At 39.9% G+C, this 71,223-nt stretch overlaps 5 protein-coding genes across 8 annotated transcripts in view; 2 read left to right on the top strand and 3 right to left on the bottom strand.

Moving 5' to 3' along the window:
- The window catches only part of ostn (osteocrin), a 7,678-nt gene extending 4,859 nt beyond the window's left edge, over positions 1–2,819 (top strand). Inside the window, exons 3-5 of the mRNA XM_022738391.1 lie at positions 196–425; positions 1,841–1,986; positions 2,077–2,819. Coding sequence (XP_022594112.1) covers positions 196–425; positions 1,841–1,928 — 318 coding nt within the window. The 3' untranslated portion in view covers positions 1,929–1,986; positions 2,077–2,819. The remainder of the gene's footprint in view (positions 1–195; positions 426–1,840; positions 1,987–2,076) is intronic.
- A 3,810-nt stretch (positions 2,820–6,629) lies between these two features.
- Positions 6,630–26,638, bottom strand: iws1 (IWS1, SUPT6H interacting protein). The gene is made up of 15 exons (XM_022738393.1): positions 26,439–26,638; positions 25,141–25,223; positions 23,585–24,236; positions 22,622–22,687; positions 20,208–20,418; positions 18,995–19,052; positions 18,536–18,645; positions 17,353–17,503; positions 17,189–17,271; positions 15,973–16,102; positions 15,764–15,881; positions 14,221–14,332; positions 12,375–12,431; positions 12,005–12,116; positions 6,630–9,019 (listed from the first exon to the last, which is right to left on the bottom strand). Exons 1-15 carry the CDS (start codon positions 26,479–26,481, stop codon positions 8,894–8,896), a joined length of 2,112 nt encoding a protein of 703 aa, XP_022594114.1. The 5' UTR covers positions 26,482–26,638; the 3' UTR covers positions 6,630–8,893.
- A 286-nt stretch (positions 26,639–26,924) lies between these two features.
- Positions 26,925–30,932, top strand: wdr74 (WD repeat domain 74). The gene is made up of 2 exons (XM_022738394.1): positions 26,925–27,945; positions 29,537–30,932. Exons 1-2 carry the CDS (start codon positions 27,337–27,339, stop codon positions 30,071–30,073), a joined length of 1,146 nt encoding a protein of 381 aa, XP_022594115.1. The 5' UTR covers positions 26,925–27,336; the 3' UTR covers positions 30,074–30,932.
- Positions 30,933–32,855: 1,923 nt separating this feature from the next.
- On the bottom strand, positions 32,856–49,231 carry LOC111216988 (arf-GAP with coiled-coil, ANK repeat and PH domain-containing protein 3-like). Its single transcript, XM_022738672.1, has 22 exons — positions 48,883–49,231; positions 48,720–48,777; positions 45,711–45,830; positions 44,661–44,714; positions 43,882–43,940; positions 43,401–43,584; positions 42,829–42,873; positions 42,288–42,383; positions 42,098–42,172; positions 41,307–41,410; positions 41,111–41,162; positions 40,654–40,754; positions 40,384–40,495; positions 38,931–39,124; positions 38,538–38,607; positions 37,905–37,999; positions 37,514–37,590; positions 36,265–36,419; positions 35,894–36,003; positions 35,692–35,802; positions 34,353–34,414; positions 32,856–34,213 (listed from the first exon to the last, which is right to left on the bottom strand). The coding sequence occupies exons 1-22, from the start codon at positions 48,933–48,935 to the stop codon at positions 34,014–34,016; spliced, it is 2,187 nt and encodes a 728-aa protein (XP_022594393.1). The 5' UTR covers positions 48,936–49,231; the 3' UTR covers positions 32,856–34,013.
- Positions 49,232–50,660: 1,429 nt separating this feature from the next.
- On the bottom strand, positions 50,661–57,997 carry ilkap (ILK associated serine/threonine phosphatase). 4 transcript variants are annotated; one of them, XM_022738572.1, is made up of 10 exons: positions 57,739–57,997; positions 55,713–55,877; positions 55,323–55,440; positions 53,718–53,824; positions 53,409–53,502; positions 52,895–52,982; positions 52,507–52,643; positions 52,225–52,344; positions 51,954–52,035; positions 50,661–50,938 (listed from the first exon to the last, which is right to left on the bottom strand). In XM_022738572.1, the coding sequence occupies exons 1-10, from the start codon at positions 57,779–57,781 to the stop codon at positions 50,798–50,800; spliced, it is 1,095 nt and encodes a 364-aa protein (XP_022594293.1). In that variant the 5' UTR covers positions 57,782–57,997; the 3' UTR covers positions 50,661–50,797. The 4 variants fall into 4 exon arrangements, with proteins under 4 accessions (XP_022594293.1, XP_022594291.1, XP_022594295.1 ...); XM_022738570.1 differs by having other exon boundaries at positions 55,704–55,877; XM_022738573.1 differs by having other exon boundaries at positions 50,815–50,938; positions 52,295–52,344; positions 55,704–55,877.
- Positions 57,998–71,223: the final 13,226 nt, after the last annotated feature.

The raw sequence follows: 71,223 nt of genomic DNA on the forward strand, positions 1-71,223 counted from the left end.
ACAGTTCTTAATAGGCTATGTTGTGAGACTGTTTCTGTTAATCAAATTGTAACTTTGTAAAGAGATGTAAACCAACCACCTTTAATTTCAGAACATAGACTCATCCCAGCTCCCTTTAATTTCGGTCCATTGTCTTATCCCAGTCTGTATTAGTTTCAGAACATAGGCTTATCCTGTCCTGTCCTTGTGTTCCAGCATGTAGACTTGCCCGCGTTGAGGCCTCTGGCATCTCTTCAGCCCCATCTTGGAGGGGTGAAGCCAGGGGAGGAGCTAACAGCGAAGTTGCTCCGATTGGATGACCTGGTGAGGATGGAAAATGACATCATGGAGCCAAAGAGGAAGAGGAGTTTCCCTGGCAACAACGCACCTCTAGACCGCCTGTCAACCAGCTCCATGGAAACCAAACAGGCAGCAAACAAGCAGAGGTACAGTACGATGGCTGTGGGACACCTGAGATACACCTGACAGGTAGTTCAGACAACTCGTTAGAGGAAGACTGAACACAAACGAGTTTCTCAGATAAAGAAAGAGGAATGTTATGACGATGGAAACATTGGGCCTCATTCACCAACCATTCTCAAGACCCACTTACGCACTTTTTACAAAGATTCTGACATTCACCAATGTTTTCTTCTGTTCTACAGTTATATAATATCAAATTATTCAAATTACAATAATATTTTTTGTCATTTTTAATATTTAAAAAAAATAACTTGTTATTTTACAAAGCATTATGGTCTTAAAATAAATGTGCGCTACATTAACACTTAATTGCTTGTTTGTGGCTCACTTCCTGCAGCAGTACCTCCACTTCAGATCTACTAAAGTTCCTTTTGCGTTTTGATTCCGGTGCTCCGTCTTTAGATTTTCGTTTTGTTTTTATTTTCTCAACTTTCCCTTACAATCTCTTTGTGACTTCTGTCTGAGTCTGCACACGACCCTTCAGTCTCACGCCCTTTTAAGGGCATTTTTGGGCGTTGCCTGTGCTAGTTAGGGCCAACTGGCGCACGCTTTCAATTTACCAGGAGATTGGCATTCATCAATCTAAGAACACAGGTGCGCACAGTTCTGTGGTTTAAGAACACGTTCATGAATCTGACGTAGAGTTTTCTTAAGAACTTTCTTAAGAACAACTTAAGAAAGAATTTAAGAAAATACTTAAGAAGATATTGGTGAATGAGGCCCAATCTCCTTTAATGATAATATGAGTTTGTTTGAGGTTCCTGATCCTGGACCAGATTACATCAGAACTATAACAATTAGATGATTAATCCAAAAGTATTCTGATAACTGAATCATCATTTTAAGTACAAAAAAGCCAAATATTTGTTGGTTTCAGTTTCTCAAACAGAAAAATGTGAAGCTTTTCTGTGTCGTACATCAAAGTAAATTAAATGTCTTTGTCTTTTAGAAACTGGATCCTGTGAACTTGGGATTGGTACTTTTCACTATTTTCACTATTTTCTGATTCTTTTCATACACTGAACAATATCTCAGTTATTAAAGAACATAAATGTCAGATAGAAAAGAATAGATAGAAGCATTTTAGGGTCAGGGAGAGAGAGATGGGAGGACATGCAGCAAATGGCCGCGAGTCAAACTCAAACCCATGGCTGCTGTGGTTTGGACTAAGCCTATGTGGTATGCACTCTACCAAGTGAGCCACAGATTAATTTTAATTTAATTCTTAATTCAAAACCTCCAAAATGCAGCTTGTTTTAAACTACAGCTGTTGATTCAGGACAGAAATCAGCTGATCATACCCAAGCAACATGGGTGAAGCCCTTTATTTTTAGATCGTGTGTGTTGTTCACCTCTTTATCTTCCTTTTTGTTCATAGCAAAGCAGTGGAGTTGCCACGGCGACGAGTCAATCCTCCTCCCATTGACAGGATTGGCATGAGTCGTCTACCAAACAGCAGAGGGTAGGCCACGCCCCCTCCTCCTGATAGCCCGCCCCCTCTCTACAGCAGCCCCCTCTGGACAGGTACAGTCACTATCATCTCAGTTAATGAGCTTACAACACAGAAATGTCCCTTTACGCTCTCTTCACACTGAGGCCTTCTTCTCTCTGCAGAGGAATCACCACTGATGCATGAAACAGCCAATCACCAACTGCCAGTCACCTGCTGAGACACGCCCACCACCTGCCAATCACACATCAATGCTCCACCTTCATTTTCACTTGGACACCAACCGACCCCAACCCCCCTTCACAGCGATGAATGTTCAGTGGTGGTGCATTCAGGTGCTGCTTGGTAAATTCATCACAGGTGCAGAAAAGTCAGGACCAAAGAAAAACAAATGAAAGCTCTACTGTTTTATTTGAATGATCCGTGTGGTTTGATCAGTGTTTATGTCTTAATAAGAAACTTTAAACTTTCAAGCACATTCAAAACCCTCATTTACTTATTATATGATTCTACACTGAACTTAACCTGAAGTTTGTTACACAGACATATCTGGGAAGGCTTCATTGGAAACTTTGGAAAAAGGTCAAACATTTAAAAAAAAAATACTTGGCAGATGATTGGATGATTGGAGCCTGAAAAGATGGATTTGATTTTCACTTGTGTGAAATCAAGCTGCTGGCAACTCCAACGTCTGAAGGATAAAATTTCTGCACTAAAACATGGCGACAGTAGTTTAAATTTTATGTCACAGGTTGAGGAATTTTAGATTTTATACTTTCTGTATTGATAAACAGTTTTCCAGATAAACAGTTTAAAAAAGTTAACATCAAATATCTGACCAGATTTATGATCTTGTTGGTTTATTCTCTGATCACATAGAGAAAATCACAAACCTTCTGTTTGTAAATTTTCAACTGTATTTTCTTTAGGTAAAGATTGTCTCCAGTTGCTGCTCTAAGATAAAGTCAAGCACTAATTGATAAGAATTGGCTCCTTTAGTTAAAAGTAGTTTTTTTTTTATTTAGAAAAAGATGTTTTTATTTCTTAAAGAGGAAAGTTTAGTTTGTATTGGTGCTAAAACTCAGATGTTGTCCTGCTAACACTAACAAAAAAACAATATGAAGCTCTGAATCAGAATTTTATTTGTTTTTAATCTGACTTGTTTTACAGATTTCTCAAATATAGAGTTTCTGTTTTGATAAATTCAACGTTGAGTTTTTCAGCCTGCAGGCAGAGATATTATGTGACAGCTGACTTTCACAACTGAACTGCTCATTAAAAGCTTCTTAAAAGCTGCTAATTAAAGCAGTTTTTTTAGGGTATCACCTGAATGCATCATCACCCCCTCCCCTCTCTTGACTCTGACTGGGGGCATCTGCCGCCTCTACGCTCAAACTGAAACATCTGACACGACTTGACTTGAGTTTGTCTCATAGTTTTATTTCTCCAGCTCCAGTGCAGCAGGTCTGTTCCCAGCAGGACGTTTCCACTGCACCAGACACCAGCTGACCACAGCACAGCTTAGTGATGAGGCTAATGTGTCTCCATGAATTCAACATGACATGACAATAAAACTAACTTAAGTTAGTTTTCTTTGAGCAGCAGTCAGTGGTCATTACAGGAACTGCAGCTTCACTTTCCTTTAGAGAGAGATAAGGTTTAAACAACAAAAAAATTGATTGGATAACTATGTACTGTTGGTTTTAGCTTAATTTCTTAAGCTGCTATAGTAGCCAGCCCCCTCTGTTGGCCAAAACAAGCATAACGCTACACGTCTGTTTTTAATTCACAGTTAAAAAACGAGGACAGCTGCAGCCGGGGACAGGCCACCAAAAACGGGACATCTGGTCACCCACAGATACAGAAGTCTGTTTCAAGACCTCCAACAACTACATTAGCATGATGAATAATCCCTACTGTTATAATTCAGTCTGATTATCAGGCTACAGATACAGTTGGTGATCACAATTTGGTCTCTATATGGGCTCAATACCAAACCTGGCAACCTCACTGTCACTGGACTTCCACAATAGTTCCAGCATGTAACTCATCGGAGAACCTCAAACTGTGGTTCTTACATTTCTCTTTGTACTGATCAAACAAAAGAGCTACATGTTATTATCAGTGATTTTCAGGTGTTGACAGGCGTGTGTGTTTTTGAGGCTAGCTGTTTCCCCCTGCTTTCAGTCTTGATGCTAATCAAAGGCTAACACATCCTGACTCCACCTCTGTACTAGGGCTGCACAATAAATAGAAATATAATTGACTTTGCAATATGGCCAAGTACAATATCCAAATCTAAGGAGCTGCAATTTTTTTTGATAAATGTGAAATGTGTCACAACATTGTGGTGCATTGTTAGCACCACAAGCGTTGTGGTGCTATAAATCATATTCTCCAGCAGTAAATGAACATGTTTATTTGATACAAGATCAACAAAAATCACATCATCATTTTTTTTCCCAGTGAAAATTAAATGCAAAAATGATCATTCCAACTGAAATCACAATATCGGCCAAAATAATTGCAATATAATTTTTTTTTTTTTGCATTTCGTGCAGCCCTACTCTGTACCGAACACTTCACTCTCACAGAGAAAGACAAAAATGTTAACTACTCCTTTAAAAATGGTCAGACCATTTGACTGTATTATGCATTTACATTAGCTCAGGCTACAAGTCCTAAAAAAACCTTAACAAGCCTCAACATGAAGAGTTCATCCACTACATCCACTACATCCACAACAGAAGACAATGTTTCAGTGTTTAAAAGGTTCATCTCATTTCTTTTATGGACTAAAACTATCATGTAAAACTGTCAGCAGCAGGTACAGGTTCATATGAGTGCTGAATCAGCACATCACTGTGACCTGAACCATGAATAAGATTTACTGGCTGACTGTATCTGACTGTGTCGGCTGCGACACACTGGTGCAGTGGAAAAGGTTTCCTCATCAGAGAGATGTCTGTGTCTGATCTGACTTGGTTCCTGTTGACATTCAGTCCTGTTCACTGATTCTGTTTTAAATGCTTCTTACTGCCTGAAGTTTAAATGTGCATAATAAAGAGTAAATGATCACTGTGCCAAGACTGTGTTGTTCTGAAGGTCAGTGACAGCGGAGGGTAAACACACCTGACACAGGTTAAAACAGTGCATGTTAGCCTGGCTTAAAGTCTGACCAACTGAAGCTCACTTAATACTGGACTTATGGGACCGACAGACCTTTGACAATAAATCTGATTACAATATATCAATTACAATATTTATTTTTTAACATAGAACAATATTTGTGATAAGGATCCCTTAGAATTGGTAAGAATCTGAACATTTCAGTCCCTCAGATACTCGGCAGCGCAGAAATTGTGAATTTGGAGGGACTGAGATTTTCCTCATTCAAGTGGTTTCCACCTACGTTAAGTTCTGTGAAATCTGAATGAGTTTCAAACGTAGTTTTAGATTCAGTGTGAGTTCTGAGGATATCATTAACTATGATGTTGATCACAAACGTCCATAAATCTACATAGAAATCATAGAAAAATGAGGCTCCTAATAACTGCAGAACTTCATACTTCATACTTCCTGCTTCTTGAAAAGTTAAGGTCGATTCAGGGAAGACTTTTAACATTAATGTGTAACATCAACCAAAAGACTTTGTAGAAGAATAACCATTTAATAATTACACTGATGTTTGCACTCATAACACTGGCTGGGCTCTACCTGGGAACAGAAAACTGCATATTTTGGGGAAATCTTTCAAATGTGGATAATGTTAAACTTCGCACAAATCCTCCTTGAGTATTACTCTTTTGATAAAACACGTTAGCCACTCGAAAATTCAAGATGGCCGCCATTTCTGTCATGGAAATATTATTTTTTGCGATAAGTTCATCCACTATTTTCTCATATGAATAGTCCAGGTGTCAAATCAAACATTTCAACAACATAGAAGGTGAAATTTAGAACACTGTAAAAAATTAAATAAAAGTATATTTCAACAAACTATTACTCACAAAAAAGCAAACAAGTAGACCGTTGACTCTTACAGAACTTTGGGTTCATCATACATAAATGGTTTGCAAATACATTGTGTTTTATGCAGAATTTTTCACATCACATATCAGAAATTGCACAAATAAATCTCTGAGGAAATGTAAGAGTTGTGATTTTGACATCCTCATTGTCTAAAACACAGGAGTCAATTACAAAATCATTGAAAGTTGTCCTGTGGGTAAAAATTCTGTGGTAAAATATGTTTCCTTTGCCAGTAGTGGCGGCCATGTTGAAATTTCAAGTGGCTAATGGGATTTTTCAAATGAATGGCCCCAGAGGGATAAACATACCAATTATGGTGCTTGTGTCCACTTTTAAAAGATTATTGCAGTCATCTGCTGCACTACAGTACACTACACTACAGAATGTACCCTTTTAGATTTTGGCACTGACTTAAGTTTTGACAGGAAAGATTGTACTATAGAATCTGAGTTCTGTAACTCTACTTTTCTACTGAAAGAAAATTTGAAGATAGAGGATGAGGATCCCAGGTTAGAAAATCAAATATGTGACTGTTTACATTTAGGTGTGGTCTGTAAAGTCCATAGGGTTATGTGGTGTTCTCAAGTCTACGGTCTACCTCATGTGTTTGGTCTGAAATCATAGAGAGCCAACAAACCACAAGTTAAGTGAACTTCCTGTAACAGAAGAGTTCAGAGAGCAGATGTGAGTTTCTGTTGAGTCTTTATTAAGAAAAGTATCATCTGATCCAGAACAGTGCAGACAAACGGGCTGATTCACACAGTCAACAAACTGACTTGGGATCAGATCTCACATCTTCACTACAGAGTCCTGGAGTCTGTTTTAAAGGTCAAGACTGATCCGGATCAAATGGAGCCATGGTGTTACCTGTGTGAACTGAGTCCTGCAGACAGTTTCCACCTGTAAAGTTTCTACGGGAGCAGAAAAGAGAGAAAATGGACTGAGGAGTAGGTCTGGCCAGCCTATTAGTAAAATACAAACATCTTCTCATTCAGAGTCAAAGAGAGTGAGGGCCAGATTTTGTTCTTAAATCCAGTACTGGAGAATTTGAGGGGAATTTGGACTCAAAAATCTCACCATAATGATCCTTGAATCAGCTGCATTGAGTTTATCTCTAACTACCAGGATCACCATAGAACTGACCATCAGTATTACCTCCCTCTATCTGTCATTGTTCATTTCATTTCCACTGTGGCTGGTTTTGGCAGTTTTATCTCACCTTTGCCTGCTTACTGATGGTAGTACTGAAGTAAAGTCACCTGGTTTAAATGTAAATAACTCACACAGTCAGTCCTGTGTACTCATGAGGTGACTATAAAGAGACTGTAGTTTTGTCCTTTATGGGGAACAGCAGCTGTGATAAAACTTCAAGTCAGCTACAAGCAGCTGCTATAGTGAAGTTTTTAAAGTTAAAAGACTGATGTTGTAGTTTTATTTTCTTTAAACAAGTGGAGAAAACTGCCAGTATGGTGAGATTTGTGGTTTAATTTCAATGTATTTTCTAAAACGAATGTTAATTTTTTTGACTCTAGCACAGAAAATTGCTTTACTCATTTTGTTTGAAGACACTCATTTCCAGAAAACTCTTAAAATAAGTGCACCAGCAGATTTTTGTCACTTGTTTTAAGAAAATATTTTTATTAAAGTCAATTATAGACAGAAATTATCTGATAAGTGTAATGAGTGTAATGGTTTGAAGAAAAGGTTACATAGCTAACTGCTTATATAAATAATGTTTCAGACCTTGATTATTAAAAAGATAAAGTTAATGTAGCTGAATGATAAGCTAACATTTTGAACATTAGTTACATTGGTTTTAACTCAAGTAAACTGACCAAGCCAACTAAGTTAACATCAACTAACTTAGTTGGCTTGTAGATAAAGCTAAAATACTGCTAACCTTAGATAACATCAGATACAGCTAATGTAGCTGACTGCTAACATAAGACAATGTTAGCAGTCAGTTACATTACATTAAAGCTACATTACGTTACATTATTGTTAGCCGAACATTAGCTAACTTAGCAGGCTTGTTGGGAAAGCTAATATAGTACTAATTATTTAACATTATCGACACTTTACAGTTAGTTCGGAGCTAAAGTCAATGTAGCAGACTGCCAACATTAACTATCATGGTTAGCTTAGATGTAAAGCTCACATTATTATGTCAACTCACTGCTAACATTATTTACCATTTTGGACTTGAATATAAACATGAATGCTAATTAGCTGGCTTGGTGGTAAAGCTAACATCATGCTAACATTAGTGAACATGGAGGATCCATTTGGTTTGGAGCTAGTGCAAATGTAGTTGACCGCTAACGTAAGTTTATCTAATGGACCATGCTAGTCTTGAGATAAGACTAACACTGATAACTGATAATATAAGCCAATGTTGTAGATTTTGCTAGGTATTAGATAAGGCTAATGTACCTTACTGCTAACATAAGTTAACATTAGGAACCTTCTTGATTTGGAAGTAAAAAGGTACATAGCTAACTGTTAACATTAGTCAATGAATTTAGACATTAGTTTTTATCTCTGAGTCATTTTCTAATATTTGCTGGATAGTATTATAGATTTCAACATAAAGCTGACTGCTAACTTTGAGGTCAAGTGTAATGCTAACACTGTGGATACAGTCAATCTGGAGCTAAAGCTAATGTAGCTAACTGCTAACATATGCTAATGTTAGGAGATAAAATGAACATAGCTGACCGCTAACATCAATAGCAGTTGTCATTCATTCCAAGGATCATTGTGGATCATATTTAATATTTTGTGTCCAGGCACAGGTGAGTCTCTGTAGATGTTCACACTTTGACCTCAGCCCTTTAGTAAGGCAGAGCTGGACCTGAGGAGGAGGGGGGAGGGGGAGGATAATTGTGGGATTGTTCAGGAACAAAACATTAAAAAGAAAAAAGTGAATAAATCCTATGGATATTAAAATCAGAGTGGCATCCGGTTGCCTTCAACACTGATTTTAACAGCGTGACCCGTCTTCGTTAGGCGGCGGATGTCAGCAAATCTACGCATCTGTTTATCAACACGAGACAAACCCTTCTTCATCGGACCCTGAGGGAAGAAACAGACACAGAAACAGAAAATAAAACTAAATGTGAGATAGAAACATGTTGAGGATTGTATGATTTCTTTAAACATCTCTGCTTTAAATCTGACTGCACTGATGCTGTCAGGTTAAATGCTCAACATCCAGCCACATACAAACTTTACAAAAAATTGGACATGTGAAATCTTTTAACAATAGAAAGCAGTTTTAACAAAAGCAGTGTGTTTTTATCAGGTGTTTCATCAGTCTTAAGCCCACTTCACTTCTCCAGAGATGTGCATTGGGAGTCAATTCCTCAGAGTTGACAGGCAGTTCAGAGGCTTCACTGTTACATTACCTGTCATCATGGGGAACGTGGAGAAATGTTTCTGTTTCCAAAAATATATGAACTTTGCTCAACTATACCATAAAATCTCAAATAAAAGCTGGCACTCAAGTAATGACAGAGACTCAAACAGCGGATGGCAATGTCGGTATGAACAAATAAATGCCAGATATAAAAACATGGAGCTGGAGTGGAAGTACCTGTGCTCACATGGTAAATTCAGTGTAAATCCAGCATTCATAAAAAAAAAAAAATGTCAATCAGAACTTTGTTGTTCTTGTTTCCTCTACCATGAATCCTCTGACAACCCCTCCGATTAATCTGGTGTCCCTTTGAAGGGGCCTGACCTTGAGGTTGGGAACCTGTGGAAGCACCAGTCACTGGAGAACAAAGTACTTTTACTTTGATACTTTAAGTACAACTTGCTGATAATACTACAGTACTTTTACTGATGTAGGATTTTTAATCCAGGACTTTTATCTTTACTTGAGTATTTGAGTTTGCTGGATTTTGTCCATGAAACTCACACTTACTGCTAAAAGTATACCAAGGAAAGCAGGTAATATGCCATTTGAAGCTGCAGGTGGATTTCAATGTGGAATATGTGCAGGAATTGCTGAGTCATATTGACAGCAGAGGAAGAGTAGACGACAAAATGACACAGTAGAAGAGTCAGGTATTAATTAGAACTGAAATTATTAATCACTTGATTGGTTCATTGATGCTTTAGTGGAGCAAATAACTGCATGTTTCAGGGAAATCTTTCGAATGTGGATAATGTTAAACTGGGCACAAATCCTCCTCGCATATTATTCTTTTGATAAACTACGTTAGCGTTATCGTTATTTCTAGCAAGGAAATGTTCATTAGCTCATCCACTATTTTCTCATATGAATAGTCCAGGTGTCAAATCAAACATGTTAACAAAGTAGAAGGTGAAATTTAGCACACTTTACAAAAATGTAATGACAGTATATTTCAGCAAACACATTACTCACAAAAGCTAACTAGCTTAGTGCCAGTGAGTTAGCCTAGCAAGCTAATGTTAAGACAAATAAACAAGTAGACTGTCAACTCTTACAGAATTTTTGGTTAATCATTCATAATAAATGTTTGAAAATACATTGTGTTTTATGCAGAATTTTTCACATCACATATCAGAAATTGCACAAATAAATCTCTGAGGAAATGTAAGAGTTGTGATTTTGACATCCTCATTGTCTAAAACACAGGAGTCAATTACAAAATCATTGAAAGTTGTCCTGTGGGTAAAAATTCTGTGGTAAAATATATGTTTCCCGTGGCCAGAAATGGCAGCCATCTTGAAATTTCAAGTGGCTAATGGGATTTTTCAAATGAATGGCCCCAGAGGGATAAACATACCAATTTTGGTGCTTGTGTCCACTTTTAAAAGATTATTGCAGTCATCTGCTGCACTACAATACACTACACTACAGAATATACCCTTTTAGATTTTGGCACTGACTTAAATTTTGACAGGAAAGATTGTAATTTGGTTTGGCTAGTATTTGTCATTCTAATCATTAAAATGCCATAAATTAGCTGGTTTCATCTTCTCAAACATGAACATTTGCTGTTTTTAATTTGTCTTGTTAGACAGTGAATTGACTTTTTTTTTATCAAATGTAAGAAAAGAAGCAGCAGCAGCAGCAACATTTCCTAACACTGGAGAAGCTGAAATCTTCCACTGCACTTTTGTTTCAGCAATCATTGATTAATCTAATGATCATTTCAGCTCTAGTATCATCACTGTCAACAGCCGAGTCAGCTGAGCTGTTAGCTCATCAAAAAGCTGATGTCACTTCAACACAAAACAGGCTGATGGATCACATGTCACCTGGATGCTCAACAAAAGGTGTAAGGTGTCATGCATCATAACACTCATGAACAAGAAGCCTCCACCAAATTCATCACACATTCATGACTCCACACAGGAGTCATGTTAGTGTGGTGCTGTGTGCTCACAGGTAAATCAGGTCACAGGTGAGTCAGTTTACAGGCTAATATCTTTTATCTGGAAACAGCGGTGCATCTTTTTTCAGGAGAAACACCACACAGTTTGCACCATCACTGCACACCATGCAGAAGGACTTACTGCCCCCACAGGTCAACAGCAGGAACTACAGGGGCATTCTGTTCCCCTCTATGCTGATCTTGACAGCTCCCTGTGGGCGACGCATTTTCCTTTCCTCAGCAAAGCGGCGCTTGTGCTTCTCCAGCAGGCTGAGGCTTTTCTTATAGCCGCTCTACAGAGGACCAATCACAGCTCAGCTCCTAAACTCAAACCTCCACTGACAGTAAACAAACATAAGAGCTCTAAGAGATAATTCAACTGAAATAGAGGCAAACGGGATTTATATATGCATTTTTATTTTAAGGGATTCTTAATTTTACTACTATAACTTTAAATATTATTATTTTAACGATTTTATGGACTGATCACTGATGACTCCCCGACATTATAAAATCCACACAGCAGTGAGGGTAGTGAAGGCCGACATCCTTTAAACTCAGTTTTTTCTTTTTGTAAATGACTTTCACCTTCTCCAGGTGACTGAACATCAGGTTTTGCCTTCAGACTCTCTGACATGATCACTTTTTGACAGAACAGGAAGACAACCCCTCCACCCCCCCATGTACTCACTCTGCTGGAGTCCACCTCTACGTTCCACTTGGGCCGTACAACATAGTCTTTGTTGGAAGGCATCGGGACCCGAGCCCTGGCACAGAACCCGGGGTCTCCGGGTCGCAGAGCTCTGCAGGGAGGAGGCGGAGTTTAGTGTCTATCTTTATTGTTAAAAACTAAATCAAACTTTCATATTGTCAGACATCTGCAGCCTCACTCGACATGAGTATGATGACAGTGACATGATTTTATAAGTCAAGAGCTCTGTTGATTCCAGTTCCTGTAAAAAGCTTTTGGATATGTGCGTTGTGGAACTGAAAGCATCAAAACTTCTTGGATCCAACAGACAACAAACCACCAGCTTCTGTCACTTTGAAACTGAACTTACTTTTCTTCTCCAGTCAGCTGTTTCTCCAGGTCTCTGCGAGGCGTCTGACCCCCTGAACTAAAAGGAGAGAAGGTGAGGGAGAGAGAGATACGTGGGTTTATATCATGATGAATGAACAGTGAACACAGTAACCAGGGTGGGAAACAAGCAGAGTTCATACATCTGGAATGTTGCACCTGATGCTTAAACTCAGCAGGACGTCCACAGTCTGCTGATGTGCAGGATAAATGTCCCACTAAGCAGCAACACCACCAGCAGAGTCTCCATGCTATTATTAGCATTCTCCACCTCACAGCAGTTAGTCAGCAAGTCAGTGCTAAAGTCTGTGACCTGCGACCCAGGAACCATTTCAGGAAACCAGGAACCTTACCTGCATTTCAACCAGAGGAACCAGAGTCTAATTTTAATTCCTGATGCCAGAACAGTCCCTGCTCTCTCCTGATGGCTCAGGAACTATTGGCTCTACTGTGCTGAACAACGCTGAACTCAGGCTGCATCGTGTGTACAGCTTCATTCACACAGTAAACATAAGCCTACTCAGCTTCCTCCCTTCCAGGCCCGTATAAGGAAGTTCAGTCCTTCTATCTGTGCTTGGATTCACACTTTGAATTCCTGTTAAACTCTCAGTCTATAGACTTTGAAGTGCAACCATGCAATTGTAAAACTGAACCTGATTGGTGGAGAGAAGACGTCAGGTTCCTCCGCCCTCTCCACTATTCTTGAGGCTGACTGGGGGTGGGGGGTGGGGGGTAATGAAATGGAAGGATGAGGAGGAGTAAAAGAAGAAAACTGAGTAAGAACATAAAAACCAGAACAGGACAGGAGAGGCTGAAGAAGAAGAACAATATGATGCTGAGGAGGGGAGAGAATGAAAAGAACATGACAAAAAAAGAAGGAGAGAGATTATGTAGGATGAAAACACCTGGAGGAACTGGGAGATATGACCTGAAACCTACAAAGACCTGAGGAAGAATAATGTCACATCCACGCAGACTAAAACAATATGTGGGTGGTTTTCATCTTTTGCTGCAGATATTTGTGACATGTCATAAACCTACACCACAAGACTTTTCATCCTCTTCAAATACAGAGCATCAGAGATAAAAGAAAAAAGGCTCTGACATTAATTAATTAGTTAAAGAGCCACAATAAAGTAGGGAACTACCCAGGGCCCCAAGATCCCAGGTGCACTGGGTGTCAGTTGTTCTTTATGATTTAATTACTTACAAATGAATAATGTTGTGTCCTGTCTAAAGTCTCCTTATAACACCTGATTTTTTTACATTATATTGTGCTCCCATGATGCATTTCACTCACTGTAGCAGGAAGTACCGCAGAGGCAGTTTTGAGTACTCTGTCAGTCAGTTAATCTTTACAGGTTTGTAGCTGATATCTAAATGAGGCTGAGTTTGAAGATACTCATGAGTCAGAATGTCAACATGTTGACATGTGTCTCAGTGATGGTCTCTAGTTGCTGTTTTATTTTCAATCTTATTTATTTTTATTCAATTTTGATCTGGTATTTCTGGTTTTATGTCTCTGTAAATTACTTAGCATCTGTATGAAAAGTGATATATAAGGAAAATAATAATTCACCTAATGGGAATATTTTAGGAATTGACTAAATTAAACATTTTAAAACGCTGTTGGCCACTCTCATATTCTGGCTCATTTACATCAAACTGTGCACGCTTCACTTTACTGTCAACATATTCCAAAGCCGCTGAATGTGCTCCTCCTTTTTCCACGGACATGTGGCTCTCCATTCATTCATACAGTCTGTTCATACAGTTTGATGATGAGAGCTGTGTGATGTTGTGGAGATGAGAGCTGAGTGTATCAGTACCTTAGTCGTCGTCTCTGAGGCATCTGCTGGTCCAGGTCTCTCTGCTGCCGCTCCTCTCTCGTCATTCCTTTGTAGTTCGACGTCAAACCAAAGATCGGCCGCGACCACTCATCTGGACACAAGACACATCCACACTCATCATCAGTACACTGTCTCTGCTAATCCTCAGTGACACTGTACCAGCCTTTAATGACAGTTAGCATTGTGCACTGCTCTCAGCTGATCACGCTCTTATTCTGAAAAAGACCTTTTGGAGGGTTTCTGCAGTGTTCACCAAATCAAATTTAAGACTTTTTAGACCTTTTCAATACCATATAGAATGAAATCTAATATCCATTAATTAATTAACAATTATTATTTAAGTACATGTATCTATTGTCATTTACATTCCATTTTTGTTTTTACTTTTCAACTGTGTAGAACAAAAAATTTTAGTAATATAATTTACAATCAATCAATTAACATGGACCTGGACCCAGATCAAATTAATGGGAAGATTTACCAAATAAAAAGATAATTACAGGTTTTGCTGTTTTGCTACTTTCTATGAGATACTACAGTGGCTAGCAGTAACCAATAATGACATAATAATAAATACCTCAACAGAAAAATGATTAAAAATAGCTCACAACTTATATAATACATAACCTATATAAATAATATTACAGGCAAGAAACAATATTCAAGACTTCTGAGTTAAGTTCAAGACTTTGTAGAGACCTGTAGATTGACTCTGCACTGGTCGTAACACAGATGGATTACATGACGAACACACTGATGATTTTGATTTAACACTTTTTTTCTTTGTAAGACTATGTTCATGATTATTTTCTGTTTCCTTCTGTTATTGCTCATCTTGCCATCTTGTATTACTGCTTATGTATTACTGTGATGTTTCCTGTAACAAATGACAATGTCATTGTCCTGTTGTAATGTGTTACTTTTTTCTTTCATTGTTTTAAACTCAGCACACTTGTAAGAGAGGACACATGGTCCCCTCAATGTGTTAATCTGAGTGTAAATAAAGGTAATGATAAAGGTTATATAAAACATTTAAAAATCAATTTAAAAGTTTTAACATCAAACTGGATTAATGAGCAAACAGAAGCTTTTTATGTTGTGTTCTATTGTAACTTTATGAAGGTTGTTTTAGAATGACTTAGTACCAGTTGTCTGGACAATTATACCCCTTTTCCACCAAAATTAGCAGGTATAAATGCGTTTTAAACGCGGGTAAACCCACTAATAAAAGCTGAATTACCCCTTTTCCACTACCCCTTTTCCACTGCCAGTCGAGTTTGTTTTTCTGTTATGACTTACAGACGTTACAGATGTCACAGGGGAGCCAGAATTGATAAATACCTGCGTCTACTGCAGAGTCATGGTGTGAATGCTGATTGTTCCCTTTTCCATTGCTGACAAAAGCCCAATGCTAGCAGGTCTTAGCGGGTTTTTGACCAATGGAAAAGGGGCTTTCCACTTCATTTAGAACGTGAGTGTTGGTCCTCCTGTCTCTAAGTGTTGTGAGGTGAGAGGTCCTTACTGATGAGCTTGAGAGCGAGGTCTTTGTTGGATCGAGATTCTTTGGGATGTTTGTACAGGAACATGACGGCGCGGCCAATCCCACTGTGCTTCAGAGTCTCCTGACTCACACTGGGCAGCTGCAGGAGGAGACACACAGTCAAAACAATAAAATAGCCCTGGTCTTTAAAAAAGAAACCCAGAGGTCCACCTGTGACCATCTGTACTCACCTCCTGAAGGATCCTGAGCAACTCCTCTCTGATTCTGAGAGCAGGCAGTGATTTATCTGGAAGAGGACTGATCCACTCTTTAATGGCAGACATCACTCCGCTGTCAATAAACGTCTCCTTCAAGTCCTGTCTGAGGGACAAACACCATCACAACACCTTCAACTAGAGCTCCAGGAGAAGTTAAAGACTTGACTGACGGAGGGGTTATGAGTAGGGCTGGGGCGACGTGTCGACGTCATCGACTGTGAAACTGTGCGTCGATGCGTCGTTTGAAAACAAACAATGGCGGCAGCAAGTAGCGGCAGTATCGATACCAGCGAGTCAGTTGACTCTGATCAATGTAGAACACGAACTCGTAGTTCAAAGGTATGGGAGTATTTTTCCATAAAAGGAGGCCCTTGTGTCGTTTGTCGGCTGTGTAAAATGGAGATGGCTTATCATAAAAGCACGACGGCGATGCACCAGCACATCAAAAGGCGGCATCCAGGCGCAGCTTGTGTGGATGACAAAACACCGCAAGTTTTCAACTTTTTACAATATCCACTTTTCTTGTTTGTTTTGTTGTGCCATATTATATTATGCAAGGATTCATCACATTTTATTACCATATTGTAACATTAAACATCATACCGTGCCATTCATCCAAACACTCCCACGTACACATACAGACACACAGACACAATATTCTTGAGTGAAAAGGCAGAGTGTATGTTCCTGTGAATGAACAGCACTTTATATTTTCTTAGTTAAAAAAGAACACTGCTGCTGTTTATATTTTATTGATTTTATGATGATAACATTTTCTTGATTCTTGCACAACAAGAACTTGTTTTATTTATTGAAAGTATTTTATTTCATTTTATTTTTTGTTAAACGCTACCTCTGACTTCAGATTGCACTATTGTTTTCATTACTTGAATTTTATTTTGGAATTTGTTAATTTTTGGTGAAAACAATAAAAATATGTTGGAATGAAGAAATTTGTGTTTTTTCATTGAGATACATAAATTAGCATATGTAAATTGCTATATAAGTCAAATAATGGGAAAATAATCGATAATCAAATCGAATCGAATTCGAATCGAATTGAAAAAATGAATCGTTAGATTAATCGATGCATCAAAAAAATAATCGCTAGATTAATCGATTACAAAAATAATCGTTTTGCCCAGCCCTAGTTATGAGGTGTGAGATCTCAAATATAATGAGCTCTTACTTCTTCAGGTGCATCACGACTTGTGGCAGCAGAGTGAGTTTCTTCAGCGCTGGTTTCTTCTGACTGTTCAGAGTTCGATCCTCCTGTTAAAACAACACACAGTCAGTCAGGCAGCGAAAAAAACAGTGATTGGGGTGATGAGGCTTTTATTTTGTGGGGCAGACCTCTGCGGCTTCGTTCATCTTGGTGATCATGGCACTGACCACATCATCAGCGTCGCTGATGAATGTCCCTCCGTCGCGGTGTCTTCTCTTCCTGCTGTTCATGGCTTTTCTCCGAGCGAGCATGATGTCGAAGTCAGACATGAAGCTGGTGCTGAACACACACACACACACAGATTACAAGTCTTCAATTAAAACTTATAAAGTAGAAACCGAGAAATAAAAAATAAAAAATCTTGTAATCTTGTAAAGTCATTTAGGGAAACATATATGGCAGATACTGCATTGTCTGTAGCCTGACATGTTAATGACTCTGTATCATGTTGGTAGATTTAAACCTTTTTGGTACAGGTTTGGTTTGGTCATAACTGTTTTCTCTTCGCATTAATTTCTACATTCAGTATCTAAAGACTATATTTTTTACTTATTTAGCTTTTTATATATTTTGTAATTTTTCTATGCAAAGATTTCAAGACCCAATGACAGTTTGTTTGTCTGTGTTTTTCAAGTACAGCAGACAGTTAATACAGCTCCATCAGTGCGTGATAGCTGAACTGTATCTGTCATTATTAACTCTGACTTAATAGTTTTTATATAAAAATTCTTATTCAAAATGTGCAACCCTGAAATCACAGGAGCTATGATTTTAGTGAAAACTTCCATCATTAGAAGTGTGTTGAGCTGCAGACAGTGAGAATGGAAACCAGCGAGCTGCTAGTGACGGGTCACTGATAATCATTTTGAGGTACTTCTACTTTGCTAGAGTGGCAAATATAAACAATAAAAATTAATGTTTATAGATTAGGCCCAACACTAGTGTGTAGTACCACTTACATATTGCTACATCAAAAATAACTATGTAATAATGTAATAGTATAACATGGTACATTCACTTGTACTTGTCATGGTGTATATCTATAGTGTGGTTTTAGTACTTTGACTTGAGTTAAGGATTTAATACTTTTTCCACCACTGCTGTTAACAATAAATATGAGATAGTATAAATATTTTATATTAAAAAAGTTAAGTTGGTAGTTTTTTTTTTTTTTTTAATAAAATCGAGAACAAAGAAAGTTTGCCCAATTTTTGAGGACGTCAACAAGAAACAGCTCAGCCATTTAAATCACAATATTCAGAAATATCCTCATATTGTCATATATTGTTTCAGCCCTGTCGTGTTTCTTACTCTTGACCACTGCGGTCAACGCCTTCATCAGAGTCGGACTCCTCCTCCAGCTGGTGCTGCTTCTCCCTGGCCTCCTTCTTGGCCCCCTCCAGGTCCTCCTGGTTGAAACCCTGCAGCAGGAACAGACACTCAGTCAAGTGAAAATAAAACCTAATCCATCAACTACCTTCATGTCCAGAAATTGAGCAGGATGATATTTAATCAGGCTCTGTTAACTTTGACACATCCCCTGTGCTTCCTCCTGTTTTTTTAAATCAGTGATGTCTCCTGTTATTAACCCGCTGTTTATATAAATTGTTAATCATGAGCAGCGAAGCAAAATAGGGAGAAAGGCCAAAATATTGGTGAGGACTTATAGAAGTGTGGGGGAAAGGAGGGAAGGTGTGATCTGTTAGTGTTTAAGAAGAGCACTGGTAATAGCTGATGATTCAGAAACACAAACGACATAAACAAACTCACCGTGAATTCCTCCTCCTCCTCGTCTCCAGACTCTCCAAAGATGTCTGCAATCATTTTCCTGCACAAAACAGAGGGGTCAAAGGTCACACCAGCAGCTCCCAGTTCAGACTTGGGGTTCAAATGTTTGTTTCCGAGGGTCATTAAATTAACAGAGAGTCAGTTCACTTTGTGTGAATAGAAAGTTTGTGTGTGTTATGTTTGCAAACAAGGCTGGCCTCCAGTTTTTCCTTGAGGGACTAATAAAGTTTTTTGGTCTGAAACTGATTTATTATTTTCTCTCATGCATAGGGAAGCAGCTAATGATCACTTTCTCATTTTTCTTAATTACTAATCTGTGTATAATTTTTCCAAATTAACCATCCAAAATATCTGAAGATGTCAAAATTATTTTTAAAATGTTCATCAGAACAAAATGTGATAATCAAATATACAATAAAAGAAAACCACTACATGTTTAACAGACTGGAGGCACACAACATTTCATAAATTAACAAAATAAGTGCCCATTAACTTTCTGGCTAATCAGTTAATTGACAAAAAGTCTCAGCTGTATTTGTGACATGAAAGATTTCTGTGTTTAATAGTTAAGTTTTTATTAGGTCTGCTAGTTTCTTTATTAATTAATCTGATGTCCATTTTTTTGCATGGACTGATTCTGTTTGTCTGTAAAACATTAGAAAATGTTTGCCACAAAGTTTTATTTTGTTATTTTTGTTTAAAAAATTGATTACTTGATCGACTATGAAAATAGTTTTTGATTATTTTCTGTCAATCAAATGGTGGCTTAATTGCTGGTTTCATTTCATATGAAAGACTAAAACAATTCAGGAATGAAATGAATTGAAATGGACGAGATGTTTACTGACACTGAGCAGCAGCCTGTAGCCCAGGTGTGGTCCTGTTTCAGGTTAAAATGGCAGCATTAGTTAGAACCCCCTAACAGGCAGATTTCACCTTTAAAATTCAGATTAAAATTCTTATTATTTGTATCAGCTTCTTTCAGCTCTTTGCTGAAGCTCTACGATGTTTCCACTGAATTCAACATTCCTCCATCAGATGGAAATATTCTACATGTTTGACCCCAAAGTTAAATTTTTGGATCTCCACTAGATTCTGAGGCAAAGTTCTGTGTCTGAGCAACATGTGACAGCCTGGTGTGAGTTTATAATGACAGGTCAGTGAGGTTTAAATTGAACTGGAGTCCAGAACTCACTCCTCCTCATCGTCGTCTCCAGAGTCGCTGTCACTGCCGAACAGCGCCTTCTCATCCTTCTTCCCCGCCATGGCCTTCGACGCCTCGTCATCGCTCCCGCTGTCTGAGCCCAGCTCCCTCAATTTGGCTGCCAGACTCTTATCAGGACCAATTAACCCCCCATCACTGTCTGAGTTCTCATCATCTGACACCGCCCGACTCCTCTTCACTGCTTAGGACCACAGAGAGAAAACACATGAGCCTGATGGTACCATCTGAACATTCCCTCAGTGTATGACAGTATGATCTGCCTCTAACCTCTGGTTTCAGTCTTTCCAGCAGATGTTGAACCTGCAGCAGAGATTTACTCCCACTGACACACATTAGAGCAACAGTGAGGTCCAACACAGACAGTTAGGGCTGGGCGAATAATCTAATATTATTTTCCATTACGCTTTTGGCTTTGAACAATTCTGAAAACAAGATAATCGAGATAAAACAATATTGTTTCACAACAAATTTCATCACCACTACAAAAACCATCGCCCCATCCACTTCTGAGTTACGTTTTAACATTAGCAACGTATGTAGGAGTGGGTTGTTGTGTTGCACATTTGGCTTTCTAAAACCTCAAATGAAAAAATGCTTTGTGAAATTATGATGACTGGGTGTCCGTCCAAAAAGTATTGGCTTGTGTATCAATCTATCTATTTATCTATCTAGTTAGCTAACTTTTAATTGGTTTGTTTGTTTTTCCATTGAATTGTATTTTAAGTTGAAGAAAAGTCCACTGTTAAAAAGACAATGTTCTTTTTAAATGCGTGGTCTTTCCAAAGTCAATGAGTAATCATGTTAAATAATCATGATCAAAATAATCGTGATTATGATTTTTGCCATAATCGAGCAGCCCTACTGACAGTGGTGATGAGGTGTGGATCACAGTTGGTGTTCCATCTCATCCTGAAGGTGCTGGATGAGGCTGAGATCAGAGTCACGCTCTTCCACACCAAACTGGGAGAACTGGTCTCTATGGAGCTGACTACACATGCAGAGTAAAAGTTAATTGTTGCTTCAAACTTCCAGACTCATCCCACTGTGCTGCTCTGAGTTAAACTCTCTGTCCTTTACTGTAAAGTGAGCCGGAGCCTGGAGGCTGATGGGAAGTTCAAGACAGAAGAAAGAACTTTTGAGCCTTTCGTCCATAAGCAGCAAATATTTTTGTTCCATGAATATACACTTTATTAGATTAGACCTGTACAGTCTAATGACATAACATCACATCTCTTCACTGCTCATATTTTCTCATGTTTGTCCTCCCTATTTACACAAACAAGGAGTCAGAATATTAGAAACACCTCTCATAACATAGTCCAGTAAAACACAATCACTGTGACCTCAGTACTACAACATGTAACTGAATGAAAACCTTTACAACAGAATCAGAAACTGAACATTATAAACTCAGTGAAGTTGTATTGGACTGGATTATTATTGTGCAGGTCTTTCTATAAGTAAACTGTCACATCAACATATAGAAATGAACAAAGCAGCAGCTGACTCACTTGAGTAACAAACAAGATTTTCAGCAAAAAAACAAGAAAGAAAAACTAAAGAAAACTGAGTCATACAGCACACACTCAGTCACACGCACACACTTAGAATTAGGGCTGCACGATATGCCATAAAAATTGATTTACGATTACTTTGGCAGAAGTTGCGACTTCAATTGTGATAATTTTCTTATTTCATTTTTCATTCAGGGTGGGTAGCCATCTACCTCGGCCGGTTGGGGGGGGAGGGAGGGAGGGAGGGAGGGAGAGAGAGAGAGAACACAGAGGAAAAGAACAAGAATGTACAGTGATAGCAATATTAATAATAGTGACAGTAGATGCAGCGGTAGTAATGTAGTGGCAACTGTAGTGCTCCTACTGATAAAAATAGTAATGACAGCTAATAACATTAATAATAATCATTATTAATTACAGTAAAACCGTCTGGTCCAGAGCGCCTCACTCTTTGAACCTTAGAAGTGTATCATGTGTTTTTCTATTTCTTAATTTTTCCATGATGAAACATTGTTGAATCAACAGTAAATCCTGCACCTGTCCTCAACACACACCCACCACTGGTCTATTTCTTTATCTTCACTACTCTTCCAGTTTGGTCACATCACAGTACAATTTCCCTGCGGGAGCCCGAGCTCCAGAGCGACTAAAGAATTGGTGCCTCTGCTTCACAGAGGGATTTAGAGGGAGAATCCACCCCTGAATCACAGCTGCTGCTCTGTGAGTCTCACAGCTAAACACACCACAGTACTGATGTCACAGCAGCTGTTTACTGCACTGTTTGTATTCAGTGTCAGAGATGATGAACCAAGTACACAGAGGGAGATAGTTTTAAAACACTTCACAGCTGTAAAGCTGACAGTGTCTTACCTGGTTTGTCCTCCTTCTCCTCATCCTCATCCTCACTGTCTGACACGATGGCCTTCTTCCTCTTCACTGCAAACACACACACAAATTAATCAAGTGCTGAAGGAATATTTCTAGATGCTTTATCAACCAGAACATCAACTGTTCTTATTGTCCTCTTAAATTAAAGATGAACTCTGTGGTGCAGCTACAGTCTCAGGTTTCAGCAGGAAGTCAGAGCTTTATTTCTGTACTATAATACCAATGAAATATGCTCCTACAAATGACAGAAGTCAGTTCATGATGTTGTTTTTAAAGCTGCATCCATGGAATGAATCCACTGTTAAAACAAAGAGATTGACTGATGGAGCTTAAAGTTATAATCTGTAACTTTTCATCATTAAAATGTATTGACTTGACTTGACATCATATCCTCTATGATCATGTGTCAGTGTGTTTATCTGACAGAAGCTCAACATTGACTTTTATCTACTCTTAAGCCACATACACTTTTTACACCGTATTCAGCTCTATATTTGAAACAGATGAAGGATTTTAGTCGTCGGATGTCTGGATCTGAAGTTATCAGAGAAACAAGCTGAGGAAATGTTAGACAGCTCAGCTCCCAGCTGCTGGAGACGTCCTGTCCTGTGTCACTGAAGAGCATCGGTGAATCTCTGAGTTTTAAAGGTGAACTGCTTTCTAGGTGTTTCTACTGGTTTTAAGAGGAGGACACCTCTGTGGATAATTCAGCTGCTGGTAAAAACCTGCTGAACGTCTGGTTCATAAGTTATCAGAGAAACAATCAGAACAAAGGTTAGCATCAATCTCAGCTCCAACTCTTCCCTGACGTCTCTCCTCTCTCTCCCTTCTGTCCATCCTCCGAATACACTAAATATACTAAAATCATTACATAATCAAACTACATCATTTAGTTTTGAAGCTATGTACTGATATTTATGTCATGAGCTGGTCTGAGGTCAGTACCTGGCTTCTCGTCGTCACTGTCGTCTCTCTGCTCCCTCTCTTCATCCTGCTGCTCTCCATCACTTCCTGCTGGAGCTTTCCTCCTTCCTCCTTCCTCCTCCTCACTGTCAGACTGCATCACAGCTTTCCATTTCCCTCCTGCTCCACGCTCCGCCTCCTCCTGCTGCTTCCCCTCCTCCTCCTCTTCAGAGTCTATCTGTGCCACCTTGCGTCTGGCAGGCGTCTCTGTGTCAGAGTCACTGTCAGCATTGGACCGGTTGGATGCCACAGGTTTGGCATCCTCGTTCTCTGAGTCGCTGTCTGCAGCCGCTTTGTGCCGTTCCTCCCCCTCCTCCATGTCCGAGCTGCTGCCCCTGCATCTGACAGGGGACGACCCTTCCCCCTCCTCGTTTCCTGAAGCTCCATGTTTGACCAGGGACTCCTCCTCATTGTCTGATCCGCTCATCCTGCGTTTGGCTGGAGAGTCGTCATCGCTGTCAGCGGGACGAGGAGCCTCTGTCTCCGAGTCACTCTTGTCGCCGTCGTTGTGGTGCCTGGGGGCCTCGCCCTCTGAGTCGCTGTTGACTCCTTGGTGGTCCTCGTTGTCAGAGCCGCTGGCTGCCCCGCTGGTCTCCATGGCATGGGGGGCATCCTCATCGTTGCTGCCCTCGTCCTGTTGAGACAAACGGTGGCAGGTCAGTTTGACAGAAACCAACAACCTGTGCCGAGGATCCAAATCACAACTTTCATGCAATTTGTTCATTATTTCAAGTTAATGTGGTTAAGATGAAAATAAATCAGGATTCTGACATCATCCTCAGCACTTCAGCAGCACCAACTAGGACTGAGAATGACCATCATACAGCTCTGCCCTCTCCTCTGAGCTCTGAGGGTCTGAGAATGTGGATATGAACCAGCAGCATGTTCTCAATAGTTTAATAAAAGTTTAATAATGAATCATATGTGTAAATGGGCCAGCATCTTTTAAAACAAGAAAAAACACAGTATAACACAGTTGATCTGAATGTTCATCACATTGTGGATATGACAGTTATTCATTTAAGGTTGTCATTAAATCTGGCTTCAGTTCACTACTTCAAGTATGGATCAGAGGTTCTGTGCAGGTACACACAATACACACAACAAGTTTGTCTTTTATAAATCTAAACTCCTACTACTACTCGTGTTTCAAGCCCTGTTTTGTGTGTACAAAACGGTCTGCATTTATCAAGCTGGTAAAAGTTTTGGACTCAAGTGAAAGATAAAAGTAAAAACTCTTAACTGATCCAGAATGAAACTATTAATCAAACAAACAAACAAACGTCAGTTGAGACTGAGAGCTGCAGAGTCCGTGAAGCTGGTTCAGATCCTCCACAACAGCAGCACACAAACTGAGCTGAGCAAGACCAAATTTTTCTGTCTAATACAAATAATATTACAGATTAATGAAGAAGAGTGGTTTTAGTTGATTACTTTCATTTGATCATTTGATAGTACAGTAAATCCACTTTCCTTTTTTTTTGGCCATTTGCAAACAAACAACAATAAATCTTTGAGCAGTGAAGACTCAGTCTGACCTCAGATTGGTGTCTGTCGCTCCTCATGTCTTCACCGTCTGACGCTGGGTGTTCATCCTGAACCGGAGTGCCGCCTCCGTCATCTGCAGAACATACAACAGATCAGAAACAACACAACACATCAGTATCTTAATCTTATTACAAAAGATTTGTTACTGATGTCAAACACAAACACCTGCAAAGAGGCAGGAGGTGGAAAATGTGGCTCCCTAATGAAAGAGCTGCTAGAATAAAGTCATTTTTTAAATGGTTTCTGAAAAGGACTTCAACTAGACATTTGGATAGTTTAACCTTCATCTGAGTTTTTTTTTTTTTTTTTTTTTTTTTAATTACAGTTAGGTCTGAACAGTTCTGCTAAACCAAGCCCACCCTTGTTATTGTTATGCTCTTGTTTTCCATGTGTATTGCCTCAGGCCTACAGAGGAACCCAACCAGACCTGAATCTGGCTCAGTCTATGGCAATTTAACGGGGTTTACGATTGGTTTCAGCTTCACTTTAAGGTACAAACCCTCATTAAAAACAGAAAGATTTCAGGATCCTTTCCAGTCTGCACACCAAGCTCCATGCACAAAACATGCATTTTAATGTCCACAGGTAATTACCAAGTAGAATACATTATATAATCTGAGAAACATAATGAGATATAATTTTTGAGATGTGTTTTTTTTCTGGGCATCCTAACGAGTCAGTACTTACACCTCAAAAAGCAAGAACAATCTTAGGATCTTCAAGAGTCTTCACGCCAAAACGCCATGTAAAAAATGATGCCTTTTTCAAAAGCACATGGTATAAAATAAAAGATACTGCTAAAATGTGGGGTGATATAATCTCTAAGATTTTCTTATTAATTCGGCACAGATATCGTTCAATATCAATAACATTACATTTAATTTCAGATTATTATTATGTGATGTCTATCATTGTAATCAACCAACACTGAAACAGAGTGAGCCTTCAAATCAGCACGATGCTAACCGAGAGGAGGCGACGGATCCAAATCATTATGAGATACAAACATCATCATTTATTAAGATATGTAAAGACAAATAGGATGGTGGGCTGTAACGTTGCCTGTCTGATGTTCATGAAGCTAAAACGGAACATTTCCTGGTTATTTAAATCCAACACTGCTGCTAATCCCTCATCACCATGCAGTTAAGAGGATAAACAACATTCCGTTACTAATTTTTACAAAGTTAAACTTAACCTAGGCCCCTCTACTCATGGGTCAACAGTCAATGTTAGTTAACGTGGGTTTGTTATTTAAATAGGAAACAAAGCAGGAGGACGGTTTTACCGGAGCGGCTCCCGGACATGAAGTCGTCCTCTTCTCCGTCCATGTCTCAGGCGAAGAAAGATTCAGATTCAGACCTGAACACGGAGACAACTCTCTGTTTACTCAACTTTACTATCGAAGCGGGAAAAATAAACCCGAACTAAGTAACGACGCGTTTCCAAAGCTAACAGCTACAGCTAACTACTGCAGCCTGAGACCCAAAATGGAGTAACTGCGTCATCTGCGCATGCGGTCGCTGCGTAATAGTGTAACAACTTTTTTGAATAACCTTTATTATCAATCTAGAGGTTTACAAGACAGAACATTAGTCCACATGCATTGGGCTCAGTTAATCAAAGAACTCACTGTCAAGTACAAGCCCACTTTAAAAATAATGATTTCAGGATTCTCTATGGTCTGCACGCCAAACTCATGAAAAAATATTAAATAACGTGAAAACATATTGAGATTTCATTTCTGAGACGTGTTTATCTTTTTTGTGGCACACATCCACTATATTCAGCTACAAATTCACACAGTATCACCACAAAGTGTGTAGTTCTCTTTAAAAACAGCAATACATTTGGATCTTCTAGAGTCTGCACGCCAAACCCTTTTAATAGTAATTATAAACAGCTGAGAAGTGAACGGGACTGAAATGTCAAATTATTCAAATACATAATAACTGATTGTACTTTACTGTCTTTGAGCGATTTGACTGTGAAACAGATTTTAGTTTCATTCTCTACTCTGTAGGAACCTGAACCAGTATTTCAATAAAGTTAAAAAACAAAAAACACAGTGACGTCTTTTATGCGCGACACTGTCCACAGAGGAACCACGCGTATCTCACGACCAGAATCCAGAGGCGCTGAATCCACGTTTAAAGCGAGTTCTCGGTCCATTTAAATTCGGAGTGATGGGGGACCGGAGCCGGCTGTGCTCCGTGTGGCTGGGATCGGAGACTGGCATCCTGAAGGGGGTCAGTGTGTCCCGGAAACAGGCCTTCAACTTTTGCAACACGAGCCATCTGAGCCGCGACCAGGAGGTCCGCGCTCTGTGCTGGGGGGACCCGGCGGAGAGCGAGCTGCTGGTTGGCTCGGTGGACGGAACAGTGAAGACCTTCAGCACCGAGAAGGGCGCCTTCACCGAGTCCCGGCGCTGTGGAGACCCGGTGGAGGGCTGCTTCACCGGGCTGGCTGCGCTCAGTGGCTCCGCGCTGCTCACCTGCGGGGAATCCGGGACTGTGCGGGTCTGGAGGGAGGACAGTAGCGAGCCCGTCACCGAGCTAGATGCCGGGAAGAACGTGTGCAGGATGCGACAGAGTCCGGTAGACCAGCACAAGGTCGCGACCGGCGGGAAGGAGAACGGGCTGAAGATCTGGGACCTGGAGAGACCCGAGAAGTCCGTGTTCACTGCAAAGAACCTGCGGGACGACTGGCTGGACCTACGGCGGCCGCACTGGGTCAGAGACATGGCCTTCATTCCGGACTCCGACAAAGTGGTCACCTGCACAGGCTATCACCAGGTGAGGCTTCACTGCACTGCTTACAGTGAGAAAAACGGGCTTTAAAATTGAGAGATTTTTAGGCCAGTTTTAAAATGTATGAGCTCAGGGCAATTTTCCCCCTGGACGATAAAGTTTTGATAACTTCACCTGTGATGTTTAAAGTCTTCTCTGCAGATTGGTACAATTCTAATACACCAATATTACAGGGACAGTCCGTAAACAAAATGTCAACAAAGGGTAGAATAGAATAGAGAGGGATAGAAACTGTCTGACAGGTCTTTTAATACAGGGACAAACAACATACGACAAGACCACCCTTGAAGTTATTTATGTGTTTAACTAGGTTGTTATCATTAACTGAAACGAAATAACGAAAACTACATATGAAAAAACATTTTCATTAACTGAAATAAAAATATAAACAAGGCTTTATAAAAGAACAATAACTAAGGGAAACTGTGTTGTGTGTTTACAAAAGTAAATCAAATTATAGAGAAAATGTCTTAAGTTTTTGTATCAGTTTATTTCATACACCAGCTGGTGTTTCAGTGTAGGATGGGGCAGTATTTTAAAACTATAGTTTAAAACTAAGCATTTTCAAAAAATAAAAACTAAACCAGACTACCAAACCTCCTTTCAAAGTCAAAATGAAATAAAAACAAAAACGAATGGAAAAATCCCTAAACTATTATGATCTTGATGTTTCCATCTGCAGCACATTTAAACAATACAAATGAAGCCTGGATAATCCAGCTGTATTTCAGGGGTTCCATCTCTTCAGTTACATTTGTGACTAATATCTCCAGTTGTCTCATGTTTTACATTTTAAGGACACATTAAGATCATCCTGCCTAAACTGGGCACTGAACTGTGGAGAGAGGTGTAATAAACATTTTTCCTCTTGTAATGAAAGTCTTGTGTAGCTGTGAAACTTGATGACGATGCAGGAAAACCATCACCATCAAATTTGATTGCATTAATTAGCACTAATTCTAATTCTACTAAAAGGGGACGACTGTGGCTCAGGAGGTAGAGCAGGTCGTCCACTAATTAGAAGGTCGGTGGTCTGATCCCCGGCTCCGCCGCACTGCATGTCACAGTTTCCTTGGGCAAGAAACTGAATCCCACTTTGCCCCTGATGGCTGTTCCATCAGTGTATGAATGTGTGAGTGAATGGGTGAATGTGGCAAGTACTGTAAAGCACTTTGAGTGGTCAGTAAGACTAGAAAAGTGCTGTATAAGTGCAAGTCCATTTACCATTTATTCTGATTTTATTTTACTTGTACCTGAGTTTTTTTCATTTTACAGTATTTAATATTTCTGCTCCACCACATTTATCTGACTTCAGTTTTTAATTAAAAGTGAAGCTTTATTTATAGATGAAACTACCAAACATTATGCAAAGCAACTGAATGAATCCACCTCCACCAGGTACAGCATTACATTACTTCTGTCAGTTACAGCATCAATAACTGATACAGTAATATGCTCATGTCACAGTGTGCTCTCTGGACCAGAGTTCAGTCATACCTCCTTCAAATGAGACCATGTCAGCTCTAGTCCCCTGCAGTCCTTCATCACTTTGTTGTGTCTGTCTGTCCTCTGTCAGGTCCACGTGTTCGACCCATCCTCCCCTCAGCGCCGTCCTGTCCTGGAGGCAGAGTACGGCGAGTACCCGCTCACCACTCTGTCCCTGCCCGCCGCCGGCAACACGGTGGTGGTGGGAAATACTCACGGCCAAATCGCCATGCTGGACCTGAGGAAAGGTCTGGTGCGCAGCTGTCTGAAGGGGCTGGCGGGGGGGGTGCGGTGGCTGCAGTGTCACCCCTCCCAGCCAGTGGTGGCATCCTGTGGCTTGGACCGCTTCCTCCGCATCCACAGCCTGGAGGACCGCAAGCTGCTTCACAAAGTCTACCTCAAGTCCAGACTCAACTGCCTCCTGCTGGCCAGCCGGGACCTGGAGGACGGAGGGGGGGCCACAGAGGGGGAGGGGGTGAGTCAAGAGGTGAAGGAGGAGGAGGACGAGGTGTGGGACACCATGGAGCAGGTGGGGGAGGCGGAGGAGAAGCCGAAGAGGAAAACAACAGAGGAGGAGGAAGAACCACAGAAGAAGAGCAAAAAGAAGAGAAAGAAAGGACAAGACTGAGGGGCATTTGAGAAGTTATCAGTGCGTGGGACATTTGAACATCTTTGTGGATCTGTTAGTTTGATCTGAGACTAAACTCTGATCTGTAGTCTTGTAATATTTTGTCTGGGAGCTTTATTAAAACAGACATATGAGGAATGATAATTTTAACAGTTGATACTCCTCTTCTTAAAACATCAATCAGATAAAAGATTTTATCTATCTATCTCTACCAAAAGTCAGGGACTGATGCACAAAACGCTTTGCACAGGTTGTGAAAACTGAAGTGCCCTCCATGTTGTCTACAGGTTGTGAACAGTTGTGTTTGTGTGCTCAGACCACAAAGACGTTTCATAGAATGTGTTTTAAAAAAACAAAAAATGTCGAGGTGAGTTCCACCTTTGTCACTCTATAAACTTGTATGTATATTGTATATTATCTACACATACAAATACAACAGTTAAACTCTGTACTGGGTTTCATTAGTATCATATTCTTCTAATAATGTCAATCAACTGTCTGTAAACTGGATAAAGTTTATACCACAGACACTGATGGTCCTTGGTTCTGATTAACCTTTAGTTTAACCAGACAGCTGTGATGCAGGTGTTACCACAGGTCAAAATACTCATTACTGGTAACAGCTGTGTTAATGAATAAACAACTGGATGGTTGTCACAACAATCTGCTGTGAAGCAAAGAGATCTTTGTGTGGCATACAGAGCCATCAGTGAGTTGATATACCTACATTATTATTTTTATTATTTACATGTTTAACATAATTTCCATTTAGTACAGCTCATGTTCAGAGTGTGGTTAAAATTGTCTGTGTTTTATGATAAGGAAAGGTTGGTTTATTGTTAAAATGCTCTAAATTAAATATTTTGAATAGCTGGTGCTGATGATAATAAGAATTATCTGTAAATCTCTGTAAATATTTATATTAGGTTATGTGAAATTGTGATGTAGGTCAAATAACAAAACAAAATTACTGAATCAGTGCAATTCATGTTTAACTTATTAATCTCCAGAAACAATGAAAAACAATAAACAAATTGTAATCTTTAAACACAGCGACCTGTGTACCACAGATTAAGCATACTGCTTTACCTTTAACTTCTGTAAAGAAGTAATTTGCAGTCCATTTCTTGTTGAAAACACGGCATTCGTTATCAACTTTTCTTTTCTTAGCGTGAGCTGACATCTTGAGGGTGACCGAGCGAGCATCACTTGTGACCGTTAACCTTCACCCGCGCACGCGCATATGTTCTTACAAAAGTAAAGTAACGCTTTTCAAAATAAAATTAACATTTTTAAATAAAAGTAAAAAAGACACGTTTATCTTATTTATGTTCTTCATAATTGGCCTCGCGGGCCGGACAGGGGCGTATAAAGGGCCGGATGTGGCCCGCGGGCCGTAATTTGCCCAGGTCTGACTAGCAGTATGTATCTAACTCCGACCAGCAGGAAGAGCGCGTTCGCTACACTGTGTTCGGGGACAAGGGAAGTCTCGCGTGAACACGTTCAGAGAACGAGAACACATACTTGAGGGTGAAATTACTGTGTGTGTGTGTGGCGAACGGTGATGGTAAAAGACATATGTTTGCTCTTTACAGGTAAGAAGGGAGAGTTAGAATTGTGTAAGTGAGGGGTGAATATGTTGTGTCGTAGTTTATGGTCCCGGTTGCGTTATATGTAGTATTGTTTATGAACGTTACTTGGTCAGCGAAAGTAACGTACCGAAAACGGCTGTTGGGACTGGTTGCTTAGTTACCTCAAGCGAGTCGGAGGATGGAGAGTAAAACTAGGAGCCGGTCTAAAGAGCCCGGACTGCTCGTGTCTAGTTCATAAATAAATACATAAATAACTTAAAATAGATACATGGTTGATTTGATTAATTTGACAATGTTTGGTATTGGCTGACTGTATTTGAAAAACAAGTTGATATTGAATGTACATGATGAAAATGGTCTGGAATAGCAATACAACGGACGTGATTTATTGTTTGGACGTTAGTGTAGATGTTCATCATTTTTCTGTGTTCGAATGTCAAACACGTTCAGAGAACGAGAACACATACTTGAGTGTGTAATTACTGTGTGTGTGTGTGTGGCGAACGGTGATGGTAAAAGACATATGTTTGCTCTTTACAGGACAAAATAAAACACTTTTCAAATTAAATGTGTAGTGGAGGGCAGCTTCACTCTGCACCACGCTACATTTGTCTTCAGTGTTAATGGTCTGAACAAAAATAACAAACCTACTGTCTCATAAAGCTACGGTGTAGAAGCTGATGTGAAGTCTATTTAAACAAGACAAGGATCATAATGTGCACAGTTCCATTAAGGAACACTAACGCTCCTTACAGAGCGGCAGCTTTAACGTCACTGCAGAGGACAGACTGTTGAAGATGAAACTGAAAATCAGGTACAGTTTGTTTTTCTGTCCTGCCCATGAGGATGTAGAGAATGAGCTTTTTATAAAAACGTCCTCTGTTTATGTTCATTTCTTCTGGCTGGATGGTGATGATGATGATGAGAAACTTGAGTTGTGCTTCAGGAGCAGCAGATTTTATTTCCTGAGCTGGAGAGAGGATGCAGAATATTTTATAATGTAATGAAATGAAATGTTTGACCATGAGCGTTAGGAACCTTGTGAGCAGGAAAAAATAAAAATACAATACATCAACACAAATAAATAAGTTAACAGAAACACAACTGTAGTGTGACCTGCACCCCTCCACTGTCTGAAGGTTGGAGCTACAGAGACTGAACTCTGACAGAAGCAACAGAGACTCATCAACATGTATTAAGACATTTTATTAAGCTGTAGCATCACATTAGTAACAGTGTGGAAGGAAATGTTTCCCTGAAGCTTCAGGACTTGACTGAATTGATGCAGTGTTTTCAGCAGGTTTTAATATTTTCCAATAAAACATGTTATGTAACAGCAGCAGTGTGGCAGTTGATTTCTGTCTTTACAGTCAGTTGGTCCACTTCAGTCCTAATTCATTCAAACATTTAGATTCAGTCTCAGACGTTTGTCTAGCTGTAAAATGTAACAGCAGCTACATTTAAAATCCCTTTCTGAGCACAGGTTAGAGAACACACATCAAATACAAGTTAAAACCTTCAGCTCCACCGACTGAAGAATGGGACTGTGTTTGAATCCTCAGTGGAAAATGTGGTGGAGCTTTGAAGGTACTTCACTCATTACAGTTATAATCCTTAAAACCATCATGAAATCAAACCCTGTTATTAATGTTATTATGGTCGATATTTTTTTCAGCAATATCCATTCATGTATTTATGCTCTGTAATGTCGTCTATATAGTAAAAGTACTGGACAAATGAAAACGTTGACCTGATGATGATTTCACTAAGAACCACATGCAAGCCTGACAGTGGAAAAGTCAGTGGGATTCATCCTTGAATGTTGACATGTTTCAGTCTGGTCCGACCAACAAGTGTGACCCTCCAGCTGCTTGGGGCGTTACTGTTGGACCTGGGCCTCGTCAACCACTGGAAACTGAACCCTGAAATAAGACGCTCCTACTGAGGTGGCCCAGCAGCTACATATATATCTTCTTATGGATCAAGACTTCAAATAAAACACAGAAGAAGAGGAAAATATGGAGCTTTAAATTAAACTGTGGTTAAATTTCTGTTATAAAGACCAAACGATTAATTAAGAAAATGTGCAGATGAAGTGATAATGAAAACAGACATTAGCTGCAGTCGTGGCTCCTCCTCTTCCTGAACACTGGTAACACTTTTCCAACCGCAGTAACTGTACATGAAGTAAACTATGTGCACTTACAGTGTCTTTATAAAGAGTATACTACATTATATTATGCTATCTTATGAGTTCAACACAGTTTTTAGACTCCAGCTGTCAGTAAACTCTACATGTTAAATGAAACCTGGTTTTGGAGCAGGACTCCACAGAGAGTCCGATGGGTTTATGTCATCCTGATCTTTTCAACACTGTCCTGGCTGTTCGCCACTTCTCCTGCTCCTCCTCCTCTTCTCCCTCTGCCCCCCTCATCCTCCTCGGCCTCCTCTCCCCCCCGGCTGAACTGCCGCCTGCTGAGTTTCTCCGGGTCATGTGAGGCCATGTCGCTGAAGTCACGGAAGATGTCCTGAAACGTCTCATCGTCTCCTGAGGAATTACACCATGTTTATAATCAGTGTGCAGCTGTTTACAGACTTTCGTCAAGGGTGACAGGTTAGAGGTCAAATTAAAGAACAGAAAAATGTTTGTGTGTTTCTGTATGTTGTTGGTGTGTGAGTCTACTCACCCACTGCTCCAAAAACTCCCTCTGAATCTCTCATCTCTTCATTCATCCTGGCCATCCGCAGTCTGAAACAACAACCAACAATCAATAATCACAATTAACTAATATCTCTATCAATAAACTCTACACTCTTCAATTCACCCTCTTTATTAGATTTATTAGATGAGACCAGAAACAGCAGTTGGACGGACGATCTGTTCTCAGATTTGTTCTACCAGTGTGACAGAAACTATAGAGTTTGTCCTGAGGGTGGTGTCAGAGAAAAGGTCCTGTTGTTATTTAGAAAGATCGACCTACAACCTCTAACGTTAAGGGCGTCTGCAGGATAGTTTGGAAGTTCATCACACAACTGTCCTGGAAATACTGGCAATACTGTTCAACAAAGAGAAGAACACACCTGCTGTGTTTCTCCACACTTCAGACCTCTGACTTCCACCAAGATATGACATTACAACTGTCATTAATATTCATGCAAACATGATGTGTAGTTTAAAGAACAGCTTTATGGAAACATTCAGTTACTTTTCTGGTTGTGGTTCTATTATTACAGAATAATTCCTCAAATGCCCACCAGCTCTGTTCACATGTGCACTTAGTCCTGGTTCTGATCTGGTTTTTGATCTAGTCCAAATTTTAATATCTCAAAAAAGTCCAGCCCAAAGGTCAGCTCCTCTGTCTCTATGAGACGAGATCAACACTGGGATATATTCATTTATAAAGCACTCTTGAATAAGTTAACAAATCACCTCACATCACTAATTGATCTCATTGTAGGTTCTGATCAAACCCACTCTCTCCACTGGATCACTCTGCATGTTCCTCTGGTGAACTCTGAACTTGGAAAGACTGCTTTTAGATTTTGTGCTCCAGACTTGTGGAATAACCTACAGCACACTTTAAATATCGATCCACTGAAAACTTTGGGACAGTCTAGAAATATGCTTTGAAATGTTTTAAATTGTAATGTTTCTCAGTGTAATTGTTCTAATCAGGAACTGATTCTGTTTTCTCATTGGTTGCTTTGTTTTCTCTCTGCTATTGTAATCTCGACATCATTGAAAATGAAGGTCACACCTCAACGTGTCTCTAAGAAAATAAATAAATAAAGGTTGATGATATTATTGTATTTTATCACATAAAAAGTTTCAATGTACAGTTAGTAAAGCAGGGGAATGAGGGTCGGAGAGCAGGGCAGACTGTACACAACTGCAAAAAATATGAAAAATATCACCTGTGTCAGGAAATATTGCAATATATCGGCCCAGTCTGTTGCATATGTAAACATCTTATCCCCAGTTCAGAAACCTGAAATGTCACTTCTTTACATTCAGTTGTGACTCACAGTGTGACAATGTCAGCGTGGGCTGTTTCCATGGCAATGGCCAATGGGTCCTGTCCTCTCTCGTCCACAGCGTACTGATTGGCTCCTCTTTTCAACAGCAGACACACCTGTCTACAGCAGCCAAAGAAAATCAGCTGTTTACTAGAGTTTAAACAGGTGTGTGTGTGTGTGTGTGTGTGTGTGTGTGTGTGTGTGTGATTACCCGGTGTGTCCAGCGGTGGCGGCAGAGTGCAGTGCTCCCCGTCCCCTCAGGTCTCGGTGGTTGACGTTGGCGCCATTCAGCAGCAGGAACTCACAGGCCAACAGCGACCCCTGCAGGCAGCACAGGAACACACACACTGACCACACACACTGAGCACAACAACAGGTACAGGAACAAGAGCTCAATGTAAACCTGTGCGATGGCTGTATCCTCCAGGACACCCCTGGGTCTCTATGTTCAGTAATAATCAGGGGCTCATTAAAAGAAGGAACTGAGATGTGAACACAGAACAGAGCTGGGTGGAGGTGTGTCAGCCCTGGACTGAATTTATTGGTGGAATTACAGTATGTACAGTTTTCAAGCCTCCTCACCCCGATAGCGGCTCCAATCAGCGCTGTTCGTCCCTCCTCCTCACCAATGCTGTTGTTGACCTCCGCCCCTACAGCCAACGCTGCTGCCATGGCAACCAGGTCTCCTGCCACTGCTGCCTGATACAGATGCAGCCCCGCTTCATCATTATGACGCTCTGGAACAGAACGAGACACTTCTGAACATTAAATCCACTAAACCCCTCTAAACCCCGGTAGGAGTTTCTTCTTCAAACCTTTTCACAGTTCAGTCACACAGACTAGAAAGACTGTCATTACTCATTAATCTGCCAATTATATTCTCCATTAATTTATCAATTGTTTAATGTACAAAATGTCTCTGTCTTGTTTTGTCTGACCAACAGTCAACAGGTGTTCACTTTACAATCATACAGAACAGCAAATCCTCTCGACAGAACAGCAATAACTAGTGAATGTTTGACATTTGCTTGAAAAATGACTCAAACTAATAATTATTCATTTCCAAATAGTTGCTTATTATTTTTTTCAAACAAATCAATCAATAAATCAAAAAACTGGTTCAGCTAAATCTTCCTGGAAACACAAAATTAAACATTACAGTTTCTTCTAACTGGCAGTTTGTTCTGTAAACTTAGCTACTTGTTACTTTAGGAATCAGGAGGATATGTGTGTTGAAGATGATGACAAACCTTTACATGGACAACATACAAGGCAAATTATCAGCTTTCTTCAGGAGAAATCAGGTTTATCTAATCCACTAAATCAATAGAAATGATCCTGAGGGGGCTGATATGTTGACAGTCGACAACTGAGGAGATATTTTTGTCCGGATCAAGGTGTCCCTATAGTTTATTATGATACACTCCAGCCCAAATATTGCGATATACAATATCTTTGATATTCAATTATATTATAGTACTTTATGTTTCAGTTGTTCTTTTTATAAAACATGATCATATTATTATATTTCATTTTTCAGATGTTTGTCATTACAATGTATATAATTGTATTATCAAATTTTATGTTTCAGGTATAAGCAATGCTGCCAATAAACTATCTCAAAGTTTTATTTGTCACATGCCAAGGTACAATGTAGCTGCTGTAAGCAAAGCAGTGAAATGAGGGTAGGACTCAGGAGGAGAACAAACTGTGCAAAACTGCAAAATCGTTTTTTTTTCTATATTGTGAAAAATATTGTGTATGATCTAGTGTTGCTACCTTTACTTTCCTCCTCCTTACAAAGGAGGCTTCAGGTGTGTGTTTGACTTACGAGCTCCATCTGAGCTGCTGCTCTGCACAAATCTCTTCTCCACATATTTCTCTTTGATCCACATCTCCTTCTCTGCTCTGAGGAGGAGAAACAGCTGCATCAGTTTAACAACAAGCTTCACTTAAAGGTTTTACTGATCTGCAGCCAAAAAACCCAAAGTCTTCATTTCATATTGACAGAGAAGCATGGCAGACTTTCATTTAAGCATTAAGTCCAACATTTGACATTTGGCTAAAAACATAAATCAATCAGACCCTGACACATTTAATGATATTAATCAGTTATGAAAATGACTACTGATTCATTTTCACTCACTTGATGAGGGATTCACTTCAGTAAAAAGACACAGTGTAGACTAGTGTAGTGCAGACAATTAGATATGAGGTTTTACCGTGGGCTGTCTGCTGTGGGTTTAACTCGTCCCTCCTCTGAACATCGAGCCTCGTAAATCCGGTTCATCACATTATTTCCCAAAACACACAGAAGCTAAAGAAGAAGAAGAAGAAGAAGAAAAAGAAGAAGACTGAAGCCGAATCATATCAACTCTCTCTGACCTCTCTTCTCTGTCTGTGGCTCTCAGCTCTGAGCTCAATGGTTCTTACTGAAGATGTAAATCTTAAAAAACACCTCACAAATATATTGTTTAAATTTTTAGTCTTAGTCATTTCCTCAATTAGCTGCTCACTGTAGTTTTTATCAAACAAACAGAAAGAAAAAACAGCGAATTTGTTGAGGACTATTTTCAACAGCAGATTAATCCTCATTTGGTGCTCTAGTGAATTTATTTAGATTTTTGGTAACTAGAGGAGAGAGAGCAACATCCCACTGACAGTGTCAATAACTAAATGGAGTCAGACAGTTTGTTAGTCATAAGTTTAAATTAAGTTGGTTTTATATTTTAATGTACATGATCATTTCTAACTATCTTATTTTCTCAGAATTATCATATTGAAAGAGAGCAAAAATGACACAATGATTGCTTCAATATGTCCAGTGTGTGTGTGTGAGTGTGTGTGTGTGTTACCTTCAACTGTTCGGCCTCCCATGAGTCCAGAGTGAGAGATCTCACCTTCGACAGGTGAACACCCAGGCTCCTACAAACATGACGACATCGTATTATCACAAATACTGCAGCATATCTATATTCTAAAATCACTTTAGACAAATAATATCATACAGTATATAATATATACTCTCTAGAAGATGGTGTCGTATAAAATATCAGATATTGTTATGATCCTGTGAAAATAAATTCCTGGCTGCGGAAACAGAACAGTGACTATTTGCTGTGACAGAGGATGAGAGACTGTTTGTCTGTAATGGAGGTCGGAGCTGCTGTGGACTGATGCGTCAGTAACACTGACACACCTCTGACGTCTCAGGTGTGACATTAAGACACGCCTCCTGCTGTGGTTACCTGTGTATGCCAGAACACTCGATGCACATGGTGACTCCCAGGTTGATGGAGGCCCAGCGTGGCTCCTCCTCCCCACAGTCACAGCACCGCTGGTTCCCAAGGCCCCTCAGGGCCATGCCCAGGGCTGCTGGCTTCTGAGTGGGGGGGCCCAGAGGGTTGTCCCCAACACACTGGAGAGAGGGCAGCTCTTTAGGCTGTTCACAGGTAAGGATGACAGTTGTAGATGTAAAAAGAGTGTGTTTATCCTGGAGACATCCAGACAGTGTTTATTAGAGATAAAAAAAAATGTCATGATTAATAAACACTTTATACTGAGGTCAAACTGAATGTGGTTAATCCTTCACTGAACAGGAGAACTGTGTGGACACAACTGTAAGTTTAGAATTGTGTGATGGATGAATCTGTGTAAGCTGGATGGTAATCATGTCTCAGATATGAACTTGGTGAGAACAATTATTACAGATAGAAAATACAGAATGAAAAAAATAAGAGTGGAGCTGTAATAAAGTAGGGGTGGGCGATACCACAAAATTTCTTTTTGATCCAATACCAAGCAATACAGGGCCAGAATCATTGATATCAATACTGATACTTTTTATTATCAAAAGCGGCTCATGTATTTTGATGTAGGGTAGAGCAGTGTTATAATTTATGAGGTAAAATGAAATCTTAATACATTTTAATGACCACCGAATGATTTACCAAAGGTCTGCAATAATTTCAAGGATGGTGGAATTTATACCTGTTACCTGTGAGACCTGGGTTTGACTGAACAGAAGCATGTGTAAAGCAAGTGAAGCAGAACAAAAAGTGGCTTCACTCATGCAAAGTTTTGTGAAAAAAAGGTAAATGGATGTCAGTACTCCTCTACTCCAGCCATCACTGCATTCATCTTTTATAGTTATTTTTTGGCCAATATTTTAATGTGATAGTGACAGTGAAAGAAAGAAATGAAAGCTGGAGAGAGAGAGAGAGAGAGAGAGAGAGAGAGAGAGAGAGAGAGACAGAAAGCGGGGATCACATGCAGGAAACAGCAAAGGCTGAACTTGAACCCGTGCCGCTGCGGTAATGACTGAACTTAAATGGTATGTGTTTAACCAGGTCTGCCACCAAGGAGCCCCACTGTTGCCTTTATGTGTCGGGATGGCATGAGTGTTGTGTGGTGCGGTACGCATTGGTTCATGTTTTAGAGTGCATGACATGACAACAGCAGTGGCAAAGAGTGGGATGAACTTATTTGTGTTCATGACAATGGAACATTGTTTGCACAGACAGTCCTACTCTGAAATGAGTCCAACATAGAAGACAGAAACTGATACTGGTTTTGATCCTATTGACGCTAAAATCTTTAAATCGATCTTTAAAACGAGACGTAGTATCAAAAGTCTCGATATTTTGGAATTGATCCTTCCACCCCTACTTAAAGCAGAGTTCTTCTGGAAGGTGAACCTGCCTGTGTGAGCGGCGTGCCGGCTCTCTCTCTGTAGGCGAGGTCGATGCTACCCTGCAGAGCACTGAGCCAGGCCTGCTTCAGCTGTTCCGAGTCAGCCTGCAGAGCACAGCACCTGGACACAAACATCACACCACAGGTTAGTCAGGTGCTTTTAAAGATTCACATCTTGTGTTTGGTTTGAGCCTGCGCAAGGGATTTACTGATGATAACACAAATACAGAATATCAGGCTCACACTTCACTGTTGTGTATTAGAATGTGAGAGTCTTACTTCTGGACGGAGAGCAGCTCGAAGCAGAAGCGTCGGTCGATGTGCTCCAGGGGTTTCACAGCACACAGTCTGAGATCCTCAAACAGAACCACGGCATTCTCCTGCAGCAGATCAGAGCGACAGCAGCAACTCACTCTACTCTTCCTCTCTATAGTGACAATTCATCAGCTGCTAATGGTTTTAGCACCATGACAACAACATCCAGCTGCTAAAATCCTGCAGCTGGATCTGATCAGAACAATGATACAATGTGCGTCCTCATGTGTAAATGATTTTAAATGTGTTTTATTTTAATTTTTTTCCTTTCAAAGCACTTTGTAATAGTTTTGAAAAGGAAACATTAACTGACATTATTATTATTTATCACTAAATAATAAAGATGTATGTGGAACATTCTGGGTGGAATCTGTTACTGTTTGATGAACAAGTCATAACTTAAATAAATGTTCAGTCTCACCTTGTGTGACTTCCTGTAAATGAGCTGGTTGTCTCTGATGGAGAACCAGCACCTAAAACAGTTTCAATCATCAAAATAGGTCTTGTTCATATACCAGTATTATCATGACCATTATTATAAGGCACGCACACATGCACGCACACATGCACGCACGCAGCCACACACACAGTTGTACATCAGTTGATCCACCATGTACCTCTTCCAGGTTTTGGATTTCCTCCTAGACCGCTTAAACAGGTAACCCTGGATGATGTCATCGCTCCCGGGACACGGGCTGACCATAGGCTCACCTGAAGCATCCTGAACACGAACACACACACACACACACACACACACACACACACACACACAGTAACTCTGAGCTGGTTTTTGATGTACACTGTGTTCACGCTGCAACAGTGACAAATTACGTTTACTCTAAGTCTTCAGAGTCAGACTATGGTTTAATGCATTTGTTGGGGACATTTTCTAATATACTGTTGATGCACATTATTCTCCCATGACAAGCTGCTCACAGGTGGAAATAAAGTAATTGTTGGATGTTGGTGAGACAGCTCTGGAAATATCAAAAATAAATAATCAATCAGAAATGTTCGGCAGCGCAGCAGCAGGGCTCATCCTGGAGACACCTACTACAGCAGGAACTTGTTTAGCTTGGCAAGTGTCTCTCTGTCTGTTTGTGCAAGTTACAGTCTACAACTTTACAGGTGTTTAGTTGAGATCAAAATCAAGTCCAAGTTCGTGGATGGGAACTGATGTAATAATGTAGTAATAACTAATGAGTACTGATGAATTGGAGCATCAACATGTTAACAGGTGTCACAGCTGCTGTGACCCCTTCACTAGTTGGTCTCTAGTGTTTTCTATTTTGAAGTTTAACTTGTAGTGACTTTACAAATATTCAGATTAATCTACGTCTGGTGAACTGACAGGTGAACTGACAGGTGATAAACCAGGTGATGAGGGTAATAAACAGCTGATCCTTACTCTCTGCTGCACCAGCAGGTGTTTGTTCTCCAGGTCTTTTCTTTCGGTTGCACAGTCTGCTGACAGCTGGGACAGCTGAGGGCGACAGAGGTAACAGCAGAACGTGAGAACACGAGGAGACATTCACTGATTCATTAATGATTATCTCATGACTGAAGACAGAGTGGGGTCAGAGTTCGGAGGTCAAGACCTGTGCTGCCATGCTCTTCATGGTGGGCTCCAGGTCTCTGAGCAGGTCGAAGCCTTGGTGGAAGAAGGTGAACTGAGCGTGTACGAAGGAGAAAACCTGATGACAGACAGAACGACACACGTCAGTGCTGTGACAGTGTAAAGCCCAGTCAGTGATCCCTGGAGTAGTGGTTACCAATCCGACGTAACCCCGCAGCCCCTTCAGATGAGTTCAAACACTACACCCCTTCATCGACGCCATTTGTTATGTTTAAAACAGTGTTCAGGTTGCTTTGGTCAAGTTTGCACTCACATTACACCAGAAGCTGCATGTTTAATCTATTTAATTGTTGCTTTTAGCTACTTCAACCATTAATCTATTACCTTTAGTTAATTATTTTAACTAATAATCCATACTTTAAGCTATATTTCAACTATTACTACTGACAATTTATCAGCTGTTTATTCATTATTGTCAGCTAACTGTTTTACACAATGTTGAAACATCCCTTTAAAATAACAACATACTGATTCAGTTTGTAAAATTAAACAGTTCAACTCACTGAGTTTAAGACGTCAACCTTCTGTTGAGTCTTGAAGGTGTTAAGCTGAAAAAGAAAAGCGTGTCAGTATCTCATATTCAAACATGAAAATAAAATATGCAGCACATCATCATCAGTTCACACCTGCTTTAAAATGCGTCTCCAGTGACCACTTGTGATCAGATTCCACTTCCTGTTTTATATGCAAATAAGCAGGTATTAGTTGTTGTTTTTAGCCAATCAGCCAGACGGGCCTGTGGTCAATGTGCTTGTGTGTGTGTGTGTGTGAATAAGTGAGAGCAAGAGAGACAGAGAAAGAGAGAGCAGGGCACGGAGGGGTTGAGCAAATTCATGCACGCAGGTCTTACAATGAAATAAAAGTTTGATCCATTCCAAACAGTAAAATATTTTGGTTCATTATAAACTGTGTTGGGACTAATCAGACTGTGTCAGAGGACGTCAGTGGAGTAGTTGGTCCTTCAATGTGGGCCGAGACACATTCACGTTCACACTGCTAAACGAATGTGGGCACATGTGGCCCAGACCTACTCTGAATGTGGTGTGAACAGGTGTGAGCAGGGCCTGTGTCGTACCTGCAGGCAGTAGTCCAGGGCGAAGTGTTGGTAGCATTTGCGTGTGGCGAGCAGCAGGTGACTTGCCCTCTCAGCATCACCGGCTTTGTGGCGAGACACCTGAGCATTTTTTACCGCTGCCGTTTCCAGATCCTCTCCGATCCGAACAAACTCCCTCCTGGTCTCTGCCAGCTGGGGGATGAACCTCAGACACACACACCACCGTCATCATCATCATCATAGACAGGCAACACTATCACAAAGAGACAAAATTACCACACAGACAAAATGTAGAAGTAATGTTTCTGTCCACAGCATCCAAGAGAAACATTCAAGATCTTTATGAATTAAATTTAAGACTTTCTAAAAACCTTCCAACACCAAGTGAATCCACTGCTTTTTAAGACTTTTCATGACCTGTGTGTGTGTGTGTGTGTGTGTGTGTGTGTGTGTGTGTGTGTATGTGTGTGTGTGTGTGTGAGTGTGAGTGAGAGAGACTTACTGTGTACAGAGGTTGGTCAGCTGTTGGCTGATCGCTCTCTGAGTCTGATCGAACAACATCTGAGGACAAGAGACAGACAGAGTTGAAACTATTACAGTTACTACCATGACTATAACTACAACTACCTCTACTGCTGCTGCTGTGAGGGAATCTGATTATTGTAAGAACAAAAGCTGAAGTTCTGAACTAAAGACAATAAACTCACACAACCTGAATGAAATAAGAAGCTTTATAAACACTACAAGTCCAAATTAAAAGTGAAGACACAACTAAAAATAAGTATTGGAATTATTAAACCTGACCTTAAATACATTTGGAATTTTCAACATGTTTATTGGTGTAGAGTTTGTATTGTCTCAACTAACTGTTATGAATATGTTATACACTTGAAAAGGAGAGAGTTCACATCTCATGAGGTCTATCTGACTGAAATGTTGCTTTTATAATCACAGGAAATGTTTAGCAGTGTTTGGATTATTTTTCTGAATAAAAGACAACAGATTGTTTAGTTTTTATTTCCAATTATCATCACAAAGTTTCCTTGTGTTTTTCTGAGCTATAATGATGAAATCAGAGCAAAGAAACTTAATGGTTATAGCCACAACTGACATTCATCATAAAAAATCTTGATCTGACGAATCACTGTTTTTGGACTAAAAACAATCATCAGTTGTAGCTTCTAACTCACAACAGTTTAAAGCAAGTGCAGAGGTAGAACACGAAAATAGGATATGCGTGTGTGTGTGTGTGTGTGTGTGTGTGTGTGTGTGTGTACTCACAGTGTGGAAGCTGACCATCTCCTGCAGTCCCTGGTTGAACTGGTTCAGACAGGTCTGAGGGGAAGGAAACAGGAAGTCAGTGAGAACCATGAAAACAAAAAGCTGAGATGCCGCTGCTCCGACACACAACTACAAGTTAGTGCAAGGCCTTTTCCACAGCAGGAACTCAACAACTCAACAACCTGTAACACAACAACATGAACCCACTGTCGCAGGTTCTGCTTTTGGTTCCTCTGTTCTCTACCAGCTCTGGGTACGAGGTCCTGAACCTAAACCTGGACTGCCGAGGAGACCATACTAAACCAATATTCAGGTAGTCCAGGAGAGATGAAACCAACACAGCATTAATAATGCGGGTTATGTGGTAATATACAGATGATACTCTGATTGTTACAGTGCCAAAGAAACTAAGAAAAAAACTGGAGGCCTTGTCTCATAATTATCACTGACTAACTGATAATTACGAGGAAAGATCTTTCAAATTATTATTATAACAAATAAGAATATTATTACAATTTTATAATTAGGAGATAATTATCTCCTAATATGATAATCTAAATATTATGGTATCATTTGGTAACAGCTATCAAAATTAAGTATGATAAAAACGTTAATGGTGACGGTCACCAATGGAGGTTGGGCAGGCCCAGAGTCTAGCAGGTTCACACCTTATTATCTGGGGAAGTACAACCAAAATCCCAATATTTTATTTCAGTGTTTTATAATCCAGACTGAGTCTACAGCCATGCCAGCAGCTCTGTGAGGCTGCCTGTAGGCACAGCGGTGATCCGAGCTAAATACTATCATCAGCGTCATATAACCTCCAGGCACAGCGATACCTGTATCAGTCCAATAATTGTTGAGATATTTCAGTTTGGACTACAGAGAGACGTGCTGCTGTCATGGATAAAAAGACGAGCCTGTCCTGTTGTTGTCTTTTTAATGACATATGTCTAAGTTCTTCAAAGTTGAAATGTGAAAATGCCTGAAAGTACTGTACTGTACTGTAATATGCTGTACTAGCATTAGAATTAGCATTGTGCTCCTTACAATGATGATGCTGTCCGTCTTCTGGTACATGGAGAGCTCAGCCAGACCGCTCAGGAACAGCTGATTGGCTGAACTGTACGCTTGTCCCGCCTCCACCATCTTACCGCACAGCTTCATCACCTAATCGGTCAGAGACACAGATTTTGGACCAATCAACAGACTTCACAGGTGAGCACCAGGTTTCCAGGTGTTGTTGTGCGATAGTAGGACTTACAGGTGCATCTCAATAAATTAGAATATCATGGAAAAGTTCATTTATTTCAGTAATTCAATTCAAAAAGTGAAACTCATCTTACATAGATTCATTACACACACAGTGAAATATTTCAAGCGTTTATTTCTTTTAATTTGATGATTATAGCTTACAGCTAATGAAAACCCAAAATTCAGTATCTCAGAAAATTAGAATATTGTGAAAAAGTTCAATATTGTAGACTCACGGTGTCACAGTCTAGTCAGCTAATTAACTCAAAACACCTGCAAAGGTTTCCTGAGCCTTTAAATGGTCTCAGTCTGGTTCAGTAGGCTACACAATCATGGGGAACACTGCTGACGGGACAGTTGTCCAGGAGACAGTCATTGACACCCTCCACAAAGAGGGTAAGCCACAAAAGGTCATTGCTAAAGAAGCTGGCTGTTCACAGAGTGCTGTATCCAAGCATATTCTTAGAAAGTTGAGTGGAAGGAAAAAGTGTGGTAGAAAAAGGTGCACCAGCAACAGGGATAACCGCAGCCTTGAGAGGATTGTGAAGCAAAGGCCATTCAAGAATTTGGGGGAGATTCACAAGGAGTGGACTGAGGCTGGAGTCAGTGCATCAAGAGCCACCATGCACAGATGTATCCAGGACATGGGCTACAACTGTCGCATTCCTCATGTCAAGCCACTCAGAGATGACATCAGAAGTGTCTTACCTGGGATAAGGAGAAAAAGGACTGGACTGTTGCTCAGTGGTCCAAAGTCCTCTTTTCAGATGAAAGTAAATTTTGCATTTCATTTGGAAATCAAGGTCCCAGAGTCTGGAGGAAGAATGGAGAGGCACAGAATCCAAGTTGCTTGAAGTCCAGTGTGAAGTTTCCACAGTCAGTGATGATTTGGGGAGCCATGTCATCTGCTGGTGTTGGTCCACTGTGTTTTATCAAGTCCAAAGTCAACGCAGCCGTCTATCAGGAAATTCCTTCTGCTGACAAGCTTTATGGAGATGCTGATTTCATTTTCCAGCAGGACTTGGCACCTGCCCATACTGCCAGAAGTACCAATACCATCACTGTGCTTGATTGGCCAGCAAACTCGCCTGACCTGAACCCCATAGAGAATCTATGGGGTATTGTTAAGAGGAAGATGAGAGACACCAGACCCAACAATGCAGACGAGCTGAAGTCTTATGTAATATTCTAATTTTCTGAGATACTGAATTTTGGGTTTTCATTAGCTGTAAGCCATAATCATCAATATTAAAAGAAATAAAGGCTTGAAATATTTCACTCTGTGTGAATGAATCCATATAATATATGAGTTTCACTTTTTGAATTGAATTACTGAAATAAATTAACTTTTCCACGATATTCTAATTTATTGAGATGCACCTGTACACTGATAAACAAAACAAGCAGCAGTAATAGTGACAGTAAAACTAATACTGGTAACAGTAGTAGCAGTGGTGGTTTTAGTAATAAGAGCATGGGTAGTAAAAGTAGTAGTAACAATAATGATAATAACAGCATTAATAATACAAATGGTAACAGTAGATATTGTAGTGGTAATAGTACTAATAGAAGCAGCAATGTATGTAAAGAGTAGTAGTAGTAGTAGCAGTAGTAGTAACTAGTAGTAGTGACAGTAGTAACAGTAACAGCTGTAGTGGTAAAAGTAGTAGTTAAAGTAAAAACAGTAGCAGTAATAATAGTAGTAATAAAACAATGTTAGTAATAGTAATTGTGGTAGTCGTAGTAACAATAACAGTATTGACAGTAGTAGTAGTAATAGTAGAAGTAGTTATACGGTAACAGTTGTAACAGTAATAGTTTTGTTTGGGTTGTTTGTTTAAATGTGTATTTAAATGTGTAATGTATATTATGTTGATATGATAACACATATGTAGATGATTGAAGCTATTTATTGAGTTTGAGGTTGTGCATGTTTGAAAATGTATTTACTATAAATACATGAAACACAAAAATAAAACCATTCACTCATTCATTCATTCAACAGTAGTAGTAGTAGTAACAGTATAAGTACTGGTAACAGTACCAATAGTAGTTGTAATGGTATCAGGTGTAATACTTGTAATAACTAGTTTAATAGCAGTGGTATTAGTAGGTACAGTAGTAGTAGTAACAGTATTAACAGCAGTAGTACTTTCAGTAGTAATAGAAAGTGAGGCAGTGTCAGTAATAGTTAGTAATACTTGCAGTATCCATAGTAGTAGTAATAGTACTAATAATCAACAGCAGCTGTAGTCACAATATTGGTAGTAGTTATAGTAGTAGTGGTACAAGAATAGTAGCAGTGGTGGTGCTGGCAGTAGTATCTGTAGTTGTAGTTACAGTAGTAGCAGTAACAGCATACGCAGTATTAGATTAGTAGTACTATTGGAAGCAATAGTAGCAATACTTCTAGTAGTATTAAATCAGCAGTAGTAGTATTAGGAACAGTTGTAGTAACAGAAGTAGTCGTAACAGTAAAAGCAGTAGCAGTATTAATATTGCTACTGTAATATACGCAAAAAGTAGTAGTAGCATTATTAAAAGTATTAGTAATATTAGTAGTATTAGCAGTAATAGCAGTATTAGAAGTATTAGTAGAATTAGTATTGGTATTAGCACTGGTAGTAGTACAAGCAGTAGCAGTATCAGGAGTAACAATAGTAGTAGTAGCTGTAGTATTAGAAGTAGTAATAGCTGTAGTCGTAGTATTAATAGTAATGTCAGTAGTATGAGTAGTAGTAGTAATCGTAGTAGTATTAGTAGTAGTAGTGGTGGTAATTGTAGTAGCATTAGTAGTAGTTGTACCTTGTCCAGGTGTGTCTCCAGCAGGGAAACTTCAGTCTCGAACTGATCCAGGTTCAATCTGAACAAAATAAATAAAACACCATCAGTACCAGTATCAGTAACATCACTAATGCACGTGCACGGACTGAAGATCCTCTGTGTGTGTGTGTGTGTGTGTGTTTACCTGAACTCAGGTGAGTCTTTGACACACTCCTCAAAATCCAGCAGTGAGTTCATGTTAGCTGACTGTTGCTGTCACTAAGTCCCCGTGTTAATAAACTTTATAAAAGCCTCTCCATTGTGACCGTTAGCCTGTTAGCTCTGCAGCAACAGCAGCGGCGGTGGATCTGCTCTCTCTCCGATGATTCATCTCTCTCCTCAGTTTAAACTTCGCCCGTGCATCGAGGAATCGGGAGAACGATCAGGCCCCGTGCACGCGTGCCTGCGTGCCGCGCATCAATAAATAATAAATAAATAAACCGCAGCTCGGTGAGTTTCAGCCTGACAGCTGTCCGAGCATCCTGCTGTTGTTGTTGTTGTTGCGAACCGACCGCTAAGTTCCGCCAAAGATCCGGCTCGGTTGGATCAGAGCCAACAACTGTAAACAGCGACATCGAGCGGCCTGGGGTGGTACTACAACTACATTACTAAAGGGATGTTGCAGTCGTTTACTCCCCAAGTTCATTATCAACTTGTCAACTTATTATATAATATATAATAAATTCACTATATCATTTCATTCATTATTATTATCACCCATTTATGGAAATCAATTCATCTTCAACAGCTATTTGAACCAAACCATTCACTTTATCATTATCATTACCCAATTGTCAATAAACCCATGAAGAAATGTAATATATGACATATATATCCAACATATATTAAATACTCCAGTAAGATTTGTATATGCACGATATGATGGTATATATAATGAATTTTTATATGTTGTAACTTGTTGCAAGCATGTATGTTAATTATATATATTTAATTTATATATGCAAGTTTATTAAAAACAACATACATGTAAGAATTCTATATGCTTATATATCTTAATTTCTCATTTATCTCAAACATTTCTATCTTCACATTCTGGGAAATCGGTCTCAGAGTTTTGGAAACAACTGTATATAATATCAACATATATTGACAAGGTTTGGGATGGATATATGTTTATGTAACATGTGTCTACAATATAAGCATACATACATACATACAAACTGTAAAAATTTTTGAATAGGTTTCATATATAATTTTTAAACGTGCTTTCATTTTTTATGTACATATATTTAATATATGTTGCAAATGTAATATATGTTCATATATTACATTTGCATAATGGAACGATGACACCAAAATTACTGCGAGTTTTTCAGGTTTACATGCAGTTTTCCTGCTGAATTAAATAAGATACATGTGATTGGTGTAATTTGCATCAAAGTCTCTCTCCATATAGTCATAACTCAGTCAAATCTGAACACACACATGAAACACATATTTCTAGATAGTATCACAGTGATCTAGTGATAGTTGTCTGGACATCCATGCCTACACTGCAAACATGAGCCGATCATAGATTATTCTGCAGATGTTTAATAGGGACAATTTGATGAAATGTAAACTAATACAGGCTAAAAAAACATGGGTCAAGTTGTAGCCCTCAGTATAACTCTCTTACATCCCCCAAAGCTTTATGTAAAGTGTAGTTCCAAAACTTAAAGCACGATTAACCCCCAAATAGAAGTCATCAGGTTAGGGACCACTGCTGTAGACCGTTTGCATGTCATATGGGACTGGGATACAGTAACTGTGGGAGGTTTTTTGTGAAAAGACTGTAGATCGCCACTTTATTTGTGTTAATCATACTGTGGAAAACTCAAATTACTTTCAGATAAAGTTATGTGATGTCAAGGAGGACAAACACAAACACTCTGATCATTAAATCACTTTCACAGCAAACGGTAAAGAAAAGGTTTTTATTTAAAAAAAAACAAAAAAACAATGAGGAGACATTAGATCAGCTGCATTTGAGTCAAACTGTTGCTGTGTACATGTGTTGTGATGATGATGATGACGATGATGATGATGTGTATATGTGTTCAGAAGCCAACAGAAACCAGGATCACGGTTACGTTGTCAGCACAGCCTCGTCTCACTGCCTCACTGGCCAGTTGTTGGCAGGCAGCTTCAAACCGCACCTCCTCCTCCGTCAGCCCCGCCCTCTGCTCCACACTCCCCTCCTGCAGGGGGAGAGGGGGGAGGAGAGTTAGGACAAACTACACACTAACAATAATGACACAAACATACAAACAATCACATTATGGAAGAATTCTAGTTAATTTCACCTCTGGTATCTCAGTGATAACAACACTGTTATTTACAGTAACGTTGTCACTTTCAGTCATTTATCTAAAGTAACAACTATAAATATTGCCTTAATGGATTTTGTCATTCTTATTATAAATCTTGTTTTACTTCTATCTGGGAGATAATCATGATCTACATTATGGAACTCCAGTTCCCATAATGCTCTGTGGGATGTAAGTAAGCTGCTACAGCATGGCTGGTGTTGTTTTCACTGTGTGTGTGTGTCAACATGGTAAATGTGGTCCTGGAGACACCTACTGTAATCTGGAGCTAGAAGTGTGAACTAGTGTGTCTGTGTGTGTGTTTTATCAAGAAATAGCTGTGCAAAACGCATGGGTGTGGTCCAATCATGACTAATGAGTATTCATTAATAATATAGTGATAACTACTCAGTACCTCTGGATTGGTATTTTTAACCAATTTTACCAATTTTATTTTATTTTGCCTATATTTGTGAACAATGTATCAAATTTTCCACACTAACAGCAGCTGGATTAGCTGTGATCAGCTCCTGTCTGCAGTGTATCATGATGTACAGACAGCTATCACTAGATTACTGTGATACTGAGGACAACTTAAAACCTTAGTATTCCCAGGCAAGTTCTGCAGTTATTAGGAGCATTGTTTTTCTATGATTTCTTGGATTTTCACACATTTATTCGCATTAGCGATAACATCTCGAGAGAGTGGCAAAGTGTAGCTCTAGCTACATTGAAATAAGGTGACAAAACAAATAATATGTAAAAAGAGAGAGAGAGGTAGTTGCACCTGCAATTTTGTAATAAACTGAGAGCACACAGCCACAATAAGTAGGGTACATCAAAATTAAAGCAGTTGGATGTATTAAAGTGAAATATTACAAGTTGTAATAAAGCATCAGCGAGACACCTGCAGGATGTTGAGGACGAATTTAACAGCTTCATCAGCAGAAAACACTTTGAACAAACCGTCACAGGCCAGAATGATGAACCTATGGAGAGAGAACAAATGTCAGCTGCAGCAGCTTCCTAACACAAAACTAAACACTTCAACATAACAAACGACATATAAAATGTTAATCAGTGGTTGTAGCTTCATATTTAACATTCAGACATGAGAGCGATACGAAGCTCTTATCAAGTCGCATTGACTGTCTGAGGTTCTGTAGTTCTATTCTTGCCTGTCATTAGCTGTGAGCTGACACCTCCTCAGGTCGGGGGATGAAATGACCCCACAGCGTTTGTACTGACCATCTCCAAAAGACCGAGACACCTCGAGGACACCCAGCACCCTGCCGTCCCTGTAATACACAGAAATAGTTATTATATAGATTATATAGATATTAGCTCAATTTATTTTTATAATCCATTTATCACTTAAGTTATGTTTTGTGTAAAGAATCTCTGATTCCAGCTTCTCAAATGTGAAAAGTAAAAAATGTTGGGGTGTGTATGTTGTGTACCTGACGGTACCTCCTGCTCTCTGGATCCTCATTCTCTCCTCATACATAGTTGGGTTGTGTTCTTTACTCAGAGCGAGAGTCACCAACCTCCTCTGTCCATCTGCTGCTGCTGCTGCTTCCAACCGGCACAACACCGCCTGGAGACAGACACAGAGAGATGTTACCATCACAGTCTGATGTCGTTCAGAGGGGGCAGATTTACAGCAACTAGATAAGCTCTAAACTATTTTAGAACTGTGCCTGCTGAAGAACAGACGCTACAATCCTGAAATGAGAGAAAGAGAGCGAGAGAGAGAGAGAGAGAGAGGGGACTGGAGACTCTCTGGTAAGTAGCCAAGCTTTGTCCAAAGGAGGTCAATGTGCTTTTTTGGAAAAAAAGTCTCCTTACCCTGCTGTCTCCCAGATTGGCCACGTATACTATGTCGTCCACCACCAGCACACAGGTGGCTGTGGAGCCGTCCTTCCACGCTGGTTTCCTGTTCACAACACACAGAGAAGAAACAGATGAGGCTGACTGCAGACACACCTACCAAATAACAAAGAACATAAAGCAGGAACTCCATGTAACACGTTTAATAGAGCCCACAGCATCAAAATTACAATATCAGTTTCCAGGAACAGTGTCACAGAGGTTATACTGTATATACAGTAAGTCTGTGGGATACTTTAACTTTAGACCTGTTTCCTTACATTTAGTGAAAATGTTCAAATTAAAAACATGTCAAATTATCTATGATCACTTCCAGTCTGCAGTGTATCATGGATGTTCAGACAACTATCACTGGATTACTGTGATACTGAAGAAAACATAAGAAAACATGATGATTCTCAGGCGCGTTTTGTAATTCTCACTGTACAGTTTTTGTTCTTCAGCTACAGGTGTTCTGTGAACTCAGTCTTACTGGCTGGAAGCTTTCTTCAGAAAGTCTTCATCTGTCTGTTTGAAAGTGTCCAGGAGACATTTCTTAATCAGCTTGTCCACATTCTCAGTATCTCCTGAAAGAAAACAGCACATTTTAACCATTAATGAGACAGCATGGCTCATTCTTCAGTCTCCCTCTGTCTTCAAGAGAACAATAACAACCAGGAAAACAGATTCCCTTCCTCCCAAACCAGGGATGAACTGGTCAAATGAAAAACCGGTTAACAATCTACCACAACAACATGCTGTGATAAACTGCCTCTTTAAAGCCATGAACCTGTGAACTCACCACTGGGGAACTTCTTGGACAGATTGTGATGGAGATGCTCTGCAGCAAATCGAGAGGCTCGAGCTCCACCATGACCATCAAATACAGCAAAGTACGATACACGAGTCCTGCAGGACACAAAGAGACAAATCAGAGAAACAGCATCCAACACATCCGTGCACACCTGTAGGTCTGCTCACAATCAAAATAGGCCAGGCAACAATCACTTTAGAAAACTTTTACAACCAGAGTGCATTTGGATGCAATCAATCTTTGTACAGATGAAAACAGACCACAGCAGGTGACTGTGTAGCTCTAGGTACCACTGCAGTGTTAACATTAACTTGTCGACCTATAGACCAGTTTGTAGTGGACATCACGTTCACATGTCTGCAGTTGTGAGCTGTGGCAGCAGAAAAAGAGTGAAGCAAGTAGAGTGAAATGAGTGAGATGTCTAAACTACTGATGGTCAAATCCTGATTTTATTTTATGTGATGTTGACTGACAAAATCATCAAACACATGAATTAAAGACAAAGACTGAGCTGTGATTTCAGCGGTATTTACGGTAAAATTATCATTCACAGAGGTAGTTAGAAGAGACAGACTATCTTTCTGTTTTGGCAACACTGCAGCTGTAAACACCCTCCTAATAGAACCTGTTTGCACCAGAAACTCCAACTCAGTGACAAGACATTCCAGATTATAAGGCTGGCCCTGCTGTTGAGGTCCAGCCAAAAAGTATGATTACTGCCTCATGGTTATATGTATCTCTTCAAATAATCAAATTTCAGGAAATATGGTCACAATCTCTCCTTCTGTTCCTGAGTTAGTGTTGAATAATAGCTAGAGATGTTTTTGTAGAACATTATGAAGTTGACCTTTGACCATTTGGATATAAATTGTCATTACTTCATCATATTATCATTGTAGACATTTGTGTAAAATTGTGTCATAATTAGTGTAATTCTTGAGTTATGGCAAAAATCGTGTTTTAGTGTCATAGTGACCTTGACCATTGACCACCAAATTCCAATCAGTTTGTATTTGAGTCCAAATGAATGTTTGTGCCAAATGTAATGAAAAAAACAGATATACACTGTATAGAATACTGAAGTTAAATGAAGATACTTATGGATAAAAGCTGTTAAACGGAAAGACTGATGAAATCTCCACTGTTTAGCACAAAAAAAAAGTGACAGTGACTTCTCAACTGATGACTCAAATCATCGACTTTCAGGCAGCAGCCCTACAGACATGAAGAGAAACAGACACAGTGCTGCATATTAAGTCATTCCCAGTCAACTGCCTTAAACTTTTAACAACTGACCTGCTTTCATTCATGATGCCTTTGTGTTATATATTAATGTTTTTGCACAGTCCAACAAAAGTCACTGTTCACTCTGTTAGGTTTGATGAATACCAAGGTAAATATGTGAAGTAATTCTACTGTATTTCAGGAAACTGTATTTACCATCATCATAACACAGTTTACTGTGCTTGGCCAGAAAAATTGTAGTGTGAAAATTTGACACCATCACATCACGAATTTAGCTCCTGAGATTATTTCCTCTGGTTCCTGGAACTTTTTGGTCTTAAACTGCTGGACAGTTGGTGAAGGTCTTACACTTGTCCTGGTAGAGCTGACAGACAGCTGCTCATGTCCGGCAGCAGAACATGAGCATCCTGCATCTCCTCCCGCTCACCACGCCTCGCTGCCACATAGCCTTTCAATACAGGAAGGCCTGACACACACACACACACACACACACACACACACACACACACACACACACACACACACACACACACACACACACACATACACATACACACATACACACATACACACACACACACACACACACACACACAGAGTAAGTTCTACTGTAATTTTTTACACAAACACTCATCATCTTTACTTGTTATATTTCCCTCCACTCAGGGTCTGAGGGCTTTAATTAGAGGAAGAGAAGCAAACAAACATTGTGGTGAAACAGCTGAAAACCTTCTTTACAAACTTTCTTGATCTCCCCTCGCTCCTCCTTATCTTCCTCTCTTTTATCAGTGCAAGACTCTGCATCTTCTCGTTTTCGTTTTATACTTTTCTCCTCCTTCTCTTCTTCTTCTTCTTCTTTGGTGGACTGTGGTCGAGCTGTGACCGGCGCAGCTGAAACTGGACCTGAGGAAGAATCAAACCAAACACAAAGTGATTGGCAGAGCTCAATGAGAGAAGATATAGTACTTAAAAGTACCAAATGGCTAATTTCTCTTTTAAAGCTCTTGATGTGGTAACATGTACCTAGAGCTAGTCTGCAATGGCAGGGATCAGGACACCTAGGCCCCGACCCAGCCTGCCATCCGGCTTACATCACGCCCCAACCCGATGCCTGTGCCTGCAGGTGATGGTTGCAAAGGTCACCAGACCCTCTCCGGTGAGCTCCCCTCCCAGGTCTGGTTCCAGGAGGGGGCTCCGGTTTCCCTGATCTGGGCCTGGTGACCCCTTTCATTTGATTGTCATTGAAGAGGAGGGGGTGTCTCCAGAAGAGGAAGCAGAGCTTGGCCCATGCTGGTTTCAGGAGGGGAGGAGAACTGCTATCTTGCCGACCAGTGGAAGAGTTGGAGACTTGGAGAGTTTGGGGACTCTGCATCCTCAAACTGACACTTGCCCTGAGATGCTGAAGGCTCCAGATATCGTAGGGCTGTCTTGGCTGACTTGCCTCTTCAATGTTGCATTGACGTTGGAATTAAAAATCCTGCACACTGTCTGATTTGTAATAAACTATTTATTTGCAACATTTTGGTGCTAGACCTGCATCAGGTAAAGAGGTTGGGGACAGTGCCTGTGGACTGGCAGACTGTGGTGGAGGTTTCCATTCTGAAAACAGGGGACCGAAGGGTGTGTTTGAATTATCGCAGGGAATTATTGATGCCGCTGCTTCAGAATCTTCTGAAATGTCATGAAGTTTCAATTACACGACTTTGCAGAGGGCTTTCAAGTTGAAGCAAAAATAATGCCCAACGAAAGGGAGAGAAGAGAAATAGGAGAAAAAGAAAGAAAGGAGAAACTAGATTGGAAAGATACAAAGGTTCACTAAACTCCGATGCTAATAATCATCAGCAAACTTAAATTATAGCTTAATGACTATATTTCTGAACCAGGACCTTCAGTATTTGTTCAGTACCAACATTGTAATGACTGTCATAATTACATAGTCATTAAATAAATAAATAAATAAATAATTATAACCTAGTGTACCTTTTGTATTCTAATAAATTAAATTATTTTGCTTGTTAATGTCTCCACATATCCCTTATTTAATGTTCCCTATTTTCATTGTGCCCCTTAAGTTCTTTAAGTGCTCATAATTTTTTCTACTTAGGAGCACAAATGGTAAAAAAAAACAAAAAAACACCTTAGTTATTGAGTCAGTTTTACTGACTCTAGTAAAGTGATGTGCATTTTTGAATAATTACTGAGATTTTACTGGCCAGACGATTAACTGAGAAAATACTTAATAATAAAAACAACAGTTAGATGCAGCCCTACCTTCTTTATATTTCTTTTTACACAACTTTTATTTTTAGGGGTGTTATTCAATGGTGAATTTAAGTACGTTTTTGACTCTCCTGTAAACCTTTAACCACATTTAGTCACTTTCAGGCTCCAGAGATTAAATGTGTCAAGTAGCATGAAACGGAAATACCAGTACTTCAAACTGCTGTTAAATCCAGTACTATGGTAAATGTACTTAGATACCTTTCTGTTCTAGTACCTGAATGTTATGTAATGTATAAAATCAACAGATAATGAAGGAATAACCAGAAGTAATAATCAGAAGTCTGAATATTAATAATGTTACTATGGAGAAATACATTTTCTATGTTTTCCGAATTTAATCCTATTTCTACGTTAGCCCATTCATAACACCCTTAACTTCCCCCGGTATTAAAGGAGAAATTTAACTAGTTGCTGGATGTCGGTTGTGGAACATTAACCGGTACTGTCAATAAAATGTAGCCGTTATTTGGTTTTCACTCACCGGAGGTCTGTGTGGGTTCTGGCAGGTCGTCAAACAGGTCCATTCTGTTAGCTCAGGAGCTAGCCAACAAGCTAACTACCAGCAGCTACCCACCTGCACCGGTACTCTTCAGAATCGGTGTTTGAGCTGACAGCGGGCGGATAAAAAATACCGGATTAAATGACTGGAAAGTTTCTTAAACCGAGTCAAAATGTACCGACAGTCAGTTGGTAAACACGTTAGATTACTCCAGCTGCACAAATGTTAACAGTTAGCTTGAGCGTTGAGGTTAGCGTCAAATTAATAATGTTGTCAAGTCATTTCCGGTCATACCCTTCAAAACAAAAGCCTAGGCCAAGTCGAGCAGCCATAGATATATCTGAAAATTAGATTTTAACAGTAAGAATTTAACAGTAGAATAAAAATTAGCGCAGCTACTTGTACAAGAGATATTAATACATAGTACCGGCTCTAATTGAATAAAAATACAAACAGACAAGTCTCCAGCCTTTATTTAAACAAACGGAGTTATTGAGCAGATCTGCAGTTTTCTGGCAATCATCTTTTGTTTGTAATCTGGGGACAGTAAGCAGATGTGTCCCAGACCACCTAAGAGGTCTGGACTCAGGACAGGAAGCAGACCTATCCAGTCCCAGACCACTTGAGAGGTCTGGGCTCGGAGCACATCAAAATTATGCTGCTCCTACCTCCCTGCTTACCTCCTTGCTTACTTTCCTTTCCTTCCCTCCTTGCTTCCCTTCGTTGGCCCTGGCCTCTTATTGGTTGTTGAGCTGCTCTGCTCCTATTGGTCGACAGCAGTATAAAAACAGAGGCCGGGTAATCTTTGGGGTTAGCTTGTCTGGAAACTTCCCATCACTTGGATGTCGGACAGTAATAGTGAACCTGAACCTCTCACAGACACCATGCATTTTGCCGGGGTTTAGTAACATCACACAAACAACCTGCTGATATTCATCTTTTTTTTTTAAGTGTCTGTCCCCTGATCGACTCAGACATGCGGCTGTCTCTGCTCTGCGTTTGGACGAGTTGGATTTTAACTCTTCAAACCGTAGCTCAGCATCATCCTCACCGCGAGGAGGGAGACGTGCAGCCTGGCCACCGCGAGGGGGTTCAGACCGGGTGGAGGAGGCAGAGCATCGTCAGACCGACCCCGCTGCGGCCGGACGCCAACAAGCCGGCGGCGGTGAGGGAACCCGAGGAGAAGGTCAGAGGAGGGCAGGCCAACGGCCGCAGGAGAGCACCTCTGACCGGGTGAGCACGATTATTTGTTTTTTACTCTGCAGCTGTTACATTGTTTTGTAACGTTACACCGGTTTTCATACATACTCCTCTGCTTGTTGAAGTCAAACAAACAGAGTGTTTGTGTGTGTGTTTATTAACCATTATTGGATTAGCTCTACAACAAAAGCTCAGTCATGTTTTAGTAAAATGGTCCAGCTCCTCTTGACACACTTTTTTTGTTTTTACAACTGATAATAAATCATTAAACTCTCAAACCCAAACACAGAGCTTCTTACAGTAAAAACGGCTCATTCATTCTGTTAGACAAATCAATACGTTTCCTGTAACTGTGGAATTATTCTAAAGTACAGTTGTCTTTTTTGAAATAACATTTTTCATCAATTATGCTGCAATCAAATGATCAACATGCCTTAAAACTGAATGAATGAATGAACAGGTGGTCATTATCAGAGGATTTGTTTTTAATTTGTAGTTGAAACATGTTGCCATGGTTTCTGAACTCAGAAAGTAAAACAGAATTATTTTAAGCTCACTGTGAGTGTCACATGAATTTGAATGTGTGTGATTGGATGTTTCTGGCCGAAATGCACCTCTGGAGTCGTAGTTGACTTCTTGCCTTCAGTTTTTATGTCCAAAGATGTCTCTTGTAGCTCTTGTAGGCCGAACTGAAATGAGATGGTCTGGTCTATGTAGAATTAATGCAGTTGCATCACAAAGCGCTGCTTCTGTCGCCTAGCAACCTTGATTGAAAACCCTTGTTTTTACTGTTGTACCATTAGCTGTTGAACTGAGCTGAAACCCAATACTTACATTTAACAGTGTGATCCTCAGGCTCTCTGTCAGTGTTGTTTGCTGCAATATTATTTTCAGTACCAGCATGCAATGAATCTTGGGAAAAGAAGGACACAGTTGCTGGAACCTTTGAAATAGACGCTGTCCTGCTGTAGTTATGACATGAGCAAAGGGAAAAGTGCAGTGACGTAGTATAAAGAGAAACAAAGTCCACGTCAGGAGGTTGTGGTGGATGGATGAATGTGACACAGAGCGGTGTTCGATTCCCATGTGAAAGTAGCTGTTTATGTTGTTTCTATTATCCATGACCATTAACCACATTGTTGTTATAGTAACCATGACAACTAAAATGGTCTATTGGTCAATTGTACAGTGAGCAGTGAATGAGTGAAGGAGGAGGTGATTTGACTGCAGCAGTAGAAAACATGATTCCTCAGAAACAAAGTGTGAACAGTTCAAACTGGTGTCAGAACATGAACCTGAAGAGCTGTTGCATTAACCTGTGTTTCTGTGGTCAAGATATTGTGTTTAAAGGAAAAATCAGAAAAAGAGAATCCAGACTGAGGATGACCAGTTGAGGAAGCAGCAGCTCTCTCTCTTCACAGCTGTGCAGATGTTTCAGTCTGGAAGATTCACAGATACAACCAAGTTCAGCTGAAGATGATTCTGTCTGTAGGTTACCTGATGTAACTGATGTAGTCCAAGTGTGTATGACCATAAAACATCCTACCAATCATCCTCTGCAGGTGTGTAGGACCGCAGACACCTCAGGAATGTGTGAAATTCTGTGTGTGTGTGTGTGTGTGTGTGTGTGTGTGTGTTGACTCTGCATCCATCACTTGACTGTCAGTCAGACTTGCACTTGAGGCCAGTCACACACACACACACACACACACACACACACACAAAGTTTATAAGGCCAGTCAGTTCACAGGGTTTAGGATTAGTTGCAGAGATCTCGATATGTTGTGTGTGTGTGTGTGCGTGTGTGTGTGTGTGTGTAAACAGAGCAGCTTTAAAGAGGTTATAAACAGGCATGTTTGTCTAAGTGTGTGAAAAGGGGAAAGAGTTCTTCTTGGCCCTGAGAGTCCTGTTAGACTGTTCACACACACACACACACACACACACACACACACACACACACACACACACACACACACACACTCAATCAAATATGTGGAGGTTTAACAGACGCTCACACTCAGTAAGTCTCTCCTTTGTCAGGCTCAGTAACAGACACAACTCTCTGTGTAATGCAATGATCACACAGTTGAATTAACACGTCTCTGAAACACACTCAATAAAAACTGAACATTAACCTTGATGAAGGAGGATTTACTGCAGGTCTGTTGGATAAGACTGACTTAGATGTTCTTCATAAACTGGTAACTGAATGTAATCTGAAATTTAAAACTATTGACTTACAACGGTAGAACAATTAATGACCTTATAGCTTGACTCACTTTGTGCAAAACTTAAAATATTCCACATGTAGAGAGAACAACACAGTAAATTAAGTGTTGATGTGAGAGATAATACTGATAACCATGATTATTTTGGTCACTATAATTCTGATACTAAATTTCAATACCATTTTGTGTCTAGTCTGGACCATGTATGTTCAAATCCTGATTTGACTGTGACATCATCTGACAAAATCACCTGACAAAATCACCAAATACACAAATGAAAGAAAAAGATGTGATTTGAGCTGTATTTACTGTAACATGATCACTCAGAGAGAAAGTTAGAAGAGACACAATATCTTTATTTAGTCTGTCACACAGAGCACAGCATCCTTCTGAGATCCACAATAGTCCTTATTTACTTCAACTCCAGAATGTAACAGACCTTTATTACAGGCAGGTCTTTATGTCTAACTCCCTCTGTTTGATATGTAGAGTTGGTCATAGTCGTTAATATGAAGCCTCATTACCAGTGACTACTCTCGCTCCCTCCCTCTCTCCTGCTCTCTTTGCTCGGTGTGTCTTATGTTTAGTTATTCCTCTGCCTCATTCAGTAATAATGATACATGTAATCAAATTAGTTTATTTGCTGTACTGGAGGTGAGGCTCAGTGTATTGGAAGTGCTCCTCCTCTTCCCTGCAGTTCCCAAGCAGCTGGGAAACCAGAGCGGCTTTGTAGAATGTGGCTCAGCACTCCACTGACCAGTGGTGGAAATATAGTCAGTCAGTCAGTCAGTCAGTCAGAGATTATAGGGCTGGCCTGGCTGTTGCGGTCCAACTCTTAGGTTGCCGACCTGGCAACCCAAGAGTTGTTCTTGTTAATGGCTTATAACTGTAAAGCATTAGTAACTAATTTATTAACTGTTAATACTTTTAATAATTGATGCCTTATCAAGAAGTGCTGTTACTTGTTTTAACTGTTTGATGTGTTGGTGAACTAAAGACAGTTTTCCATTCAGATGAACAGTAAAGTTGAATTCTATTTGATTCTGTTCTAAAAGCTGTGAGGAGATGAACTGAAGTTTTGAGCTGCTCAGACTTCAATCAGCGAGGAGCTCCTCACTTTGATGAAACAAAGGGTTTAAGTTGTTAAACATCTTCACAGTGTGGCTGGGGTTAAATCTCCTCCTCAGTTCTCTGTGTGTAGGACATGTGGAGACTCAGTGGGAGAGAAAACAGAAGATGAAAGGTGAAAGCTAACAGACGGCTCAATGTCCTCTCAGGGAGAAAAAGGAGAACATTTGAAGTTGTTGAGAGCATAGGAGCTGTGGTGGGAGAACATGGACTCCATGATGTTACTTGATGACTCTTTCTGTTGATGCTTGTATTTTACCTCACAGTGACTTTCAGTGAGTACAGCAGTAGAACAAAAGAGCATCTGTGAAATCACTAAAACCTGATATGAAGTGATGTCACTACATTTAAGAGACCGTACTGCAGGTTCTGCATGCTCTTATCAACCAGGACAAATTCCCTACCTCATATCCTCTGGATGATTTCCAAAATCTTCCATATTCCAAATCATCTCAATGAAAATCATTTTGCAGACTAGAAACTTGATGCAGATGTTAGCTCATCAGGCAGCACAGCTGTCCTTAAACTGACACTAATGTCAGTTTGACTAGTCACTGTTACTGAGGTGGGTAAGGGGCTGAGGGGTTTAGCAAAGAGACACTGAAGAGTTTGGAGGGTCAGCTCTTTTTTAAGTCTTTCCAAAAGCAAAAATTAATCTTCTGGTCGAACATACACCTGGGTCCTCTGAGTCTGACCCATATACTTCCACATATGGGCAGATTCTGGCTGTTATTATCCTGTATTGACTGACAGCTGGAAGATTTTCTGTGTGCACAAGAATTGGTCCAGATGTGGAAGTAGCATCTGTCAATCATGTGGTATATGGGCCAGATTCAGGCCGTGGAACCAGGCATATGCTGGGCCAGGAGAAAACAAACATGTGGCCTAAGTATGGGCCAGGTTTAGTTTGCTAGAGCTGAAGTGTAAGGAATGCCTTAAACACTATTTATCTGCTCTAATTTTAGCATGTCCAGCTAACTAGCTCATGCCTAAAGCAGTAACCCAAGGCCAGTTGAAACTCATTATATGGAGGTGCAGGTTCAGTGCAGCGGCCAGTCCTGGATGCTATCAGGGTTGAGGCTAACATTAGCAGGGAAGTTTACATCGTAACAATTTCACCCAAAGTTACCTGAGATAGTTTCGTTTGTCAAACATATCAGTTAGTCCTCATCCTTAAAGCCCTTTCTCTGGTAATTAAAAAATTAAACATGCTTTGAGAAATATGCAAGTTAAGTAGCTTAACAGGGTTATGTTAAAATTAGTCTGATTTTTTTCCTTATTGTAACATTAGAGCTCTTTCTCTACACCAACAGCAGGTGGGGATAAAAACTTTTTACCTTGAACGTTTTAGTGTTAGCAGTCTGTTAACATGACAGCTGCACATTTAAGACTCTTTTCAAGATTCTCATTTTAAAACGAGTCAGTTGAAAACACAGAAAAATTGGATTGCAAGTCGGCTAGAAATGAGAGGCTGTTTTCCTCTACCTCTGCCTAACATCAGAGACCTGATTTTGAAAAATATTTCACATTTTTGTGTGTTAAATCTGTCACCATTATTATTGTGAACTGTAATTAGAGGGGGCAAGGCTTAGTGACCTGTCAGTTACCTATACCAATCAGCGTCTGGCTGTTGGATGATCAGATGATTTCTGGTCTCTGTTACACAGAGTTGGTTTCAGTTCATTTAGGTACACACACACACACACACACACACACACACACACACACACACACACACACACACACACACACACGATAACAGAAAATAATACTTCAGGGGTGGGTGTTCTCATTCATTCACACTCATGGCCTCATGCTGCAGGTGTATGTGTCTCTTTAATCCTTTTGGCAAATATTAGAGATACCATCTTCACATTTGGAAACAAATCAGTAACAACTAATCCATCATCCATATTAAATTACACTTGGTCGTTCCACCACTTTGGTCCAACTGACATATCTCAACAGCTGTTGGATGGATTTGGTCAAGATATTGGTTCCCCTCAGGATGAACTGTGATGACTGATCATCCATCATCAGCATTTTAATGTGTTTGATATGTTCTCTCCTAATTCAAATGTTAGTGTTGTGTTGAATTTACTACATGTAGTGGACACTACAATATAATGGCAGATGGCGATACAGGGCACTATACAGTAATATATATATGTATATATATGTATATATATATATATATATATATAAGGGACTGATGTTGGACACAGCCTGTGAGACCTGCCCAGACTGTGTGTACAGGCTCAATACTGAGTGAGTGTGTGTAGATGAGTGTGTCTAAACATAGCTTTACCATTAACTCACACACATATATATACGCACACACACACACACACACACACACACACACACACACACACACACACACATACACAGGTCCTGGAGTGTGTGAGAGAGTTAGTGGGGCCTCCTCTGCAGCTACAATACACCCAGTACACTGTAAGTAATGATTAAATCCTCTGCAGGGAGACTGTGTCCACACTCATCTTTTACTCTCCACTGTGGCCTCCATCATCTTCGGTTTCCGCAACAATTATGACTCCAGCCTCTCTTCTGTTTAATAAATTCTTTCAAATCAGTCATGTCAAATGTGTTAATTTGTTAAAAACTAAAGTGTAAATCATTCAAGACCAACTGAAATCTGAACACTGAAACCTCCTCAAAAGTTGTTCACTTGTGTTGCGTGTATACAGTATGTACTTCAATCTTCATACTCATTATGTTTTACTGCTGAAACTTTCTAAAATAACCAATAAAGTAATTTAAAAAATCGCCCCCATGCATGTGAAGGAAGTGGCATAAACACTGTCAGCACTCAGTGTTCTAAGTGGTTAGAAATAAAAAGCCTTTAATAAATATCTGCTAATAAAACATTATTGTCTGTACTGTCTTTCTTCAATACATAAAGTTAATTGATTAGCTTCCTGCTCTCCTTCACTTTTCAAATGTGGTGAAACTGTTCCCAAACAATCCTATTGGCACATTTCTCACACACACACACACACACACGCACGCACGCACGCACGCACACACACACACACACACACGCTTCCTGTTACACACGGCTGTGAAGTTGTGTTGGCCTGTCACTTTGATGGGGGGTCTAACCCAGTGTTGGTCTGTTAATTGATTCCTTTTCCCAGAAGGCCAAGAGACTATCAGTCTGCAGCACACACACATTTAATGCTCTGTTCCATTCTTCTCAGATGTCGGCGCTGGGAATGACATCACAGCAGAGTTAACATCAAATCACAAGCTTACTTTGCTATTGTTGTTTACTTACTTGGAGTTATAAAAATAATCTCTCTCTCTCTCTCTCTCTCTCTCTCTCTCTCTCTCTGTGTCAGTCCTCATGTCTGTGGAGGTCAGTGCTGCATTGGATGGACTTTGACACCTAGAACCAGGAGATGCACCAAACGTGAGTACAAGCTGCTGCCGCCATTTGTTGTCCCACTTTGAATCAAACCACAGTCTCACTTGAGGTGAGTGAAATTCTAGTATTTTATTATTACCACGAATCAGCAGGTACACCTGGCTTTGCTTGTTAACTAGCTATTAGCAGAAACAGTATAGAAACCGGGACGCTTCATTTCCATTTATTTCCTGTATCTGTGTGACGTGAGTTTCTTCACCTCCCTGACCCTTTAGGAGAAAATTAACTTTATTGGAGACCTGCCTCTGTCTCAGTGCCATACTCTCATGACATCTGTCAACTGCTGACATCACCAACCGATAACGAGGTGTTTAGATGGACCAGAGTTATTTTTTGGATTGAATACTTATACGTGAAACCATGGATTAAACTAGGAGTTGGGGGTGGAGTCCGACACTGCCAAGATGGAAACAGTGGAGCAGCTCACTCTGAGCCTCATCTGCTCTTCAGAAACTTGTGGGTGACGTCACAGACGCTACATCCATCTTTATTTACAATCTATGGTTTTGTTTGCCAAAACTGAACGGCTAATTAAAAGTACATTGTTTATGTTGGGGTTAGTGGTTCATGGTTTCAAAATTCATAACACAGAGCAATAAGTGACTGTTCTACCTCTGTTTTTGCTGTTAACCCACAGCACACAGTTTACAAGGAGAGCAGATTTACACATTTACCATCAACATCCAGTCAGTGTTGAAATGATGACTCCTGATATCAGACAGAAGTGAACCAAAACAGCTTCTTGTTTTTAGTTAACAACTATTGATGTTTGTTGTCTGAATAGACAAGTGGTTGAACAGCTGTAGTCACTAAGCTAAATAAAGGCTAAGTTCACAGTTTTTCAAATTTATAGTCCTCATTTTTTTGCAACAATGTTTTCCAAAATGTATCTGAAGTTTATGTGGCCTCAGCAGTCTGAGTTAAACATGTTAAGTGGATATCTTTAGAAGTTAGTCTTTTATCGTGAAAACTTTGTTTATGTGGACACTGGTTCCCCATTGAGTTCCAATGGAAGGACAGTAAAAAAGAGGAAATTTTAAACAAAAAACTCAGACAAATTTAAGAAGAGTTGTTGTTTATTTCCCATATGAACAAGAGGAGTGTCAGTTTCAGTGTTGATAAAGACACCTGAATGTTGTTTTAATGAAGATTTGAAGAACTGTGAATCTGTCCTTTATGCCTCTTTGGCAACATGAGTTTGATGAAAACTTGTTTTAAAACAAGAACTTGTTAAAGTGTCTTATTTATAATAATAAGTAATATAAGTAATATTAACCTGTTGTATTTATACATGACATCATGCTAACTGACTGAGGCAATCATCCATGCACTTTATTTTAGGGCTGAATCAGGTTGGACTACATTTAGTCTGATTTGGTCCTAATTAACATAATATGACCTAACAGCAATTACATTGCAACATATTATGATTTTGATAAACAGTTTTTGTGTATAAGTTATACCTCTTTATTAATGTTTACATAATTAAATTGTTGTTACATACCTAATGAAGGTGCTGATGACTCATTTTAACATGAGAACTAAATATGCACTTGATCATGCACTAAACAGGATTTGCAAATGTACATGTACACAACAAATGTAGATTGTTTTATGACAGAATGAAAACAAACTGCTACGTTCCCTCCAAAACACACTGATTGTTGCAAATGAGTTGTATGTAAATGTGGTTTGTAGAGGAGGCTGCACACACACAGGACCCATGGCTTCTTTCAGGTTGGGATTATACGGCTGTGAATGTCCTGCAGAAAGTCGTGAATGAATGGAGACAGATTAACCCTCTCTGGCTGGAGGCTTATACACACACACACACACACACACACACACACATACACACACACCCCTCTAAGTCCCAGGGGGCTCAGAGCCTGCAGGGTAAAGCTTTTCTGTTTGGTCACATTGTCCTGAAAGAAGAAAACTCAAAAACACACAGCACACACAAACAACTGTGTAGAGGAGATGGTCGGACGGACGGACGGTCTGTCTCTCTGGATTTTTTCCAAACGTTGAAAATCTGAAAAAGTGAAAATGCAGATCAGTTTGTTTTTCCATCAACTCTGCTGAATGACAAAACTCCACAGTCCACAGCTCCAGAACTTTCACTAAGTCATCTCAACTCAAGGTCTACTTACTGGCTTTTCCTCTACGAGTTTTAAAGTGAGAGCAGCTGTTTCAGAGTGCTGTCCTTAGACTGACCGACAGTCATCTCTGTCCACGTCTCTGACGGACATGAAACTCTCATCAGAGCAGAAGATGAACATCTGTGTTAGTCAACTATGTATGTATTTTGATGTATTTTGCTGTTATCACACACTTTTATCAGCTGATGATTTTGGTGCTTAGTGGACAACTTACCTGGATATGGGGACACTTAAACAGCAGTTTGTTTTTCTGAAGGTTCAGCTGTGAACTCCACTGAGTCACATTTCTTATTTCTTGTCGTTCGTGAATTTATGTCAGATGAATTTAACTTGAATATGATTTGTTCATTGCTATGTATAGTAAGTGTGAGTCGACCTATTAGACTGACAGAAGTCTCTTTCCTCTGAGTCTCTGTCCTCAGTAGTACTGAGACTAACTCTACATGTCATCTTATTTTTTTCCCTATTGTTGCAGTTTTTTCTCGATCAAATGAAGGCTGTAAATAAATATAGGGGTTGTTGTATGTTCTACAGCCTGTAAAGGTCTTTATATGTAAATAAAACTGACTTGACTTTTCTTATCCTTATTTTTTAGCATTTTTTTTTGGGCCTGACTCAGTTTATGAACTGTTGTCCAGCAGATTTTCTTCTGTCATGTGCAGGGGTGGACAGTAAAAAAGTACATTTACTTGAGTACTGTACTTAAGTATATTTTTCCAATATCTGTACTTTACTTGAGTATTATTTAAGCACTCTTACTTTGAAGCAGAGCTTCTAGTCAGAAGAATGAATTTTATTTTATTTTCTAAAAGTGTAATAGACCATACACTGTGTTGATCACAGGAGAAAAAACAGTCACAGCCAACTCCTACGCTGTCAGTCATGTTGTGCTGCTGCATGTTTGAACAGCTCATTTTGAACCCGGCAGTGTCCTAACAGTGGCTACTAGATAAAGATGAAGCAGAAGATGCTTCAAGTCCATGTTTAAAATTATTAAATGAGATAATAAGATTCCTTTTGTTTAAATGTTTGCTGTGTTCAACATGACCAGAATTCATCTCTTACAGAAATTTGCCATCCAACTTTGGAAAGCATGTTGAGTTAAATGTTTATTTCCAGATAAATAGCTTGCAGTTAAAGTTGAAGTAGTTAAAGTACTCCAGTACTTTAACTACTTCTTTATCTAGTAGCCACTGTTAGGACACTGCCGGGTTCAAAATGAGCTGTTCAAACATGCAGCAGCACAACATGACTGACAGCGTAGGAGTTGGCTGTGACTGTTTTTTCTCCTGTGATCAACACAGTGTATGGTCTATTACACTTTTAGAAAATACTCCAGTACTTTAACTCAGGTAAAAATGTGACTTAAAAACTTTCACTTGTATTGGAGTCATATTTAACCAGGAGGATCTGTACTATGACTCCAGTAATGCAGCTGTGGACTAAGTCCACCTCTGGTCATGTAATCAGGAAAAGAAAATATCATAAATAAAAGACAAAAGGTTAAACAATGAAAATTAACAAGCAAGCAAAAATCATTCTTCGAAACATGTACAACCACCTATTTTTAAAAATGAGAACTTGTACAGAAGATACAGCATTTGACAGAAACAACATCAGGAAGCGAAGAGAAATATATTTGTATAAAGTAAAAATTCAAATGTTCAGGAGCTGAAAGAAGAGACATAAGACATAAGTGTTTAAACTGTGAAAATGAGGAGGGACTTCTGATGTCTTTTTTTTTTTTTTTTTTTTTTAAACATGCTAATTGTTGTCATATCTCAGCATCTCAGTGTTTTCCAGGTTAACATTTTAGTCAAATAATGTTGTATACATGTGAAAGGTTTTGTGCTCTTGAATCCAGGCTTTATCAATGATAGTGTCAGGTGTGTGTAGTCCTTTTTTTTTTTTTTTTTGATTAATCAAAATTGAAAACCAGTTTTATGATGTTTACTGTTTATTTTTGTTCTTTTTTAATCTTAAATGAATTGATAAATTAAATATTTATTACTTTTCTTCTTTTTTCTGTCCTTCTCCTCTCTTTGTCTCCAATCCTTGTCTCCTCCTGCAGCCAGATGTTTTCCTCGTTGCCATAACGGAGCGTTGTGCCGACAATCTAATCGCTGTGTTTGCCGGCAAGGTTTCCACGGTCCTCGCTGTGAATTTTCCACAGTGACGTTTTCTGTGCCAGGGCGGCCACTGACCTCCATCCAACCCACCATCATCCCACAAAGGCCTCCTGTCCAATTCAAACCCCCCCACAACCCTCCAGGACCAACCACCACCCCCAAGAGAACCACCAGACCTGTTCAATGCCACGTCATGGTAGCTTGCTCTGGTCCTGCTGCCATTTTCCCTCTGTTTGCCTCCACCAGAGCTGCCACAACAAAGATCACCACCAAAGCTGCCATTTTAAATGCTAAACCAGGTGCCTCAGACCTGGATCCATCTACTCCAGCTGAAACCCACAACAGAGAAGAGGATGCTAAGATCCCCATCTCTGGTCCTGCTAAGTCTAGACTCAAAACTGAAGGTGTTCACAAAAGGTTTCTACTGCCTGAGGAGAACCAGGCCTCTCTGAAAAGTGAGGAGGTGAAGATGAAGATCACAGCTGAGGAAGCACTGACTAAAGCTGGATCTAAACCTGGAATCCAGACCTGTACCAGAGACACTGAGGCCAAAGAGGACGGAGCACAGATCACAGAAAAAACTCCAACCCTGAAGTCTGATCCAGAACCTGAGGCCGAGGAAGCTTTACACTCAAATTCAGAGACAAGATTCGCCTCCTTTAAAACCTCTAGTGTGGAGTCCCATCCACAGACTGAGATACAGGAAGGAGCAGATCCAGGGTCTCTGACTGAAAACCAGAATCTAGAGTCTCTTTCAGGGTCTGAGACTAAAGAAAGCTCTATGACAGCTGATGAAAGTGTAATCCGACAGTCTGACTCAGCAGAAACAGCCTACACAGTCCCAAACCTGAGGCCTGAAGCAGAGAGAGGAGGATCTCTGGAGTCCAAGTCTGGGTCTGGGTCTAAAGAAGAACAAACTAGTTCAAATTCTGAGTCAGAGGAAAGGGAAGGGGTCTTTAAAATCTCACAGGTAGAGTTTTATTCAGGGTCTAAAGTAGAGAACCAGAGACGGGCAAGCTCTAAGATTCCAGACCTGGAGTCTGATCAAGTTGTGAGGGGGGAGAGAACTGTGGATCCTGCAGAGACGAGGAGGAAGGAGGTGAAGAGGCTGAAGAGTGGAGGAGCAAAGAAGCAGTTGCTGAGGTAAGATTACTGCTCTCTCCTCACGCTTA

The sequence above is a fragment of the Seriola dumerili genome, unplaced genomic scaffold (assembly GCF_002260705.1).
Source record: "Seriola dumerili isolate Sdu_G_001 unplaced genomic scaffold, Sdu_1.0 BDQW01000036.1, whole genome shotgun sequence".
NCBI classification, from domain to species: domain Eukaryota; kingdom Metazoa; phylum Chordata; class Actinopteri; order Carangiformes; family Carangidae; genus Seriola; species Seriola dumerili.

What these genes read in the sequence shown, in the direction of transcription:
- LOC111216988 (XM_022738672.1), bottom strand. Translation starts at nt 48,935, where the DNA reads ATGAACTCACTGCTGGATTTTGAGGAGTGTGTCAAAGACTCACCTGAG. An exon ending in AGATGGTCAGCTTCCACACT is followed by an intron (nt 43,941 to 44,660) that starts GTGAGTACACAC and finishes TCTTGTCCTCAG; the next exon opens with ATGTTGTTCGATCAGACTCA. An exon ending in CCCTGGACTACTGCCTGCAG is followed by an intron (nt 42,874 to 43,400) that starts GTACGACACAGG and finishes TTTCTTTTTCAG; the next exon opens with CTTAACACCTTCAAGACTCA.
- wdr74 (XM_022738394.1), top strand. Translation starts at nt 27,337, where the DNA reads ATGGGGGACCGGAGCCGGCTGTGCTCCGTGTGGCTGGGATCGGAGACT. An exon ending in CCTGCACAGGCTATCACCAG is followed by an intron (nt 27,946 to 29,536) that starts GTGAGGCTTCAC and finishes GTCCTCTGTCAG; the next exon opens with GTCCACGTGTTCGACCCATC.
- ilkap (XM_022738570.1), bottom strand. Translation starts at nt 57,781, where the DNA reads ATGGACCTGTTTGACGACCTGCCAGAACCCACACAGACCTCCG. An exon ending in AGAACCCACACAGACCTCCG is followed by an intron (nt 55,878 to 57,738) that starts GTGAGTGAAAAC and finishes ATTCTTCCTCAG; the next exon opens with GTCCAGTTTCAGCTGCGCCG. An exon ending in CAGCTCACAGCTAATGACAG is followed by an intron (nt 52,036 to 52,224) that starts GCAAGAATAGAA and finishes CTCTCTCCATAG; the next exon opens with GTTCATCATTCTGGCCTGTG.
- iws1 (XM_022738393.1), bottom strand. Translation starts at nt 26,481, where the DNA reads ATGGACGGAGAAGAGGACGACTTCATGTCCGGGAGCCGCTCCG. An exon ending in AGGAGGAGGAGGAATTCACG is followed by an intron (nt 18,646 to 18,994) that starts GTGAGTTTGTTT and finishes TTCCTGCTGCAG; the next exon opens with GGTTTCAACCAGGAGGACCT. An exon ending in GTCGTGATGCACCTGAAGAA is followed by an intron (nt 16,103 to 17,188) that starts GTAAGAGCTCAT and finishes TTTGTCCCTCAG; the next exon opens with ACAGGACTTGAAGGAGACGT.